Consider the following 68159-nt stretch of genomic DNA (forward strand, 5'->3'; position numbering starts at 1 on the left):
TGAATGAGCCACTTGAGCTGTAAAATAGAAGCAGGTTTTGAGTCAGTGAACTTTATCTTTTCAGAAAGTATTTCACAAGTAGCTGTTCCTGCCAAGGCTGTGTCTTTTATCCCAAACATAGTAGACTCTTAAACTATCATGGTATCTCTTCAATGTATAGGAAGCCCTCCCTACATATAAAAAATGTGGCTATCTACAGTATAAACTTAGTACCCAGAAACTGTCCGTTTTGAAGAACAAAAAGTTAGCTGCTGCTGCTGGTGACATAAGCACATTTTTTTCCAGAAGCTGGGAAATGGTCGACACTTTGTTATCTATTCTATTCATTCCTTCTGGGGCACCTGGCATTAGCCATTGTTAGAAGACAAGATACTGGGCTCCATGGACATTTGGTCTGGCTCAGTATGGCTGTTCTTATGTTCACATCATCACAATAAGGAAAAACTGCTCAGCTGGTGTTTGTCTGAAATCAGTAACAAAAGGAACTATAATCCAAGAAGGAAGAGTACAAGTCACTATATAAAATAGCTACTATCAGTGTTAGTGTTATTATATATGGAAAGAGATGAATCTAGTCTCACATTTCCAGTGCCAAAGCACAATGCAGATTTAGTGTACAACTAAGCCCTAAAAGATAAGGAGAAATAAAACTAATTAGGCTTCAGCATTTCTAGATCTTGCCAGTTTTAATCACAAATACTGTATTACTTGAACAATTTATTTATACTGTGCAGGTGAGTTACAAGATTCTGGAGAAGGATGGTATGGGAGGGCAGTTAGCATTTTATTTCTTTATTTACAGTTTATGTCCACTGAAAATCAATAGCTAATGAATCAAAGCATAATTATATAAACATTAACCGCTTACAAAAACAAAGGAAGTGTTCATACATACCCAACCCAAAAAGCAATAATTTATGATACTGCATCCTTAATATTTTACTGTCTTCATCGATATTAAAATCATTGACAAATCAGATAGTGGATTTTTTTTGAAATAACGAACAATTTAGTGATTTGACATGAATTTGTATTGGGCAATCTAAATATTCATATCTGAGCATATCAACAACAATGGCCATTACTTGTTCAAATTAAAAAAAAAAAAAAAGATTTTAGCATCAAGATAGTTGAACTTGCCTCACTAGAGCCAGTTTTGCATGGAGTACCATGTACTTAAAATGTTTGATGCTAGAGAAACATCTGTGCAAGTGTAGCATTGTTGATTCATACTTAAAAAAAAAGTATTTACAGATGTAATACAAAAAACTATTTTTTTAAACTTGATTTAACTTTACCAACTTCCAATCATTTCATTTCTGATTTTTGGCTTTCAGTGCTTTCCCCCAAACCGAAATTAACTAATCTTTAAAGTAAAACGTCACTATTGAAAATCTTCAAAACAGTGAAAGTTCTTCAAATTGTGCCAGAACAAAAAAACAACAACAAAAAACCACCAACCAACCCCACACAGTATTTGAGAATTACTCAAGAGATTCCACAAACACTTCACAATTAAGGAGGGATCAGGAGCCAAACAAACTGGAAATCATTGAATTTGAGGAGCAGGGTGGGAGAGATGTTTCTCCCTTGACATTATTTTGTATAAACCACATTTATAAAATGCTCCTGGGCTTCTTCTGAGTTTCCAGTACTTCCTTCCTCTGGCACATATGGTTTAATACACAAATATTTAAATAAAGTGTCAGATCCAGCTCTTCTGATAAACAATGATTCCTAAATATTTTAAACTGCCCCAGATATTCAATGGTTGAATATTCACAGAAAGAATTTCATGTAAAAGTTTAGTGTCCTATTTTATCCTCAGGGTAATACCAGGCAAAGAGGAAACTAGAAGAAACCCATTTTAGTGTTACTGTTTTGTTTCTATTGGATTCATTTCAATAATTGTAGAGTCAGAGAGACTCATAAGTTTTTTGTATATTTTAGGGGGGTTTTATGAGCTTATAGACGTCAATTAATTTAAGTGAAAAATAAACCCCCTCAACTCCTTATTTTGCACCATTAGAATTACCATCTACCCTTTTTTTAATCCCACCCCCTAAAGGGAAGTCTTTACCCTTTGTTTACTGTTGCGTTTTACATCTTCTCATCTTGAAATCAGAAATTCTGAACATCATTTCGTTATGCTTTCATCTTGCTTTTCAAATTCTTGCTGGCTTTGCGCTAGAATCCTTTCATTTACTTTCTGGTTGCAGTTGATCAAATCCTTTTCACATCATTCAGCTTTGGAACATCGAAGACAGAGATTCTCTAGATCAGACTGGTACCAATTAAACTATGGAATGAAATCAAGGTGCTTTGATGCAGAAGTTTTGTCTGGTTCATTTCATGCTGGGTTTGCAGATGTCGCCAGCTCAAAAGGTTCAATTTTTGGGTGGGGAATGGTAGCTGTTTCCCAGCCAGAGATGCTTAACAGCAAAAATGTAGAAGAGAAATTGAGAGAAGGAAGACAAGAGCTGTGGTTGAATGCAGGGAATTTCCATTTCCCTGCATGGTGGTATTGTTCGGTGAATTTGTGACAGCTGGCATAAAAGTGGAACTTGCTGTAGAATTATTTCTGGAGAATGCTGGGGTTGTTCCATTTTGGGTGCAGTAAGTCTATAACGTACAAAAAAAGTTAAGGGGGAAAATGTTATATTTTTTACTAAAACTCATCATCTGATGGCAATATTTGTATGAGGGAGTATTCATGCGAGTGCCACTCAAACATGATGCACACTACCAATTACACATGTCCTCCATCATTCAATTATTAAGGGCAAAGACAACTTAAATTTCATTGAGTGGGCAGGCAAGTTTCTGTGGCTGACGTTTTCTTACAGTAGCTTCCCTGTAATATGTTCAACAGCAACACTGTGTGAACTGAGAACTAAATACCAAAATACCACTGAGAAATAGTTTCTCCATTTGAAAAATTCACCCAAAAAATTCAAGCAAAAATTAAAAGGAAACAAACCAAAGCAGTGACTCTTGTAAGAATGGGCAGATGGCTCAATTTTATTCTCAGGGTATGTCTATACTACAGAGTTTTTTCGGAAAAACAGACGTTTTTTCTTAAAAAAAAAATTCACATCAACACTGCAATCATATTATTTTGAGATTAAAAAAAACAAAAACAGGGTTTTTTTCCTGACATTGGTAAACCTCCTTCTACAAGGAAGAACACCTTTTCTGAAAGAGCTCTTTCGGAAAAAGGTGTATGTAGACGGGGAAGAAAGCGTTTCTTTGTCAGAAGAGGAAAGAGGAAAAAGTACAGGTGTCCGGGTGGCCACTCCGCCCATAGTAATCACAGCTTACGTGCAAGATAGCATCCACACTGAATGGACGCTATCTGTTGAAAAAGCAGATCGCTTTTTTGATGCACTTTGGTAGTGTACATGCTCTCTTTCAGAAGAAATTTTTTCAGAAGTTTTCTTCCAGAAAAGCTTCTTCTGAAAGAAGCCTGAAGTCTAGACATAGCCTCAGTTCCCTACAAAATATGTCTCCCCAAGGATCCAAATTATTTATTATAGGGACCCATTTGCTCGTTTGAGTATGCCAAAGGCAGAGAAGGGAGGCATTCAATCTTCTGTCTACATTTATTAAACTTAGTTCTTTATTAAAATACCATAACTGAACAGAGGAACTGTACCAGCTCAGTTTGAGTCCTGCTTTGTTATTTTTAAGTAGGAAAATGTTAACTGTCTGAATTAGACTTTTTTTTTAAACTCGTACACAAAAATATAAACACTTCATGGTGAAAAGTCTACCGTAGTACTAGCTCTTGCGTTGACTGTGTGATTTTTTTGAAGCAGGTCAGTGCAAGAGTATTAAGTAACTTCAGACTCCCTGGTCCCGCATCAGTTCAGCTTGTTTGTAACTAGATGAGACAACAATGGAACTGTACTGATGAGAACATACCTGTTATTGCTGGCACAATGAGGTACATAGCTAAAGAAAACTTAACTGGAAGTCCAGGACAGTTTGGCAGGTCCTGCCAAATCTATAATATGGGGTTACAAAGCCAGGTAACATGAAATAGTAATAGAGAGGTAGCCGTGTTAGTCTGATCTTGCTAAAACAAAAGGAAAAATTATGTAGCACTTTAAAGACTTACAAGATGGTTTAATAGGTGACGAGCTTATGTGGGCCAGACCTCAGAAGTGGGGTTACCTTTTGAGGTAACATGAAAGTCATCTATGCTGATTTCCATTATGGCTTTATAGGGATAGGGTCATGACATTTTAAAGATTATTTCAGCCTACTAGGACCTTACTTGCTAGGCACACTAGAAATTTAACAAAGTTAAATTAATTAAACAAAAGGAGAAAGAGGAGGAGGGAAGGATACACATACACACTTTCCACATTATTGAAATACAGAAGTGATTAGTTATGGACACAGAGAGCTGGAGCTAATATCCAGCCCAAGAGACTTTCATTTGTCTCCCAGAATGTGCTAAAAGGTTCAAACAAAAATGAAGGCACTGGGAACCAAAAGTTTGATGTCAAAGTAACTTTTATGCTGCACCTATGTTTTCAGCATGGAGCAGAATTTTGTACTGAAAACAGGGCATTGGTTTGCACTGCCAGCAGGGAAGCTGAAATTTAGTAAGTGGGGGATTTTGGGAAAGTGACTGGGAAGCCATTTAGATAAATACTCTCATTCCTGGGACTTTTCTGACATGATAATTGACATTCAGGTGTCAAAATTTGATTGAAGCACTAACCCTCCACTGAGGCAAGCAACTTTCACTTTTGACATGGGCAGCCATCACTACACCAGTTTGCTTTCAGTTCACATTGGGAAAGTTTTCCTCAGTGCATTAAGCGCTGGTTTTCGAGCCCGAGCTCAGTTCTGCCACAATTTCTACAACTTCACAGAGCACAAGGAGCCAAGTCTGCAATAGGTTAAAATGGTATCAATCTCTGTACATGCTCCTAGGGTTTGATCCTGCTCCCTTTGAAGTCACGGGCAAGATTCCCACTCAATTCAGGGGGAGCGGGGCAATGATCCTGCCAATCTTTTCCATGTGCAGAATAATTTTATGTGTACCCTCACACCCTCAGTAAAAACACAAAACCTAGCTGTGGGTGCTCTTCTAATTAGCTGGGTGGCATTTGAGGGGACATCTAGACTACATCCCTCTGTCAGCACAGGGATGTAAATGAGGCACTTCGAAAGTATTTAAATATCCCATGCTTCACTTGCATAATTGCATCATGGCGCTCTTTCTAACAAGCACCATTTCAAAAGGAAAACCGCGGTCTAGACACAGTTCTTTTAAAAACAGCAGGCTTTTTCGAAAGATCCTGTACTCTAGAGTTTTACTTTCGAAATGGTGCTTGTTCGAAAGAGCGCCATGATGCAATTATGCAAATGAAGCGCATGATACTTAAATCCCTGGCTCATTTGCACTTTCAAAGTGCCTCATTGACATCCCTCTGCTGACAGAGAGATGTAGTCTAGACCTATCTCTCCTGAAGGGCTGCACAAGTGCCCAGTTTACAAAGAACTCTGGAGAACAGAAGAACCTTATTTACTTGGAGCAGAAACATGTTCAAATGAGCTTTTGGAGAGATGTGCCATTATTTTACTGTCTTCCTGGCTCAGTGGTCTCTCAGTGAGAGATGACACTTTAGTGATGCTGCCCAGCCACAGTCCTTGTTGCATGATGTGGATCAGGACCCAGGAAATGCAGGGCTATCTGAAAGTTTGACAACATGGCCTTGCAAAGGCTGCTGCCATGTACACTAGGGATGTTAGAGTTTAACCAGTTAACCATTTAACTGATAAGCTGATGCTGTGATCAGGCTACAGTGGCAGGACAGCCAAGCCTCCTCCCCTGGAGACAGGCAGGCAAGGGAGTCCACCGATAAGAGCCGCCTGCAGCAGCAAAGCCTCCTCACCAGGAGCTAGACTGGAAGTCCCACTCCCAGGGAGGTTTCACTGCGGGCTCTGCAGTATAAAAGTTAAACTTAAGCTTTTATACTGCAGAACCCACAGGGCATGTAACCGTGTAACTGTTAAGAGTTTTAGCGGTCACACGGTTACCATATTAAATAATTTTTAACATCCCTAATGTACATCTCTATGGATGTGATCCTGCTAACAGCTGGCCTGCTGTGTGAATAATGTATGGTGCTTTCAGGGAGATCGGCCAGCCTGCCCTGTCTATGGCTGAGGCTCTGACCCCAAACTTTCTCCTCTCCCGCGTTTTTTGCATGTGCTTTGGCTCAGGATCATCCATTCCCCAGCCTGGGACAATGGCTGCTTCAGAATGGAGATTCTGGTGTGTGGATTTCCTCCCATAAGAAAAGCTGGCCCCTTTGTTCTGCGCTGGGATACAGATTTGTGCCCCCCCCCCCCCCGGAATTCCCTTGCCAGAAAGGAAATCAAGCTCGGGATTATTTGTAAAGGCGTTACTCGATAGCGGTCAGGCGATGCCGGGCTGAGCTAAACGGAGTATGACCCACCGCTCCCGCCTCGCACACCGCCCGGCTCCAGCCCGGCCGGGCCAGTTTCCCCACGGAATGGAGGGAGGACCACGGAGCAAACTGCTCCCGATCGAGTGTCCCCATGGAGAGCTCCTGCCACGAGGGGCCCAGCGGCGCCCAGCCTCTGCAGGAGGAGCCCCCGGGGCGCTGCTGGAGACGGGCGCTCGCATCACCTGTGGCTCCGGGTAAACCCCCAGCGCCACCCCCCGGCCGAGCATCCTCCCCCCTCGCACTCCAGCCGCGAGCATCCCCCCTCAGCGTGCGGGGCATCCAGCCGGGGCTGCCGCTGGGGCTGGAGTTGCGGGCTCCGGGCTTGATCCCCTAGGCGGGCTGCTGTGGGGGCTAGCTGGCCGGGGGGCGCGCCGGGAGCCCTGGCTCACCTGCAGGGGGAAGAGAAGCGCCAGAAGCAGGAGCCCCATCCGCGCTGCCAGCGCCGTCCCCATGGCCCGTCCGCTGCTGCTACCGCTGCTGCCTCGCTACCTGCAGGCAGGCGGGGTGGAGAGCTCCGGCTCTGGGCTTTATAGGGCGACAGCAGCCACCGGGCGGTGCCTTCCCCTTAGCCCTCCTCCCTGCGAGACCCGCCCCCTCTTGTTCCTGGGCCTCCTCCTCCCCTGCCTCCCGCCCGTCTCTCCCCCACAGTCCCCTCCTCTTGGCTTCAAGTGTCTGCCTTGCCCTAGGGATAGGGCCAAGTTAGTGCTCACCCCGAAGAGCCATAGTAGCCCGAATTCATGGTTTCGTTAGCAGCAGGGCAGGGAAGCTGATAGATCAGTCTCACAGTAACATGACTAACCAACATCTCAGACACTTTGCCAAAGGATTAATGCCCACAAAACAGATATCAGACAAGATCACAAAGAGAAAACAGTTTCTTGCCACTTTAACCAGAAAGGACACGCTCTAAATGACTTAGCCACCTGCATTCTGCTACAAAGACCTTTTACATCTGCACTTGAAAGGGAATCCTCTGAACTGTCATTCATGTTAAAATTCGACACTTGCCAACAAGGACTTAACAAGAATTTGAACTATCTCACCCATTACCAAGACAGTTTCCCCAATTATCACCTGTAATACCATTAACTCACAAACATCCCACTCTCCCTACCTTTAATATCATCAATTCACAGACACTTACCTTCCTTCCTCCCCCCCCCCCCCCCCCGCATCCCCCTTCTGTTCTGCAATGTGATTTGTCCTTTTCATATTTGTTCATTTTTTTAATTGTATCCTTTGGTATATATGGTTGTGACTACTTTCTTCCACTATTTGATCTGAGGAAGTGGGTCTGGCCCACGAAAGCTCATCATCTAATAAACCATCTTGTTAGTCTTTAAAGTGCTACATTGTCCTGCATTTTGCTTCAACTACCCCAGACTAACACGGCTACATTTCTATCACTATGACTGACCAAGTATTGGTTTGCCAACCACAGCGGGTTACTAACACAGTAGAAGCAGCTTGATTGGTTAATAATTTTTACCTCACACTGTCTTTTAAGAGCCCCTTGTGGCATGGGAGCACAAACCTGAGTGTCCATCTAGAGAAGCAGTTCTCAAACTTCATTGCAGTGCACCTCCTCTCCCACCCCCTTTTGAACAACAAACATTACTACCCTACCCCAAGAGGTAGACCAAAATCTGAGCCTCTGTGCCCTGGGCAAGGGGGGCAAAGCTGAAGCCTGATCCCTGAACTCCACCGCTGGGCTTCAGCCCTGGGCAGTGGGCTCAGGCTTTGGCTTCAGCCCTGGGTCCCGGCAAACCTAACACTAACCCACTTGGGGCTCTCAGGCCACAGTTTGAGAACCACTGTTCTTTAAAAAACAAACAAAACTTGTTGCTTGACAGGCAGATGCTGGACTGAGGCACCAGGAGCATGAAATCCAGCCCTCTACCTCCAGCAACCCTGCTCTGCACACATCCCAGGGCTTCTGGCCACCAGGCCAGGAATGGGGGAGGAAAGGCAAGAAAAACTGCTATTATTTCAAATCATTGCCTGTTTTGATAGGAACAACACCAGCCAAAATCTGGGTTGTTAGAACCACCTCTTGGCTTAAACCCCTCTTCCCCTGTAAGGGCTGTTCCCCACTCTGGCACTCTGAGGTTATGTCTACATTACAATGTTTTTGCACAAAACCGGCCATTTTTGTGCAAAAACTGGTGGAGCGTCAACACCTCAAGCACATTTTTGCGCCAAAAAAACTCCAACCTCCAGTAAATCCACAGGACAGAGGGCTTGTGCTGGTAAAGTTATTCCTCTCCCCATGAGGAATAACTCCTTTTTGTGCTAAAGCTCTTGCACAAAAAGGCATGTATGGATGCTCTGCAGGGGTTTCTTGTGCAAAAAGAGCCTATTGGAAAAAGCACAGGTGCTCTGATGACCATTCACAGAGTGGCCATCAGAGCTTTCTTGCACAAGAGCGTCCATGCAGTGTGGACGCTCTCTTGCACAAAAGCACGTGACTTTTGCAATGTGCTTTTGCGGTGTGGGCGCGCTTTTGCGCAAGAAGTTTTTGCGGAAGATCTCTTCCACAAAAAGCTTCTTGAACAAAAACCCTGCAGTGTAGACAAAGCCTGAGTGCAGAAGGCGGGCCCCCACCAGAGAGCTTAAAAACCTTGCCTCTATAGGCACTAGTTACCAAAACTTCCCTGAGTCACAGATTCCTTGGCTCTGAGAAATAAACAAACAAGATGCCACCATCAAGTGATTTTTTTATCCCTAAAAACCAGGGGCGAACACTTGAAACCACCCCCAGATAGAGTTGCTAGGAGTCCAGTATTCACCGGGACAGTCTGGTATTTGTGGGCTCCATCTGGTAAAAAAAAACACAGGAAATACTGAACTTGTGAAAAGTCTGGTATTTCCTGTTTCCCTCATATGGAAGGCCAGAAGGGACAATTTTCCCCTGCTGCATCTGGTGGGGGCAGGGGAATGAGGAGCGTGGCAGAGGCGTAGTGAAAGGGGGCAGAGGGGGCACTTGCCATGCTAGGGGGGCGCTGGACTGGGGTGGGAGTGGAGCATACGCTGCTCTGGTCCATTGAACCAGCAGAGACCCGGGAGCTGGCCACGTGTAGGGTTACCAGATGGCTTAAAAAAATACCGGACACACTTGATCTCAGATGGGGGAGATGACCGGGAGGGGAGCGGGGCTGGCCGGGAGGTGTGTGTGTGGGGGGGAACCGGCTGGCGGGAAGCAGGGCTGGCTGGGGCAGGGAGGGGTCAGGGCAGCTGGGCTGGCCAAGGGAGATCGGGGGGGAGAGTGGGGGGACCAGCTGGCAGGAAGCAGGGCTGGCCGGGAGGAGTCAGGGGGAGCAGGGCTGGCTGGGGGGAGGAGCAGGGGGAGAGAATTGGCCGGTGGGGAGCGGGACTGACCCAGGAGCAAACAGATCCCAGGGCACTGTCCATCCCATGCATGGTCTTGGCGAAGCAAGAGTGAGTCCAGACCCGGGGATTCCCCCCCCCCCCCCCAGCCCCACCCTCCTCCCACGTAGTTGCGTACTGCCTGGGTGGCAGACACAGTCACGCAGCATGAGCGTGTCTACCAGCCAGGAAGTTCGCAACTATGTAGTGATACTCCTAATAATAATAAAACTTGTCTAATTAAAAATACCTGACATTTTATCTGTCTGGTATTTTCTCAGTTTGTTTCCCAGACAGAACCCTCAAATACCGGACTGTCTAGTTCAAAACCGGACACCTGGCAACCCTAGCCACATGCAGGGCTGGAAGGAGGCATGGGTGAGCCGGGCAGCTGCCCAGGGCGCCAACCCACGGGGGGGCGCCTTATAGCAGCTGTAAAGGGCGCGAGGCGTCCCTTACAGCTGCCATCAGGAGCCGCACACCTGGCTCCAGCAGCGCCGGCCCTGCGGTGCCGGACAGCAGCACCGTTGCCCCCACGGCTGCGGAGCCCTGCACGGCCCGGCATGTGCGCCAGCTGTGCTGGCCGGGGCGGGCCCCTGGCTGCGCGCCAGAGGCCTTGGCCGGCGTGCGCATGCACCGTGTGCCCTGGGGGCAGGCCCGCGCACCCTGGGAGGGCAGGCTCGCACCCCACGGGCGGGCCTGTGCATGTGCCCTGTGCCCGGGGGCGGCACCGCATGCCCGGGCCCAGGGCGCCAAAAAGGCTCGGGCCACGTGATGCCTCCCTCTACACCAGCCGTGTCCAATCCGCAACTCTTGTCCCCCAAAAGTGCGGCTTGCAAAGCAGTTCCTGTGGCCCCCCCTCCCGGCCCCGGATTCCCTTTGCTTACTGGGTGGAGCTGCGGGATTTTAAAAATGGCACCCAAGATGGCGTCCATCTTAAAGGGGAAGCCTCCTTTAAAAAAAAAATTTTTTTTTTTTTGCTCCACAATTCTGTTGGGGGAGGGGGGGGTGTCTTTTTTTTTTTGCTTAATGACTTTGGTCTCCCCCTTTTTTTCCCTCCCTCGACAGAATTTTTTCCCTGTGTTTTTTTTTTGAGGGGGGATCGGTATTTTTTGTTAAAACATCTGGCAACCCTACTCCCAGAGGTACCCTAAGCTCTTTTGCCCTAAAAGAACTTTAAAAAGAAGAGCGATAAACAAACTGTGGTCTCCAGTAGCTGATCCCCAGTCTGAGGCAAGCAGATACACACAGAGGGTATATCTACACTACCACCCTAGTTCGAACTAGGGTGGTAATGTAGTCAACCGGAGTTGCAAATGAAGCCCGGGATTTGAATTTCCTGGGCTTCATTTGCATGTTGCCGGGTGCCGCCATTTTTAAATGTCCGCTAGTTCGGACTCCGTGCCCCACGGCTACACGCGGCACGAACTAGGTAGTTCGGACTAGGCTTCCTATTTCGAACTACATGTACTCCTCGGTCCAGCAGCCCATTTGCGGAGGGGGAACCAGGCCACCGCAGACAAGAGCTGCTTCGTGGCAGCCTCCCCTGTCCCCACTCCCCCACCCTGCTGCCTCTAATCGAGGCAGTAGTGTGGGGGGGTGGCACCATGGAGATGGTGGGGGGGGGGCAGGTGGCACCACGGAGATGGTGTGGGGGAGAGGGAAGATGACCAGCTTTTAGGTTGGCTCCTCTCCAACATCAGCTCAGAGGCAGCAGGGGGGAGTGAGTAGTCGAGTAGCCAGGTATGAATAGCCTAGGCTTATTGGGTAGTTGACTACTCGCTTACATCCCTACCCAGAGCCGCACAAAACTGTAATCCACCTCTCAGGTAACCCCTAGAAAAAGCTCCTTCCTGTTCCCAGTGTGAGGAAGGAGAGACAAAGAAGCCTTATGGTGAAAGAGGTTTCTTCTTGTTGTTTGCTAAAATGCAGATTGCCACTGAAGAAAGACAGAAACAATTCAAAGAACAGCAACTTGATTGGTCATTGCCAAACAACTTTCACACCTGACTAGAGGCCTCAGCTTGTCCTTTTTCTTTCAGAAACAGGTTTACCCGCTTGTCTGGTAAATACATTTCAATCATAATTTCAGTTTCTGGTCATAACTTTGCATATAATGTTGCTACATGCATTTCATCATCATATTATAGACCAGTTAGTTATTAGTTTTCAAATGATATCTCACCAGGCACATTGGCTGTGTCTACACTGGCAAGATTTTGCTTTTGCGCAAAATCTTGACGCCTGTCTACACTGGCCGCGAGTATTTGCGCGAGAACACTGACGTTGTAATGTACAAAATCAGTGCTTCTTGCGCAAATACTGTGATGCTCCCGCTCAGGGATAAGCCCTCTTGCGCAAGTATTCTTGCACAAGAGGCCAGTGTAGACAGGCAACATTAATTTTTTGCGCAAGAAAGCCCGATGGCTAAAATGGCCATCGGAGCTTTCTTGCGCAAGAGAGTGTCTACACTGGCACGGATGCTTTTGCACAAAAGCAAATCTTTTGTGCAAAAGCACATGCCAGTGTAGATTCTCTCTTGTGCAAATACTTTTAACGGAAAAACTTTTCCGTTAAAAGTATTTGCGCAAAATCATGCCAGTGTAGACGCAGCCATTATGTAAAAAGATTATTACAGTGGTATGTAAAGGGGACGAATACAAGGATGCATTTGGTCACAACTGAATGGGACAAGAACTAAGCATCATTATATTTGTATAAAGTGCTACCGTATTTATTTTAGTCGGTTAAAATTAAAAGAATAAGAAAAAGTTGTACATCAAGCAAGTTGCTGAGCCTCCCGTGCTTATATGTCTCATTTAAAAGATACAAGGGTGATAGCACTTCCTTATCTCATCAGCAGTATAGTGATGTATTAAACATTGTGAGGTGTTTTGATATCTACTAATGAAAAGTGCTACTATGTAAGAGCTGATTATTACCATTCCACTCATAACAGCAATCTGATTTACATACAACTTTTCTAAAACAAATGCAATAGTTCTGAAATACTTTATGGTAAAATAAACGATTGAAAGAATACAAGCATTTTAGTTTTGTATTTTGTGGGCAAGACCAATTCCTTTTCCTGAAAAATAGGGAGAAATCATAAGAACATAACATAAGAACATAAGAACGGCCATACTGAGTCAGACCAAAGGTCCATCTAGCCCAGTAGCCTATCTGCCAACAGTGACCAGCACTAGGTGCCCCAGAGACGGTGGACCAAAGACAACGATCAAGCAATTTGTCTCCTGCCATCCTTCTCCAGCCTCTGACGAACAGAGGCCAGGGACACCATTTCTATCCCCTGGGTAATAGCCTTTTATGGACCTAACCTCCATGAAATTATCTAGCTTCTCTTTAAACTCTGTTATAGTCCTAGCCTTCACAGCCTCCTCTGGCAAGGAGTTCCACAGGTCGACGACACGCTGTCTGAAGAAGAACTTTCTTTTATTAGTTTTAAACCTGCTACCCATTAATTTCATTTGGTGTCATCTAGTTCTTCTATTATGGGAACTAATAAATAACTTTTCTTTATCCGCCCTCTCCACACCACTCATGATTTTATATACCTTTATCATATCCCCCCTCAGTGTCCTCTTTTCTAAACTGAAAAGTCCCAGTCGCTTTAACCTCTCTTCATATGGGACCCTTTCCAAACCCCTAATCATTTTAGTTGCCCTATCCTGAACCCTTTCCAAGGCCAAAATATTTTTTTGAGTTGAGATCACATCTGTAAACAGTACTCAAGATGTGGGCGTACCATAGTTTTATACGGGGGCAGTAAGATATTCTGGCTACGTCTAGACTGGCCCCTTCTTCGGAAGAGGCATGCTAATTTCTAACTTTGGAATAGGGAAATCCGCGGGGGATTTAAATATCCCCCGCGGGATTTAAATAAACATGGCCGCCGCTTTTTTTCCGGCTTGGGGAAAAGCCGGAAAAGAGCGTCCAGACTGGCGCGATCCTCCGGAATAAAGCCCTTGCAAGTAGGAATAAGAGATCCTCCGGAAAAGGGCTTTATTCCGGAGGATCGCGCCAGTCTGGACGCTCTTTTCCGGCTTTTCCCCAAGCTGGAAAAAAGCGGCGGCCATGTTTATTTAAATCCCGCGGGGGATATTTAAATCCCCCGCGGATTTCCCTATTCCAAAGTTAGAAATTAGCATGCCTCTTCCGAAGAAGGGGCCAGTCTAGACGTAGCCTCTGTGTCTTATTTTCTATCCATTTCTTAAAAATTCCTAGCATCCTATTTGCCTTTTTGACCGCCACTGCACACTGTGTGGAAGTTTTCAGAGAACTATCCACCATAACTCCAAGATCTCTTTCCTGATTTGTCATAGCCAAATTAGCCCCCATCATACTGTACGTATAGTTGGGGTTATTTTTCCCAATATGCATTACTTTACACTTATCCACATTAAATTTCATTTGCCATTTTGTTGCCCAATCAGTCAGTTTGGTGAGATCTTTTTGGAGTCCCTCACAGTCTGCTTCTGTCTTGACTATTCTAAACAGTTTGGTATCATCCGCAAACTTTACCACCTTATTGCTTACCCCTTTCTCCAGATCATTTATGAATAAGTTGAAAAGGATTGGTCCCAGGACTGACCCTGGGGGGACACCACTAGTTGTCCTCTCCATTCTGAAAATTTACCATTTATTCCTACCCTTTGTTTCCTGTCTTTTAACCAGTTCTCAATCCAAGAAAGGACCTTCTCACTTATTCCAAGGCCATGTAATTTACACAAGAGCCTTTGGTGAGGAACCTTGTTAAAAGCTTTCTGAAAATCTAAGTATACTATATATACTGGATCCCCCTTGTCTGCATGTTTGTTAACCTCTTCAAAGAACTCTAATAGATTAATAAGACATGATTTCCCTTTACAGAAACCATGTTGACTTTTGTCCAACAAATTACGTTCTTCTACATGCCTCACAATTTTATTCTTTACTATTGTTTCAACTAATTTGCTCGGTACTGAAGTTAGACTTACCGGTCTGTAATTGCCAGGATCGCCTCAAGAGCCCTTTTAAAATATTGGTGTCACGTTGGCTACCTTCCAGTCATTAGGTACAGAAGCCAATTTAAAGGATAGGTTACAAACCACAGATAATAGTTTAGCAATTTCCCATTTGAGTTCTTTTAGTACTCTTGGATGAATGCCATCCGGTCCTGGAGATTTGTTAATATTAAGTTTTTCTATTTGTTCCAAAACCTCCTCTAATGACACTTCAATCCGGGACAGTTCCTCAGATTTATCACCCACAAAGGATGGTGCAGATTTGGGAATCTCCCCAATGTCCTCAGCCGTGAAGACTGAAGCAAAGAAATCATTTAGTTTATCCGCAATGGCTTTATCGTCCTTGATTGCTCCTTTTATATCTCGATCGTCTAGGGGACCCACAGGTTTTTTAGCAGGCTTCCTGCTTCTAATGTACTTAAAAAACATTTTGTTATTTCTTTGAGAGTTTTTGGCTAGCTGTTCCTCAAAATATGTTTTGCTTTTCTTATTACATTTTTATACTTGATTTGACAGTGTTTATGTTCCTTTCTATTTATCTCACTAGGATTGGACTTCCACTTCTTAAAAGATGTCTTTTTGTCCCTCACTGCTTCTTTTACATGGTGGTTAAGCCACGGTTTCTCTTTTTTAGGTCTCTTGCTATGTTTTTTTTAATTTGGGGTATACATTTAAGTTGGGCTTCTGTTATGATGTCTTTAAAAAGTTTCCATGCAGCTTGCAGGGATTTGGCTCTAGTCATTGTGCCTTTTAATTTCTGTTTAACTAACCTCCTCATTTTTGTATAATTCCCCTTTTTGAAATTAAATGCTAGAGTGCTGGACTGCTGAGGTGTTCTTCCCACCACAGGAATGTTAAATGTTGTTATATTATGGTTACTATTCCCAAGCAGTCCTGTAATGGTTATCTCCTGGACCTGATCCTGCACTCCACTCAGGACTAAATTGAGAATTGCCTCTCCCCTTGTGGGTTCCTGTACCAGCTGCTCCAAGAAGCAGTCATTTAAGCTATTGAGAAATGTTATCTCTGCTTCTCTTCCTGAGGTGACATATATCCAGCCAATATGGGGATAATTAAAATCCCCCATTATTATAGGGTTCTTTATTTTGGTAGCCTCTCTAATCTCCCTCAGCATTTCAATGTCAGTATCGCTGTCCTGTTCAGGTGGTCGGTAATATATCCCTACTGCTAATTTCTTATTATTGGAGCATGGAATTACTATTCATAGCAATTCTATTTAACATGTTGATTCATTTAATATTTTTATTTCATTTGATTCTACATTATCTTTCATATACAGTGCCACTTCGCCACCCAGCCAGCCTGCTCTATCCTTTCGATATATTTTATATCCCGGTATGATTGTGTCCCACAGATTTTCCTCATTCCACCAGGTTTCAGTGATGCCTATTATGTCAATCTCCTCCTTTAATACGAGGTACTCTAGTTCACCCATCTTATTAGTCAGACTCCCAGCATTTGTATAGAAGCACTTTAGAAATTTGCCACTGCTTATTTGTCTGCCTTTCTCTGATGCATTGGATTCCTTTATATGCGGTTGTTTGTCTGCTCTGGCCCATGGTTTGTCCTCTCCCCTCCTCTCTTTCTGACTACAACTTAGAGAATCTCTATCAATGGATTCTGCGCTAAGAGAAGTCTCCATCCGATTTACGTGCATCTCCGCATCAATCGGCTTTTCCCCATCTCTTAGTTTAAAAACTGCACTACGGCCTTTTTAATGTTTAGTGCCAGCAGTCTGGTTCCACCCTGGTTTAGGTGGAGCCCATCCTTCCTGTATAGGCTCCCCCTCTCCCAAAAGTGTCTGCAGTTCCTAATAAATCCAAACCCCTCTTCCCTACACCATCGTCTCATCCACGCATTGAGACTCTGAAGCTCTGCCTACCTACCTGGCCCTGTGCGTGGAACTGGAAGAATTTCCGAGAATGCCACCATAGAGTAATAAAAAATGTTACTACAGGAGCCTGTTGACAGCAGGTAAAAGTGCTACATGAAGCATATCAGAAAGACTCAAATGAAGTTCTCCCTTGAAATGTCCAGTCTAATGCCTGATTTCTATAACCAAATCTCTCAATTCAGAGAGTTGCAATGTTCTTGATGATCTTGAACAGAAAAATCAAATATGTACCTCATTCTAAAGTCTTTACTTAGCCCCGATTGAGGCCAGACTTCTGCTGAAGTTAGCAGAAGTTACCAGCTTGAGTACCAGACCAGTGAAGACTGGGTCTATGTATAGCTTTCTTGCAGGGAAATTTCAAAAGCAGTGTAATTGAAACTGGAAGTCTGCATGGTGAGGTACTGCCATCTGATGGTCAAAATGTGTTACTGTAAAAAATGCAACACACCTTTGAAAGAAGCAAGGCATACTTTTGTTTTTACAAGAGAAATGAACTGTATCCACAACACAGGTCTGTATACGGTGAGTAAAAAGAGCGGCAATTCCCTTGGTCTTTTCATTTTGGGCCAGAATAACTCTTCCTCTTAAAGATTCGAAATTTAAAAATAAACAAAGGAACTAAAAACAGTATTCAAAGGCTTTTAAATATGTTTAATTATATGCTTTGTTTTCATCTGTTAAATGGAAACAAAATTGCAGGGACAACTGGTCTTACCAATGTATCTGTCTCACCATTGTCATATACAGAGGTACTCAAACTTTCAAAGGATCATATAAGCCCTTTTTGCCACAATATAACACCATGAGTTCATGTTTAGTTGTTAATTCATAGTGATGCCTAATCCTTTTTAGCAGGGATGAAGTGTGAAGGGAACATAAGTAGGCAAGTGACTCCCCAAATGCTGTGGGGAGAAGGAAAAAAGGGACAAGAGTCTCTGGGTGGCCTGGGAGATTAGCAGGGGACTCGGTGCCTACAGCAGGGGTCGGCTCCTCTCCCCACTCTCAGAAGCAGAGGTAGGGGGAAGTGGAACAATGTGGTCCCCAACTTGCTCCACTCCTTCAAGCTCCTAGTTTCATCACTCTACTTTATGGAAGTCAGGAACAAGGATTGCAGCAGGGCCAAATCTGAGGCAGAGAATAGTGAAGGAGTTAATAATTTGGGCTCTACCAAATTCCCAGCCATGAAATGGCAGACTGTGAAGAGATAAAAAAGATCTTACCAAACTAAGTGATTGGGCAACAAAATGGTAAATGAAATATAATGTAGATAAATGTAAAGTAATGCACATTGGAAAACATAATCCCAACTATATATACAATATGATGGGGACTAATTTGGCTACAATTACTCAAGAGAAAGATCTTGGAGTCATTGTACATAGTTCTCTGAAAACATCCATCCAGTGTGCAATGGCAGTCAAAAAAACAAACAGAATGTTAGGAGTCATTAAAAAAGGGATAGAGAATAAGACAGAAAATATCTTATTGCCTCTGTATAAAACAATGGCATGTTCATACCTTGAATACTGCATACAGATGTGGTTGCCTCATCTCAAAAAAGTTATATTTGCATTGGAAAAGATTCAGAAAAGGGCAATAAAAATGACTAGGGGTTTGGAATAGGTCCCATATGAAAAGAGTTTTAAAAGACTTGGACTTTTCAACTTAGAAAAGAGGTGGCTAGGGGGGATATGATGGAGGTCTATGGACTCATGACTAGTATAGAGGGGGTGAATGGGGAAAAGTGATTTACTTGTTCCCACAATAAAAGAACTAGGGGTCACCAAATGGGGTTGATGGGCAGCAGATTTAAAACAAACAAAAGGAAGTTTTTCTTCACTCAGCGCACAGTCAACCTGTGGAACTCCTTGCCAGAGAATGCAGTGAAGGCTAGAATTTAGCAAGATTCAAAGAAGAGCTGTATGGATTCATGGAGGTTGGGTCCATCAATGGTTATTAGCCAGGATGGGTAGGAATGGTATCCCTAGCCTCTGTTTCTCTGGAGGTAGGTGACAGGGGAGGGATTACGTGGGGATTACCTGTTGTGATCCCACCCTCTCGGGCATCTGGGATTGGCTGCTGTTGGCAGACAGGATGCTAGGCCAGATGGACCTTTGGTCTGAGTCAGTATGGCCGTTCTTATGTTCTTATGAAATCTGGCATCCCTTGTGAAATCTGGTCTTTATGTACTTTTAGCCTATGCTTTTGTGGCAAGGGGCCCTGTTACCCATGCCACTGCTTGGTCCAGCCTTTCACCCCACCCCTCAGGGGCTGAGGCTCACAGCAGGTCTCTGTAGTAGGGAGCCCAGTCATTCCTTTTGGGACTCACTCCCCTGGGCTATTTCTACACTCGCGGCTTCTTGCGCAAGTAATATGCAAATGAGGCTAAGCATGGAATATCGCTGAGCCTCATTTGCATACCTAATGAGCCACCATTTTTTTCAGAAGAGGCTCTTGCGCAAGGAGCGTCTACACTGCCCCTTCTTGCACAAGAAAAACCCTCTTGCGCAACGCCGTTCTTCCTGAAAAGTAATAGGTGTAATGGCATTTCCTTCCCCTGCTCAATACCATGGGTTTAGGCTACTTGGGTCAGAAAACAGTGCACCCTTGACAAACCATCTGTGTTCCCATGCTGGATTCCCAATCTATGTAGCACACAGAAGTAGAAGGGCTGCAGAGACAGGAACCATCTGGTTGCCCTCGCGTTCCTATCCTTGTTTCAGTGCATCCATTGCAGGGGTGCATGATCGGCGACAACTCCTCAGTGCTCGATAGGATTGCCAGATGGTTTAACCAAAAATACTGAACACTCCCTGCTTCCCCTCCCTCCCCCCAAAAAAAAACCACCAGGGGAAAAAATTCTGTTGAGGAAAAAAAGGGGGAGACCAAAGTTGTTGAGCCATCTTGTCTCCCTGCTCCGGAGCCAGACAGCTCCCTTGCGGAACCAGGTAAGCACCTGGGATTTTCGCCTCCTGGCAGGGAAAAAAATCAGAAAATACCTTGTGTCTGGTATTTTCTGAATTTTTTTTACCCGGTCTATCCGGGTCAATACCGAACACCTGGCAACCCTAGTGCTCGACCCTCAGTGCTGCCAACTCTGAGGGCCTTCTCATTACTTCCAGCCTTCGCTGGCCCTGCTGTTGCTGCTGCCCTGGCTGGAAGCTGCCCATAGGCTCTAGCAGCCCTCATTGTTGCAGGCTGCCACAGGCTCCAGCTCTGGTCCCGTGCTGCTACGGGTCCTACCTGGGCCCCATTGCCACAGGCTGCCAGGGGCTGCTGCTGGCTCCGGCCCTGGTCTTACTGCTGCCAGCCGCCGAGAGTTTGAACTCCTGCCCTGTGGAAACCCACAGGCTCTGGCCCCGATCCCATGGGCTGCCCAGGGCTCTGGCTCTGTCCCTGCACTACCACAGGCTAGCAATTGCCTAGTACTGAGCTGTGGGTGTTGCCCCAGATCTGGTCTCAGTGCTGCGGCGGCCCGCGGGCTGCAGAGACTGCTGTTGGCTCCAGCCCTAACCCCTACCCTGTCCTACTGCCTCATCCCAGTGCCGCTTTTGGATATCCCTCCTGCTAGTAGGCTACCGGGCTCTCTGATCCAGGAACAGCCGTGGTCCCAACTAAAGATTACTGGTTTTGGGAGATGCAACCTGTAGTAAAAGGAAATGTTTTCCCACACAACACGTAATTATACTCACTGTCACTAAATATTAAGGCAAACAACTATATATTCAAAGAGGAATGGGACACTTACAAGGATGGGGAAGAAAGTACAGTGGGATCTTTACTGAATGAGAAGATAACCTAGTAACAGATGCTGTGGAAAAAGCTGAAGTACTCAATGCTTTTTTGGCCTCAATCTTCACAGGCAAGGTCAGCTCCCAGACTGCTACACTGGGCAGCACAGCCTGGGGAGGAGGTAAGAAGCTCTCAGTGGTAAAAGAGCAGGTTAAGGACTATTTAGAAAAGCTGGACATGCACAAATCCATGGGGCTGGATCTAATGTTTCCGAGAATGCAGAGAGAGTTAGTTGATATGGTCAGAGAACCACTGACCATTAAAACTCATGGTGATCAGAGGGAGTCCCTGATTATTGGAAAAAGGCAAATGTGGTGCCCATTGTGACGGGGTGTGGTAACAGAATCCCCTTGCGATTGTTCCCCACTGCATGCTGATCATGCCACTGATGCCTGCCTTTCTGCTCTCTGGGGCTCCCCACCACCCTGTCCTGTTGGACAATATCCTCTGGTCTCCCCCAGACAAGGCACAGAGGGTATGTATACACTACCCCCCTAGTTCGAACTAGGGGGTAGTGTAGACATACCCAGAGTTAGTATTATTGCCCCCCTACAGAGCAATGCAGACCCCAAACCACTTCAGCTCTGAGAGGAATCAGTCCTAAGGGTGCAACATGCAGGAAACCAACCCCCAAATGGGACCAAAAGCCCCCAAATAAATCGGTCTTACTCCGTGTAAAAGTTTTACATAGGGAAAGCTCATAGGTTAGCTCCTTTATCAATGAAAGAGAGATATACACAGTGGTTGCTCCCCTCGCCCCCCGTCCCCCGGTAACAATTATTTGCTCTGGGCCTGATAGTAAACAAAAAATTTTGTATTAAGTGCAAAAAGTAGAGTGTAAATGGTTGCAAGTAAAAACATACAGATCAAAGTAAGTTACTAAATTAAAATGAACAGAAAACGCATAGCTAATTCAAAGCCACTAAGACAGCAGTTCCCAATCACCAGTCCGCGGACCAGTGGCAGGCTGTGAACTCCTGCCTTCTGGGCTGCGACACTCTGCTAGGCCACACCCCCAGCTGCTAATGAGCCGCGCCAGCTGGGGAGCTCTGTTCCCTATAAAGTGCGTGCCTGCATGCACACTAAAAATTCTGTTCCATGGTGATTGGCGCTGTGTGCTGTCCCATTTGCTGGAGCTGGAGTCGGGTTGTGGCGAGGCTGTCCCTACTGGGGCAGCCACATTATGGCTCTAGTTCTAGCTCCAGTGACAGCCATGCAGCCTGGCTGGTGGAGTTACATGGCGGGTGGCTGCCCGTGTCCCTTCTGTTGTGGGCAGTGTGTTCAGAACCAGGGAGCAGAGGGTTTGTGGCCATGAGCATGCCAGCCTTTTCTGATACCGAGGAGGATCAGGTTAGAGGTCCCGGGGAGCTGCATTGGGTGTCTGTGATTTCCACCCTTCCTCTCGCAAGGCTCAGCTTCCCTCACAAGGTCTCCCCTGCTGGCTCCGGCCTGCATCACGTGTCTGGATGCTTCCCAATGTCCAGGGGCACCGCAGCCGGTAGCGCAGGGTGGACTTGTGTGAGGGGAGCCAGGCTCCCTGACTCAAAACAGTAGGTGTCAGAGGGGCTAGTACCTCCTGGCTGTTGAGTGGGTGACACGAGCCCAAGATGCATATGGAGCTGAGTGACCCTGCGCCTCTAAGCCCCTACTGTTAAAGGCCTGGGGAGGAACTCTCGAGCCACCAGAAACGTGCTCCTGCCTCTGTTATGTGTGCCACAGAAAGAAATATACAAATAAAACATTCCCGGTCTGCTAAAAGTTTGTGAATGGGTTTGCTGGTCCCTGGTAGAAAAAGGTTGGGAACCACTGTACTTCTTCTTCTTGGTAATCCATCGTGTCCGACGATGACGTCTTGAGCTTGCACAGACTCATCGGTTGGGGACTTGCATGTGGCTGAGGAGTCCAAGCCTTGAATGACATGGGCATTCACAGTGGGAGCAAAGGAATTGTCCTGGCTCTGACAGTGTGGCTGCTACTGTTGCTTTTCTCCTCTCACGAGCAACAATCAGGCGTATGTGTCGCTGCCCTTCAAAGTTGTCATACACGTGTCATACGAGAGCACGCCAGCTTGTTCGGTCTTCTGCATGCTGCTCTAGCTGCTTTGGCTTTAATCCAGCATGAGCAATGTTGGCCTTTACACAGACTTTATTCCTCTTGCTAGGCCTACCTTGATTCCTTTTGCCCTGGGAGAGTTCACTATAGAGGAGTTGCTTAGGAATTCTTGACTCCTCCATTCAAATGACATGCCCTGTCCAACGAAGCTGGGCTTTTAGAATCATGGCTTCAATGCTTGTGGTTCCTACTCTCTCAGGGTATGTCTACACTACCCTCCTAGTTCGAACTAGGAGGGTAATGTATGCATACCGCACTTGCTAATGAAGCCCGGGATTTGAATTTCCCGGGCTTCATTAGCATAAGCGGGGAGCCGCCATTTTTAAATCCCCGCTGCTTCGAACCCCGTGTAGCGCGGCTACACGGGGCTCGAACTAGGTAGTTCGGACTAGGGTGCCTATTCCGAACTACCGGTACACCTCGTTTCACGAGGAGTAACGGTAGTTCGGAGTAGGACCCTAGTCCGAACTACCTAGTTCGAGCCCCGTGTAGCTGCGCTACACGGGGTTCGAAGCAGCGGGGATTTAAAAATGGCGGCTCCCCGCTTATGCTAATGAAGCCCGGGAAATTCAAATCCTGGGCTTCATTAGCAAGTGCGGTATGCATACATTACCCCGCTAGTTCGAACTAGCGGGGTAGTGTAGACATACCCCAAAGGACTTTCAAGTTTGTGACTGTCCTGCCATCAAATGTGCAGGAATGACCTCAAGCTGCGTGTGTGGAAGCATTCCAGTAGTTTCACATGTTTTCTGTACAAAGTCCAGGCTTCACATCCATACAGGAGGCTGGTCAAGACTACAGCCCTGTACACTTTCAGTTTAGTGGCCTGTCGAATATTGTGCTGATTCAACACTCATGCTCTCAGATGTCCTAATGCCTGATTGGCTTTGCAGATCCTGGCATTGATTTCTTTGTCAAGGGAGACATCATTGGCTATCACACTACCGAGGTACTTAAACTTGTCCACTCTTTTTAATTTTGTTCCTTCAGTAGAGATTGAAGGGGGGAGAGCAGCTGAAGCAGGAGCAGGCTGAAGCATTCCTGGAGCAGGCTGAAATGGTACCTCGGTCTTTCCTAGGCTTATGGTCAAACCAAAGAGGTGGGTGGATTCAGCAAACATGTTGACGATAAGCTGGAAATCAGATTCCTAGTGTACTATGAGTGCACCGTCGTCAGCAAAAAGGGCTTCAAGAATGAGCCTCTCAAGCATCTTGGTTCTAGCATTCAAACGACAAAGGTCGAAAATTGACCCATCAAGCCAGTTCTTTATATAGACTCCATGGTCCAGGTCCCTGACTGCGTGGCTGAGGATGCACGTAAAAAAAAGGTTGAATAGCACTGGGGCAAACACGCACCCTTGCTTCACACCATTGGATAACTCAAATGGATCTGAAAACTCGCCATCGAAAAAACGAAGCCAGTCATGTCATCATGGAACATGAGTATGAAGTTGACAAATCTTCACGGGCAGCCAAATTTTAACAGGATAATCCACAGGGCTTTTCTGTTGATGGTGTCAAATGCCTTGGTCAGGCCTATAAAGACAGCATATAGATCCAAGTTCTGCTCTATGCACTTTTCCTGGACCTGTCGAACAGCAAAGATCATGTCAATGGTACTGCGGCCTGGATGGAAACCATACTGTGCCTCTGGTAGGTTCTCCTCTGAGATGCTGGTGATCAGACGGTTAAGGATGACTCGAGCCAAGATCTTCCCAGCACTTCGTCTTCTTCCCAAATGCTGGCCAAAATGCTGCGAAAGGCTTCAAGTGACACTGGTCCTACTGCCTTGAAAATTCCAGCAGGAATACCCATGGGCTTTCCCAGAGCTAGTCTGGCTGATTGCTTTTTTGACCTCATCCATTGTAGGGGGCAGGTCAAGACTGTCTCTCGTGGGTTTCTGAGGGATCTGATCTAAGGCCGCAGAGTGGACAATGGAGGGCCTATTGAGAAGGATGCTGAAGTGCTTTCTCCAACTATCATGGATGCTCTTCTCCCTCAGAAGGGTCATGCCATCTTCAGACAGGAGTGGTACAGTACTTGGCTTTGAAGGTCAACATACAGCTTTGAAAGCACTGAAGAACATCTTGAAGTTCTTGGTATCAGCATGATGTTGGACTTCAACAGCTTTTCTCTCCCACCACTCATCTTGCATTTTGCGAAGTGCAGTCTGCGCCTGACTCTGAAGGTGCTTGAAGTGGTCATGTTTGGAGATTGAGGACTGGCTGTTTTGCCATACCAAAAATGCGTTCTGTTTTTCCCCTAAGATCTTCATGATGGTCTCGTCATTTTCAACAAACCAGTCTTGGTGAATTCTCACCTGGGTTTTGAACTGGTCCTATTTTTGTATAGGGTCTCCAGTCAAGGGTCCATGGGATGTCAGCTCGTCATCAAGGCAGACTGCGAATTGCTCACAATGACCAATATGCTGCAACTTCCCGATGTTGAAGGAAGGTCTGACAACCTTGGGCTTCTTGCGGTACAGTAGTGTGATGTGCAGTATAAGGACAGAACTGACGAATCTATGATCAGTCCAGCACTCAGCTCCCCGCATGACCCTAGTGCTCTTAACATCACGCATGTCCCGCCTGTGACTGATGACACAGTCAATCAGGTGCCACTGTTTTGATCTTGAGTGCATCCATGTGGTCTTGTATTTATCGGCCTGCCTGAAGAGAGTGTTGGTAATCATCAGGTCATTTTCTGCACACATGCTCAGCAAAAGGAGGCCACTGGCATTCATGTTACCAACACCGTGATGCCCCAGCACCCCTTTCCAGTTCCTACAGTCCTTGCCAAATCTGGTGTTGAAGTCATCCAACAGGAAAAGCTTGTCACTAGGAGGAGTTGCTTTCACAAGATGATCAAGGTCCTCATAGAAACTCTCTTTTGCTTCATTGTTGCTGGTCTGAGTGGGGGCATAAGCGCTGATGACTGTGACGTGACAAAAGGGGTTGAGGGGGAAGCGGAACTTGATCAGATGCTCGCTGATGCAAATTGGTAAGTCAGGAAGCTGATGCAGAAGTGATGTCTTAGTGATAAGTCCCACTCCGTGGATTTTGTCTTCGTTTTCTGGCCTGCCTTTCCAGAAGAAGGTGTAATCTCTTATCGGTTTGCAGATGGATCCTTCCTCTGCAAGTCTGGTCTCGCTCAAGGTAGCTATGTCAATGTTATAGCGTGCCAGTTCTCTTGCTATGAGGGCCGTTCTTCTCTCAGGCCTCATAGTATTCTCCCTGTCCAAGAGGGTGGGAACGTCCTATGCTCCAAATATCTTTCTTTTCACTGTTTTTCGACCGCTGTGAGGGTAAAACTGCCAGCCGCGGCATGCTTGCCAGTTTGGTTGGGACAAGCACCTTTTCTAGTCCCCTCCCTCATCTGAGGGTGAGCAGTGCTACTCCTAAAAAGTCCTGCTCAGCAGCCTGGGATGTTGCCTAACTCCTCTGTTGTCCTAGGATCAGAGTCAAGTGACCAAAGTCCACAGGCTGCCTATGTGCAGATTTGGGACTCTGACTCCCAGTGGTCACCTCCACCTGTCGCTTTGCCCCTCCCCCATCGCGGCAGGACTTTTAAAGTAATTTTTGTAAACTTAAAGAGATGAGAATGTGCAAAGAACCAGTGTGGGAAAGAATTTAAAGAATAAAAGCCGTTGCACAGGGGCAGTTCCACTCTCTTGGCCTAAGAAGCCTGGTTCCAGTGGTACAAAAAGTCGTCACAGCTAGAGACTTCCTAGGCTGCAGTGGATGGCCATGGTGTCTTCAGTGCCTTCTCATGTTCTTCGCTCTCTACAGAGAATTGCAGAACCGCCTTCCCGGTCATTGGATCTCACTGTTGATCTCATCCGCACAGTCCGCCAGAGCTGACTTCGCACGCTAGGGTAAGTAAGTCCCTATCTCACCGAAGGTGTCAGACCTATCAACTACACTCACCTGGTTTAGCCCACCTGTCGAAGCAGTTTATCGGGGTGTGGCCATTGCGCATGCTACAGCTTCTTGGAGCCACAGGTGAGAGCTGAGTGCCAGGTGAGGACCAAAGGTGCACAAACTGCCCCCGAAGAGACACAACAAGTCCCCACACCAGAGGTGCTACTCCTCCCTGGGCACCCCAGACACCACTTCACTAAGTAACTTGTTAGATGCAAATTCTCACCCTGAACAGCTGCTCTTATTTCAGGTAAAAGCTTTAAATCAGAATCAAAATCTTTTACCCTGAGTTTTACTCGGGGTCTCAGTCTTTCAGAGTTCTTCAAGTATTCCTGAGGGTTTCAAAGGCCAGCTGAAGACGAAGGGGTAATAGCTTCCCGTTGCTTAAATCAAGGGTGGGGAACTTTTTTGGGGTCAGGAACCACTGACCTACAGAAAAATCAGTTTGGGATCAGGAACTGTGGAGAGGTGTGTGTGGGTGATGGGGGGGGGGGGGGGGGGCGGGGCAGAGTGCCAGTGTGGGCTCCCCAATGCTGGGGGAGAACCTAAGCCTTGGGGGCCAGATCCAGGGAACCCAGGAGCCACATCCAGCTCCTGGGCCTTAGATTCCCCATCCCTCGCTTAAAGAGACTTTCCCCTAGGGTGGGAATCTTTTGTTTGGCATTCCCTCCTTCCCATGGAAAAATACCAGATTCAAAATGTTAGTACCAGGTGGTATTGTCACATGTCTTCCTAGAACCAATCACCATTTGGACTTACAGGACAAACAAGGCTTGTCATTGAGCTGATCACTGACTCTTTAAGTTTCTGGGGCACCATTAATGTCTCTCATTAGCGCATTAAAACTATAAATACGTTCACACTTCCTAATTCAAACCTCACTTACAAGAATAGCTATACAGATCCATCAGACTGTAACATGAAAATGGATAACATGAGATATTTTATTTAAAGCATCTTTGGGTTATGCATATTCATATTCACAAGCCAATTGTCATTAAACATGGGTTGAGGGAACTGTCACACCCATCTTTAAAAAAGGGAAGAAGGAGAATCTGGGGAACTATAGATCAGTCAGCCTCACTACACTCCCTGGAAAAATCATGGAGCAGGTCCTTAAGGAACCCATTTTGAAACACTTGGAGGAGAGGAAAGTGATCAGGAACAGTCAACATGGATTCACCAAGGGCAAGTCATGCTTGACCAAGTTAATTACCTTCTATGAGATAACCGATGAAAGTAATGGATGCACTATGCCTTGACTTTAGCAAAGCATTTGATACCATCACCTACAGTATTTTTGCCAACAAGTTAAAGACCTATGGCTTGGATGAATGGATTTTAACGGGGTTCCAAAAAGAGCTAGATAAGTTCATAGAGGTTAGATCCATCAATGGCTATTAGCCAAAATGGGTAGGAATGGTGTACTTAGCTTCTGTTTGTCTGGAAATGGATGACAGGAAAGGGATCATGTGATGATTATTTGTGTTCCCACCCTCCTTCTAGGGCATCTGGTATTGGCCACTGTAACAGGATACTGGGCTAGATGGACCTTTGGTCTGACCCAGTATTATTGTTCTTAGGTTCCCAAAAGGTGGATACAAAGCTGGCTAGATTGTTGGGCTCAATGAGTAGTGACCAAAGGTTCAATGTCTAATTGGCATCCAATATCAAATGGAGTGACCCAGGGGTCAGCCAGGTAAATTTTCTAGCTCTAAACATAGAGAAGTCTGCCATTCAGCCATTACAGGCACTAAAATAAACCAAGTCATTTTAAAAAAACAAACAAAAAACAACCCTTACAAAAAAACAGATGAGGAAAAGTGATTTTTTTTCATTGCACATAGATGGGGGAACAATCTAACTTCCCTCACTGCAAACTAATTGTGTTAGTAGCATATATTTCTAAAATTAGTTATCATTAATTAGAGAAAAGAACATAATCTAAGTGGTAAACAATTAATCTGAAATAAATACTGAACACAAAAGTAAACAAGTAATTCAAACTAATTAACATTTGCTCGTGGAATGTGTAGCTGTCATGACCAATAAGGAAATTCAAAACAACCTAATGTTTAATTTGATTGCTTTTCCCCTTCTACTGCATTAATCACCTGCTGTTAACATTAGCTAGATCAGTGGTCCCCAACCTTTTCAGGTCGGCAGGCGCCAGCGGGAGTGGCCGTTCGCCCGCCGGGCGCCAGGGGGCGGGGACACTTGCCTGCCCGGGGCCGGGGCCCCCCCCATAGCCACGCGCCCGGGGCCGGCTCCCCCCGGCAAGCGCCGCGCGCCCGGGGCCAGCGCGCCGTAAGCGCCATGGGGCCAAGGCCGGGGCCAGGGCACGCGCGGTGCCCCCGGGGGTGGGGCCAAGGCCGGGGGCGGGGCCAAGGCCGGAGCCGGAGCCAGAGCCGGCAAGGGCACACGCGGCGCCCCCGGGGCCGGGACCGGCCATGCGCCCGGGGCTGGCACCTGCCAGCCCAGATTGCTCCGTGGGCGCATGTAAAGAGCCCGGCGGGCGCCATGGCGCCCGCGGGCACCGGGTTGGGGACCACGGAGCTAGATAAACCCTCAGGGCAACAACCAAAGCCAGAAGTACTGAGCAGGTTTTCTGCAGCATTTATGAATGGCTTAGCTTATTTTTTCCAAAGAAATGGGCGATTTTAAGAGACAGTCTTTACAATTTAGAAACAGCCAAGTAAATGAGCAAGGTAAGATTGAAAATGAACAAAACTTGCAGCAAGAAGACTAGACATCTTAAGGATTAGCATCAGAATATGTGGAACTTTTCTATGAGCAGCTAAGAGACAAATATGGCTCAGCTTGACAAAGAGTGGTTAGCAATTGATGTGCTACAACAGGCTTGAAAACAGATACTACATAACTTCCTTGTATGGTAGCACCTGCAATATATGGACAAAGGCAGGCACAATCCCAAAGAGAGGCAGCTGCTGAAAAAGTGTAGGGAAAAGGGATACAACAAACAAGTAGATATCAAGGTGGCTATTGACCATTTCTTGAGACTACTGGATATAATTTAAAAAATAAATTTAAAAACTATCCCCAATGGCCTCTCTACTTTGCCACTCTTTGTCTGCAGCTTTTGTAGGTGTCGTGGTACAAGTGGGAAGAGGGAATAGTGACTTTCTGAAACAATGCAGGAAGAACATTCCCTTTATAGAGACATAATCTTTGGACCATGGGGTTGGGGAACAACACGAAAAGAGGAAAGGATGGATAAGTAAGCAGGAATGGAACCAAAGAGCAGGCTGAGGATGCAGGTTTTCAGTGGAGAGGGTGAGTGTGAAGGTGTGGGGTCTGGGCATGAGGGGGTGGGGGACACTTATTTGCTTTTGTGCCCTGCGCCCAGCATCGTGCCCCAGGTACAGCCTCCCACTGTTCCCATTGGCCAAATTCTAGCTAATGGAAGCAGTGGGGAAAGACTCCAGGAAGTGCATCCCTACACTTCTATTCTCCCAGCTGGGGAGGGGTAAGGGAAGTGGCAGCCTGCGCAGCCACTTGTGGCTCCACTTCTTCCCTGCGAGTTGGATCTGGCGGGGAGGTTTGGGGCTTTCTCCCACCCTGCAAGAAGCCGGCACTGACACTCCAATCTTGTGGGCAGACACAACGCTGGAGTGCCAGCATGGGCTCCCTGCTGTGTGGGGAGCAAGGGAGGGGGACTGAGCTTGAACTGCAAAAGAGCCATATCTGGCTCCCTACTGAGCCATATTTGGCATGGGAGGCATAGGGTACCGACTCCTGTCCTAGAACATATCCTTTTAAAAAGTGTCTTCTCTTGATTTAAAAATCGTCAATGATGAAAAACCTACTAATGGTTAATTACGTTCATTGTTAAAAATGTACACCTTTTTCCGAGTCTAAATCAGTCTAGTTTCAACTGGTAGTCATTGGTTCATCTTATACTTTCCTCTGCTAACCTGAAGAGTCTATTATTAAATATCTGCAGAGCCGTCCTGTCCATAGAATGGTTTGGGACAGCTGCTCAGGCACCACCCCTTGGGGGCCACCCCATATGGCTGGAAGGTCAATAAAAAATGGGCACTTTAGGGCCTTTGGCTCTGCCAATTTAATGGCGAGCCCCAGAAAGATTGCTGGGAAACAACTCCTAGAAAAGGGCAACCTTGAGTTACAGAAGAAAATGGAACCATAATGATTTGTAACTTCAGATTTCACCATACTGGTACTCAAGGCACTGATATGCCACTGTTTCTTTGTGTAACACTTCTGACACGTGGTGTCAGCATGCTACAGAGGTCAGGCTCATAGCTAAGGGCTCTTGTTAGAATTACAAAATAAAAGTGGTGTAAGCCCCCACTCTGAAATCTTGGAAAATGAAATACCTCCCCAGCATACCTCTATGCAATACTTCCCCACTGACAAGCACTGAGCCTGTATATAACAATTACAACAAAAAAGCTTCTGTTAAAGGGAAAGGAAATACAGCATTGATTTAGGAAAATACTGCAACCATGATTGAAAAATATTCAAAGAATAGGTAAAACCCCCACTCCACAATATCTGGAGCAGTTGTTCTTTGCCTCAGTTTCCCACCTTGTGGTGTGAAAGTCCAATTACTTTCCTTTAATTTGCCACTCCTCCTTTTCCTCTGCTACATCCCACTCATGCTCTGTTATCTGAGGTTAGCGAGCTGCAAACGGTAGGGAGAAAAGGAGTAGCTGCCTTGGGGCTTGGTGATTTAAAAGGCCCTGGGGCTCCCTGCTGCTGCTAATAGAGCCCTGAGCCCTTTAAATCACTGCCAGGGCCTTGGGCAGCAGGGGCTGAGTAGTGCTGGAGGGCTGGCTGGGGGAAGTTAGCTCACAGACCCACCCCTTCCATAGAAGCCTCTGACCCTTCCAGAGGACTGGAGTCAGCTCACTACCTGCCCCTTGCCAGGAGGCCTGGCTATTCTAAGGGCAGCCCTGCCCCTGATTTAAGCAGTAGTGCAGACCAGCCCTGAGAGAACATAGCTATTTTGACCGAGAGGCCCTCCTATCATATGGTGCTGTCTACACCAGTGGTTAGGTCAACAACTATATTGCTCAGGGCTATGGCTCTTTCGCACCCATCATTAACACAGTTGTATGGACATACCTTTGCACCACAGACCAATGCCAGCCTCCTTCTGTGGGGCAAGGAAGACCCTGGTACATGTCTACCTTGAGAGTAACAGGTTGCAGTGTTTTGTTTGGCTCCTCCAGAACTTCTTACAGCTGCACTTTGCTCCTCACCTATTTATGTGCATCTCATACATGGTTCCACAAAGTCGTGGGACCTCCTTGTTTACCTCATTGTCAACAGCAGGAAGCGGACCTTGGCTGAGGGTGGGGCCTCTGTGCAGCCTGTTTTCTTTCCTTTACCCATTCATACATCTGGACATAGTTCCTCTAGGTGGCGTCACCATCAATGCTTTTGAGGAGCAGTGGGAGCTGTTTGGGGCTCTCTGCTCTGCCTCCTCCTCCTGGTTTCCTTGTTTTGACCCTTTGACCATCCTGACTGCCCGAGTTTTCTTTTATTTGTCCCAAGTATTCATTTGGTTTCCTGGTCTTAGTGGATCCTCTCCCCCCTAGGCCGGTGGAGGGTCCTTTAGCCCTTGGTGGGCATAGGGATTCAAACTGGACCACAGACATTAGTGAGTTCAACTCTAGTGATTTTGCTGAGCCAAGGGACTGCTCTGTGACCGTTGCCCTTGCTGTGTTGGCTTCCACAGCACATCCCAGGCTCAGCCCTTACACTCGTTTGTGATTTCTGCACGAATGACCCCTGAGAAGACGCAAAGCCTCTCTGGGAGGCTACTCAGCCCTGTCTTGTACACGCAGAAGGGATGAAAGGCGCGCAAGGCGTAACAACCGCAGCAGCCCCTGTCCGCTCCCTCCCCACAGGCTGCCGGAGCCTGCTAGTGCCCAGCCTGCGGCAGGGGACGGACGGGCGCGCTCTCCCGCGCAAAGTCCGGGCCCTTTAAGGTGCATCCAGCCGGGCAGGCCCATAAACCCATCGCCAAAGGCTCGTCTGCGTCCCAGGCCGAGAGTTGCGGGGCTCCAGGGGGGCACCCGCCTACCCCCCACCGCTGGGAGCCGGGCCCCTCCCAGCTCCGCAGCGCGGCCCCCCCCGGCCGGCGGCTCCGCCCCACTCCCCGCGCGCAGCTCCTCGGCGGCGGCAGCACTGGCAAGGGGCCGGCGGACACAGGTAACAGCGGCCTCGCCCGGGCCGGGCCTCTCGCTGCCGGGCAGCGCGGCCCCCGCGGAGCTTTCCTCGGCGGCTGCCGCGGGGCTTGCGGCGGGCCCATGAGGCCGGCGGCTGAGCGAGCCGGGGCCGCGGAGCTCGGCCTTGCCCAGGCGCACCCGGGAGCTGCCCGCTGCGGCTGCAGGGAGCGTGCGCGGCCCGACCCCTCTCGGCTGCCCCGCTGCGCGGCCTGCTCCTGCGGCGGGAAGAGCGGGACGTGGGTGACCTCCCAGGCCTGCGCGCTCCTGGCCGGGGCGGCCCAAGGGCTGGGCGCAGCGGCGGGAGGGTCAGGAGGGACGCTCAGCCAGACGTCGGGATCCAAACTGCAGCCCGGGACAGGGGGGCTCGTCCAGGAGGCAGCTAGTGGGAACCAGCTACTGGGGGGTTGGACTCAGCCCCTGAAGCGTGACAGGGCGAGTCTTGCTTTAGACAGGATTTTCCCCAGGAAAAAGCAGCTTAAAAAGGAATCTCCCCTCCATCTCCAGCCCCCTTCGCCGTTGCAGTGTCTGAGCCGGGTCAGGAGTGTGCTCCCGCCGACTGTCTTGTCCCACAGTTTCTTATCTAGATTATACATTTCTTAAGGCAGGGAACTTGTCGTTACATTCTCTCTTGCTCTCCACACTTCGTCCCGCGTGGCCTTGCTCCTGACAGGGATTTTAGGGTGGTCTCACAACACGGTACATACCGATTACAATCCATTTTCACGTCTCGGTACAACAACTTTGCATGTTTTGGGACTTACCCTCCCCTCTTCTCATTGTGGAAGAGCTTATGGAAAGTATACAGGGCCAGGTTAAGAAAGGGGCTTCCTGGGCAGCAACCCAGAGTCTGGGCCAAGGGGGCCCTGCAAAAAGATCTCCAGGCTGCCAGAAGTCCAGATCTTTTTACAAGCTCCCTCCCCACATGCACTGGGCTAGAGCCCTATGGCTGTGAGCACTAGGGTAAGCTCTGGCCAGGAGCTCCTGTCTCCTGCAGGTTGTGCCTCCACTAAACAGGAGCTGCCCCAGGTAGCTGCTCTGCTCCCCAGTCCATGGCTCTGAGCCCCCTTATTGCACTCTCAGTCCCTAACACCCCCTAGAATGCATGTCTCAATCCTCAGCTGAGTCAGCTCCAGTTAACACCCTGCACCCCCAGGCTGACTTCCTGTCTTGAGCCCCCTCTTATCGCCTTGTCCTCAGCCTTGAACTCCCTCCTGCATCCCAAATGCCTTCAGTCTCACCCCCAAAGCCCATACTCCTTCCCACACCTGACCTCCTGCCTCAATTTGCAGCCCACTGCCACACACACAACCCCTCATTTTTGGCCCCACAACGTGTAATAGCTCCAAGCTCCTGGAAGACTTTGCAAATGTATGGTGTGACAACGTGTATATTTGACAAAAGTGCAGTTAAAAAAATTTGAGGAAGCCCTTATATTCAGTCTCTTCAACATAAATCAGGGCTAGAGAATCTTTTATGGGTCAGGGCCTGCTGACCCATAGCAAAATCAGTCGGTGGAGCCACACACAAGCGAGACTCAAAAAACCCAAGACAAAAATCCTATATTCCCCTCAAGTTCCAGCCCCATGGTGGGGGTGGAAGTTGTCCTGGGCTTACCCCCATGGCTTGAATTAACACTTCTCGGGGCCTGGGCCTCTGAGGTGAGGCTAAAAATAAGGGGTTCAGTGTGCAGAAGGTAGCTTTAATGGCGTGGGATAGGGTAGGAATGGGGGGTTACGGGAGGGGAGCAAGCTGGGATGGGGAGGTTGGGGTGTGTGGGGGTCTTGGTTGGTGGTAAGGGGCAGGAGAGTTCTGGGCAGGAGATGGGGGTGCTTACCTGACACAGCTCCAGGAAGGTGGGGAGAAGGTGAGGGTCATATGGCCCTGTGCTTGCAGGCACTGCTCCCACTGGCAATGGTTCCTGACCAATGGCCTATAAGCGAGTGCAAAGACAGAGCTTCCCTGCGTTGCTGTTCCCAGAACTGTTTCTTCCCCACTGCCAAACAGAGCCTGTGGTCTGGATGCAGTCCACAGCTTGCCTTGATCCGGCCTGCAAGGCTAGGGGCTCCATCCCACCCTGCAGTGGGGTAAGCCAGTCCCCCCTCCCCATCCCTGACATGAATGGTCCTAGTGGGCAGGGCTTCATAAGGTTCCATTAAAATATTAGATGGTCTTAAACATGTTAGTGATTTTTTTTTTTTTTTTTTTTTTAGTACTTCATAACTATTGTAGAAAGTTGTTTCCAAGTCAAGCGAAGTCATGGAGCACCTCATAGAATGGGGTCCTGGATCATGATTAGGGCATTTAGGTGCTATTAATACTACTAATATGCCCTAAATGATTAGTCTTAATGAAGACTGTGGCCGTGTCAAATTTCTCACTTCAGCTGTTGTAGTAGTAAGGTGTCTGCATGTTAAAGCACAAACTAATAAAGATGAGTGGATTATTTTACCCTTCACTCACTGACTACCCTGAAACAGGAAAAAAATTGTTAAAATGTAAAAAGTTCATTTTTGGATAGAAAACAAAACATGGAAACGTTAAGATTCATTCAAATATTTGGAAATGTAGGGTTATAGTATAAACTGTTTTTTATCCTTGCCAAAGATCATAATCCATTTTCCCATAGCTTGTTAAAAGGTAACTACTATTTTTCCCCGTTTGGAAACTATATTCTTGGAATGATTTTCTGGGAAACTCTTGCAAAAGGGATCATTGTTGTTAGTGACTACTCTTTTGGTGAAAGAGGGATAAATACTTTGCAGCAGAAAAAGAGTGTTTGTCTTGAAAATTATTCAGTGATATTAAGGTCTGATTAAGGAGAAACAGCGTTTTCCATCAACTGACTCTGCGGTCTAAGCACAAGCAGAATTCAGGAAGTCCTGACTTCTTTTCCCCCTGTTTTAATTCTCTCTTTGGAATTGGGTGAAACACTTCTGACATTAACTATTTCTAATAACTGTAGTCACTGGCATCCCACTGCTCTTGTTCCATAGCATGGATGGGAAGTTAGCTATGACCTTAGAAATATTGTGTGAGTTATAGAAGGAAGAAACCATAAGAAAGTTAGTAGTTTCACGAGTTGTATAAAAAAGTTACATATTAGAGTGTTCCCCTGGAATTTCCATTGCTAATTTTTCGTGTAACATGTTGCCTTTTTCAAATGGAGAACTAAATATGAGAAATGCAGATTATGAATTGTCAACTTACTTACTCTGCTGTATGAGAACAAAGAATGTTTAGCAGAAAGAGACAATAAATCTTTCTGGTTGCAAAGGGACTATGTCATTATTACAAAAGAAGAGAAAGCGATGCTTTTTTTTGGTCGTCATTACTATAAATATGTTTGCTGAGTAAATTGTTCAATATTGAAAAAAATGTGAAGAGTACCCCAAAAAAATTGAATCTGTCTCTTTTTTTATTTCAGGGTATGCTATGACTGGTTTCAGATTGCCTGTCACTGCCTTTAAAAAACTAAATGTTTGTCTTGGAGCCTGGGAGAAATTCCCCTCTTATAAACTGTGCTTGTCCTGGAGGAGATGTGTATACTCTAGCCACCAATCCAATATAATAAACTACAGAAAACACTTCGGCATTTTTCCTGTGAAATATGATGTATTTTTAAGACCACATTCACAATGTATTTCAGTGCTTTGTGTACGACTTAAAAGTGACAAAAGGTCTAGAAAGAAAAAACAAACCCTTCAAGAAGAAGAAGAGGAGGAGGAGGAGGATGAAGAAGATGAAGAGAGAAGTAATTCGGAGGATGATGAATTTGAAAATGATCCCAGTATAGTGAAAGATTACAAGGATCTTGACAAAGTAGTCCAGTCTTTTCGTTATGATGTAATAATGAAAGCTGGTCTTGATATTGCGAGAAAGTAAGTATGTGAGATTTATATTGTTTACTGATAAGGATATAGCAAATAATTAAATGTTTTTTTTTTGTATCTTTTTTCTTGCTGCAATAACTTAGTGAAGATTCTTTTTTATAACTTTAATAATATACCTCTAAAGAGAAATATGGCTCTTTATCTTTTGGAATCTGGCTTTTACAGAATTCTACTACTTAACACTGTCTGACACTAATACTACTTAAAGAGACCATGATAATTTTAATATATGCTTTTAACTGCTGATTTAAAAAGAAAGAGTTTAAGTATGTCTCTAAAGAATGGAAACGTAATTGGAAGAATTTTAAAAAATACACTAGAACAGTCTTACCCACTTTTATAGTAAATATAAACCTGGTATACCTATGTCCACGAGACATACATAAATCTTATTAACAGGTCCCTTACAATGTATAACCTGTTCCAGAGGATTTAGGAAGCCTGTTAGTTACAATACATTGGCTATCCTCCTCAAGTCATACAAAAGCCAACATTTCTAAAATGATTGATGGCATATGTAAAGGGTATTGTATATTATAATAATTCTTAAATTGCCTTTGTACCTGTGGCACAGAACAGATACAAATTATTTGTTCATTCAGCATATCCTTGATTTCCATCTTTAAGTCAGTGTTTAAATAACCTTCACATAAATTCTTCTGGACTACACTTTGCCTGTTAATTGTGGGTTTTGCTTGTCTGTAAGGAAACAACTGCTCTGGTTTACTATGCACTGTAAATTCAACCCTATAATGCAGATTCTTTATTTTAGCAAAGTGGAAGATGCATTCTATAATGGTGAACTCAGGCTGAATGGAGAAAAACTGTGGAAGAAAAGCAGAACTGTAAGTTTTCTTTTAAAAAAAAAAAACCCCTCTAAAATAATATAGTACAAGATCATAACTATGGCTCATATTTTCTCTTCCCTGCTAGTCTGAAATCACTCATGCAGGTATTATAGGAGTCTATAAAACAATGAGTTATCCTGCATATAATGAGCTGTTGTACCTGGGGTTATAATGTAATGCTGTGTAAATAATGGATACTTTTATGTAAGAAGACAAAATATCCAGGTTTCAGGAATTTTCTAAGTGTATCTAGTTTAACTGGAGAATGGATGAATCAAAACAAATTATTGTATGTCTACTCCATCTTGACCAGGGTAGAAGTAGTTCTGTAAACTGAGTAGTACAGTTTATTCTTTTTCCCCTTCTTGAAAGGAATTTTTTGCCTTTAGATGTAATCATTTCCTCAGAAAACTTTGCAGAGATGTGGGGGGAAGAGAGCAATTGTAGCTGCATTAAATAGACTTATTGATTCTTAATAAACCCCCACAAATATTTACTTTTAATGAAGCCACCCACTATTAAAGCCACAAGGATTATTGTAGCTAGTTGGAGAAAAATATTATTTAAAAAAATATAGTTAGATGAAAGTGAGTAGATGATCCATACATTTATCATTACTTCCTACTCCCACTTCATCCCTTCTTAAGAGTTTCACTGACATTTTTTCCCTGTATTAAATAACTCCTATCTGCTTTCTTATCAGGAAATACTAGTCATCAGTTGAAGGATTTTTTTTTGTTCAAATTCTCTTTCAGGATATCATTCTTGATAAGCCCCAACCTCTGAATGTTCTTATTTGTAGCAGTTGTACTCTATTTTTAAGTCTGTAAAAATCTACTTCTGCCTCACTACCTGTAGTGAAATTTGGGGTTGAGGGGGTTGTTGTTCCCTTTCCTTAGCCTTTATCTACTTGTCTTTCTGTCCTTACACTATAAGCTGTTTGGTAAAGGGACTAGTCCATTTTGAATGTCTGGAAAGTATCCATCACATAGTGCTGAGATAGTGTTACAAAGATGGCACCTTTATGGCAAACCATTGTATACTCCCATAGACTGTCTTGCTTTTTGACACTTTTGCTCCTAGAAGCCTGTGGTGTTGGTTAGACATGATAGAAGTGGAGAAGCAACAGCAGTCATTGACTGGTAGAAGGAAAGAAGATGCTAGTAATTTGTAGTCATGGGACTCTTATGCAACATTCACACTAGCTTATGTATTTTGTGAGAGGAGGTTGGAGTTAGCACAGAAGATTGGAGGAGGATGTAGCTTTGGAAGGTGCTGAATGTACAGGCAGTCCCCGACTTACGCGGATCCGACTTATGTCGGATCCGCACTTACGAACGGGGCTTTCTCGCCCCGGAGGTCGAGGTGGCGGATTGCTGCCTGCGAGCTCCAGGGCGCGAGAGCCCCGTTCGTAAGCTGCTCCCGGTGCCCCTGGTCTCCTGGAGACGGTCCCCAGCAGACCACAGGCACCGGGAGCAAAGCCGCAGCAGCGGCGGGTTCCCGCGCTTCTGAGGCTTTGCACTGGCAAAGCCTCAGAAGCGCGGGAACCCGCCGCTGCTGCGGCTTCAGTCCCGGTGCCCCTGGTCTGCTGGAGACGGTCCTCAGCAGACCAGGGGCACTGGGACTGAAGCCGCAGCCGCGGCGGGGTCCCGCGCCTCTGAGACTTTGCCAGAGTAAAGCCTCAGAGGCGCGGCACCCCGCTGCCGCTGCGGCTCTGCTCCCCGTGTCCCTGGTCTGCTGGGGGGGGGGGGGGGGCGCAGCTAGTGTGCCCCCCCCCCCAGCAGACTAGGCTTTTGTTGTGGACCCTGGGGCAGAGCAGCTGGGGCGCTGCCGATTGGTCCTGCAGCGCCGCTCTGGGCACTACTGGACCAACCCGGCAGCACCCCAGCAGCTCTGCCCCAGGTCCTGATTCAGCCACTGCTGGTCAGTTTCAGCAGTGGCTGAATCAGGATGCCTGGGGCAGAGCAGCTGGGGTGCTGCTGGGTTGGTCCAGTAGCGCCAAGGAGCGAGGAGCGGTGCTACTGGAGCAACCCAGCAGCACCCCAGCTGCTCTGCCCCAGGCGTCCCCAAGTCAGCCGCTGCTGAAACTGACCAGCGCTGACTACAGGAAGCCCGAGGCAGAGTTGCTCTGCCCCAGGCTTCCTGGAATCAGCTGCTGATCAGTTTCAGCAGCAGCTGACTTGGGGACGCTTGGGGTTCTTAAGTTGAATCTGTATGTAAGTCAGAACTGGCGGTCAGTTTCAGCAGCGGCTGAATCTGGACGCCAGTTCCGACTTACATACAGATTCAACTTAAGAACAAACCTACAGTCCCTATCTTGTACGTAACCCGGGGACTGCCTGTAGTGGATTTTGAAAGAGGGGCTGTGGGTAGAGAGGAAAGTTGCATAATAAATGGAAGCACAAGGGATTGAAGATAAGTGAAGAATGAGGATATAAAGACAGCAAGGAGACTTATAGGCCCTTGCAATCCCCAATTCTATATGAGAGTAGTGGGACAAGAGATGGAATTAGGGACTGAATTTTGTATAATTTTGAAGCCAGTAATAAGAAGTTGGGCTGTGATGCAGAAAGGATTGAGAGCATGGTGGGAAGGGCTATGTGATTGGAGCAAAAGATTATTTTGATGGCATTACTTTGGATTGGTTGGAAGGCTGAAGGTGAAAGAATTTGGAATGGTCTAGGTGGAAGTTTGCCACCGTTATGTCTGAGAGGAGAGATGAAGAGCATGTAGTTAGAGGTAAAATCATCAGAATATCAACAGTTAGCTGACACAAAATGATGGTATTTTCTATCATGATGGAGAACAGAGATGACTTAGAGTAAGGCCTGCAGCTGAATCAAACTAATATTACTAGTCAGATAATATGTGGATGACTAAAGATGTCACATTTCTTTTAGTATGACAGCTGGCAGTAAGAAAAACACAACTAACTATTAGGAACTGTTAATTTAGACCTGACCTCAAACTTTATAAAATCATAGAATACTAGAACTGGAAGGGACCTCAAGGTCATCAGGTACAGTCCTCTGCCCTCACAACAGGACCAAGCACCATTTAGTTCGTCCATGACAGTTGTCTGTCTAACCTGCTTTTAAATATCTCTAATGATGGAGATTCCATAACCTCCATAGGCAATTTACTTAGTGCTTAGCCATTCTGACAATTAGGAATTTTTGCCTAATGTCCAACCTAAACCTACCTTGCTGCAATTTAAGCCCATCAGAGGTAAAGCAGAATAATTTTTCTCCCTCCTCCTTGTAACACCCTTTTAGGTACTTGAAGCTGATATTATGTCCTCTCTCACTCTTCTCTTTCCTAAACTAAACAAACCCAGTTCTTTCAGTATTCCCTCATAGGTCATGTTTTCTAGACCTTTAATTTTGTTTTTGTTGCTCTTCTCTGGATCTTATACAAGTACTCTGCATCTTTCCAGAAATGGTGTCCAGAACTGGACACAATATTGCAGATGAGGCCTAATCAGGACAGAGTAGAGTTGAAGGATTGTTTCTTGTGTCTTGCTTTCAACAGTCCTGTTGGTACATTCCAGAAAGGTATTTGCCTTTATTGCGCAAAAAAAAAAAGTCACACTATTAGCTCATTTCGCTTTTGGTCCACTATAACCCCTAGATCACTTTCTGTCCTACTCCTTCCTAGGGATGTAAAAGTGTAGTCGATTAACCAATAAGCAAAAGCTTATAGGTTAATGCTATAGACTACATGCATTTATCTCCCCCCACTTGCCAGTAAATTTTTTTAGCAGGCTGGCTAGCAACCTGGCTCAGGTCCTGGCTTGCGACGGGTCTGGGACCTACTCCTGCTGCAGTTCTGCATTTAAAGTGTATTAGGAGCTGGGCGGGCACAGACCAGCTTAGTTCCTGCCCTGTGCCGCTGCAGCAGCACAGGGCGACAGGCAGCTGATCCAAAAGGATAGCTGGCTTTTAAACTGGCTCCCTTCACGGATCAGCTGCTACTTGGTACCTCACGCTGCTGTTTCTTATACAGAGGCTGCAGGGCAGAGTGGCAAGGGTTTCCTTGGGAGTGAAGCTCAAGCACACTGGCTGCTGGCCTCGGCCCCTGGGGACTATAGAATAGTCGACTAACTGATAAGAATTCACAAGGTTACTCAGCTATTCAATTAACCGATATTTAACATCCCTACTCCTTCCTAGAGGGTCACTGCCCATTCTGTATGTATGAAACTGATTGCTCCTCCCTAAGTGGAGTACTTTGCCTTTGTTCTTATTGAGCTTCATCCTGTTTACCTCAGACCACTTCTCCAGTTTATCCAGATCTTTTTAAATTATGACCATGTCCCCCAAAGCACTCAGAACCCCTCCTAGCTTGGTATCTTCTGCAAATTTATGGCATTCTTTCCATGCCATTATCTAAATCACTGTTGAAGATACTGAACAGAACCAGTCCCAAAACTGATCCCTGCAGAACCCAACTTGTTATGCCTTTCCAGCATGACTGTGAACCATTAATAATGACTTTCTGAGAACAATTATCCCACCAGTTATGCACCCACCTTATAGTAGCCCCATCTATGTTGTATTTCTTTAGTTTTAATAATAAGGTCATGTGAGACTCTATATGAAATGCTTTACTAAAGTCTAGGTATCTACCGCTTGCCCCTTATTCACAGGGCTTGTTATCCTATCAAAGAAAGCTATCAGGTTGGTTTGACGTGTTTTGTTCTTTAGCTGGCTGTTACCTATCACCTTATTGTCTTCCAGATGTTCACAGATGGTTTCCTTAATTATTTGCTACATTATCTTTCCTAGTCCAGAAGTTAAGCTGACTGGTCTGTAGTTTCCTGGGTTTTATTTCCCTTTTTCTAGATAGACACTATATTTGTCCTTTTCCAGTTGTCTGGAATCTTTTCCATCTTCCATGATTTTTCATAAATGACAGCTAGTGGCTCAGATACCACCTCAGTCCAGCTCCTGGAGTATTCTAAGATGCATTTCATCAGGCCCTGATGACTTGAAGACATCTAAATAATTTCTAAATAATTTTTAACTTTGTTCTTTCCCTACTTTAACTTTGAATGTACCCAATTTTCACTGGCATTCACTGTTAGGCGTCCAATTGCCACCAACCTTCTTGGTGAAAACCAACAAAGAAGTTGTTGAGCATCTCTGCCATTTCCTGTAGTTGCTTTTATCTCTTCATTGAGCAGTGAGCCTACTCTGTCCTTGGGTCTTCCTCGTATCTTTAATATATTTTTAGAATTTTGTTTTGTTACTCTTTAAGTCTCTAGCTAGATTGAGCTCATTTTATGCCTTCATCTTTTTAATTTTGCCCCTACATACTGTGTTGTTTGTTTATATTCTTCCTTGATATCACTTTTTATAGAACTCCTTTTTTGATTTTTAGATCATTTAAGATCTCCTGGTAAAGCGAGGGTGGTCTCTTGCCAGACTTCCTATCTTTTCTACATAGTGAAATGGTGTGCTCTTGTGCCCTTAATAATGTCCCTTTGTAAATCTGAACTGTCTTCAGTTGTTTTTCCTCTTAGTCTTGTTTCATCTGGGACCTTGCCTACCAGGAGATCCACCTCTCTTCTGGGAACTCTAAAAGGAGCAAAATGTATTGTAACTACATATGCATTAAATCACTCACATTTTATAATAAGTAGGAAATACTTGCCTATGGGTTTTCCTTTTATATGTTTTATGTCATTGTCTCTCATTTGTTTAAACTATTTACTCACTGTCTGAAATAACCTCTGGAAATTATCATTCAGTTGCATTTACAATACATAAACATTAAACAGAAAAAATTAGCATGCTACGTTGGATGGTTTTCCACAGAGAGCATTACATGGAAATCAGAGCAGTGCCACGGGTGAAGAGGTTCACAGGGAGTTACTCGTCACTCACTTGAGCTATGCCTAGACTACAGAGTTTTTTTTCAAAAAGTGTCCTTTTTTCAAAAAAACTTCACCTGCATTTAGACTGCCGCCACATTCTTTTGAAATTAAATCGAAAGAATGCAGCAGTTTTTTTGACAGTGGTAAACCTCATTTTATGAGGAAGAACGCCTCTTTTGAAAAGAGCTCTTTCGAAAAAAGACGTTCTTGACTGCAAACCGGGCTTTTTCAAAAGAGAGCATCCAGATTGCCTGGGCGTTCTCTTTCAAAAAAGCCAATTGCTTTTTCAAAAAGTTGTGGCTGTCTAGATGATCTCTTTTGAAAGAAGCTTTTTTAAAGCTTCTTTCGAAAAAGCTTCTTTCGAAAGAAGCGTGTAATCTAGACATACCCTTGCAGACCTGCATTAGAGGAGCATGGCTGCTGTACTGTAGACATGGCTTATGCAGCAAGTCTAACAACTTCCCTATAAGAAAATGAGAATAACCGGTGAGGAACGATCAAGAGGACAGTTAAAGTAGTCCGTAAACTTAAGAGTTTTATCTTCAAAATAACATTAATGATCTCTCTCTATTTTCAGGTGAAAGTTGGTGACACACTGGATCTCATAGTAGGGGAGGATAAAGAAACAGAAACTGCTGTAGTTATGCGAGTTGTCTTTAAAAAAGCCTCAGAAAAGACTGAAAGTGAAAAGTATAAAGTGGTCTTGCGGCGCTGGAAAAACTTAAAAGTGCCCAAGCAGGATGTATTTAAGTGACAAGATTTGTGTATGGCAGCATGAGTCTTCTTGTGGAAAACCCTTTAATTGGTTGCTAAATCTCAATTTTGGTTAAAATTCTTGCACCCTTTTTAAGGGTTTGTGATAGAATGTTACCTCCTTATCATATGCACCACTTCATATCTTGTGATAAATCTGTCCATTTACTCTGTCCTATTTGTTTTTATTTTGTGGTAATATATGAAAAACTTTATTTCCAGACCATTTCCCTAAAGAAGATACATAATGGTTGGATAAGACTAGATCAACCTCTAACTGCTAGACATTTGTCTCTGTTAATCCGAATGACTTCGTGGAAACTAAGGCCGGTCTCATAACAAGTGGAAGAATGTTTCTGGCTGTGAGGTTTTACTTACAATTGAGGCTACTATTTAGTCACAGGTATTTTTAGTAAAAGTCATGGTTAGGTCATGGGCAGTAAACAAAAATTCACAAGTCATAATCTCCACGAAATTACTAAATACTCCTGATTAAAACTGAGGGATAAAGAGGGGCAGCTCATGGGAGCAGCACGTGCTTGGAGGGAAGGATTTTGTGGGGCCAGGCCAAGCTCCCTACCTGGTTCCCTACCAGGAAGCAGCAACCCCAGCTCCTAGTTCCATGAGCTGTCTGGTTCTGCAGCTCCCATTGGCTGGGACCTGCAGCCAGTGGAAGCTGTGGGAGTGGTGCCTGCAGGTGGAGGCAGTACATGGAGTTAGATGTTGAGCCCCCAGAAAAACCCTGCACCCCAGACTCCACCTCCCAAACTTCTGCTGCTGGGGAGTGGGGGTTGAGGGAGCCCAAGACTGCCCCAGCACCAGCCAGTGCACCTGGGCAGCCCCCAGGCATTTCAGAAGTCATTGAAAGTCATGAAATCTGTGACTTTAGTGACAAACAAGGAGCCTCACTTAAGTTTTCTAACCTAGTACAGCTGTTATTTCGAAATAACTTTACCAGCATCTGCACAGCCAAACCACTATTTCGAAATTAAATCGAAATAGCAGAGGGCTTATTTTGAAATTTGTAAACCTCATTCTACAAGGAATAATGCCAATTTCGAAAGTGCTATTTCAAAATAAGTGCTGTGTAGACGTTTATTTCAAAATAGGGGACCTCCAGTCCTTCCCAGGGTGCCCTGCTAGCCACTCAGGCCCCAACCAAGAAAACTCCTCTCCTCCCCCCCACGCCCCGGAGCCCTTAAAGGGATAAACACTAGCCACCGTGCTTATGCCAGCTCCAAGCCTGCTGGTCCAGAACCAGCAGTCACTGCACCTGAGCCAGTGGCTGAAGCATAAGCCAGGCAGCCAATGCCAGCCAGCCCTCCACTGCTCTCCAGGACCAGTCTGCCAGCTCCTAGGAGCCTGCCTGGTCCAATGGGGAGATCACGGACCTAATTCAGGTTTGGAGTTCTCCAATGTCCATGATCTCTGCACTAAACGGAGGAACGTAACCGTCTACAGGCGGAGGGCTGCCAGTCTGGCCACCAAAGGCAACATGAAACCCAGAAGCAGGTATGCATGAAAATAAAGGAGCTGTGGACCACATCCTGGGGGGCAGGATAGTCCATACTCCCCAGATGGTCATTAACACTGGGGCAGAGGTTGCTGCCTCCTGCTGCTCCAGCCCCTGCTACCTCCCCAGCTACCGCTCCTCCTTTCAATCCTCCCCTTCCCGTTTCTTCCTCCCCACACCCCCAGGGACACCACAGCCCCTGTACCTGTGGTGCTGAGAGAGAGTTGGGCCAGCAAGACCCCCCCCCCAAACCTGAGCTGTGTGCTTTTCCCCCTCCTCCCACCAGCCCTCTCCTCCCAGGTTTTCCCCTCCCACTCTCCCTCCTCCCCTCTCTGACCTTTCCCCAGTCTCATCTGTTTTGTTCCCCCCCACCATCCCTGTTCAATAAAGAGGCTTTGTTGTAATGATCGTGTGTCTTTTATTGTACAGCAGGAAGGGGAGTTAGGGAGGGGTAAGTGGAAGGACATGAGGGAGGAATGAGGCACAAGCCCCCAGTGGAGCACACCAGGGAGACTGTTACTGCCTGCAGAATGTGCTGCCAGGCTCGCAGCAACACATCCAGGAGAAGCACCAGAGTGCCCGGGGGGAGGGGGGGGGGGGGCCTAGGCTCCATACTGCAGAGTGCAGTGGTGTCCTGAGTGAGGGTAACTAGAGCACGCAGGAAAAAATGTTTTCCTGTCCCTCAGCAATGTAGGCAAGCAAGCAGGGAAGCCTTAGAACTGGCTGTCTGAGGGAGGAGGGGAGGTCCCTTTAAGCACAGGTCTCAGATAGCCTCAGGCAGCAGCTACACAAGGTAACTCCTGACCTGCTGTCCTGCCAGAACTGGTTCCGGATGGCCTTAAATGTGATTCAGAATCCTATCAGTCTAGATGTGTTATTTCGAAATAACACTGTAGCGTAGATATACCCTCAGTGCTGTCACTCTAGTATCACAAACCTTTCTTAAATCTAAAAAACTCAAAGGAGGAAGACAGGATAACTTAATAGCTCTCCAATGGTCACTGACTTGAATCTGATTCAATTGTTAGTGACAGTCACTATCTGATGTGTGTCAGTTGCCTCTGTGAAATGTGATGGTGGTTGTATCCATATTACTACTGGCCCGTTAGGCTATTTTAGAGTGGCCAGGAATGAAATGATGGGTGATTGATTATGAGGCACATTGGAAGATCAGGAAGAGTGAGCTTACATTACTGTTACTTCCTCTTGTATAGTTTCTGTGCAGAATGTGAGTGGGAGATTTGAGCCTTATGCCTTCAATTAATTGATAATGTAATTTAAAAAAAAAACCTTAGATATTAAAAAGAGCACTTACTGCTTAAATTGGGAATTAGTTGTACAGTGTTCTTCCAAGCCCTATATACTGTAAAAAGGTGGACAATAAAAAGGTAAAACTGTGCTAAAAAACTCATGGCTATTTTTTCTCTTAGCATAGACGCTTAGTAAGAAATGCTACATTTAATGATGTTGTACATAACCATGTACAGCCTGTCCCTGTTATTAGATACAAGATCATTCTCATAAGTGGTGGCTAAAACAGCATTTGTACTGGGTTTAGTAATATCTTAAGTGGAAAAAAAAAGTTTTCATATCCTTAATATTGGGGCAAATCTCTTTCCTTTGTCGGTGTAAAGACTGCAGGATCTGATTCCCTCTTCAAATTTTTCTTTAACATAGTAGTGAGCATACTGGATGTCAGCAGCATCTCTTAACAGTATACTGTGTGAATGGAGTAATTTTTCATTTAATCTTTTTCTGAAAGGATATAGTCTGATTTAACCTAGTTATCTACCTCCCCCTTTTTTTCTTTCAATAAATTCTTTGTAGAACCCCTGTGTCAGTATTTTCAGCAGGTTCTCTGAGTCTGGTTTCACTTAGTAGAAATGGGAAAGCAGGCAGGATAAATGAGATGATGCAACACTTCAAAATAGTTGCTTCAAACTGCAATTCCACTGCCAAATATTTAAATGTATTTTGGTACTTAAAGCTACACAAAAGCACTTCTGAAAATCCCACCAGACTCGAAAGTGCCTAATGCAATTGATCATTTTTTTCATTCTACCTAGGGCTTCCCTGCATCTTCAGCTGCCTAAATAAGAAAATCTGCTCTTAAATGACTGGGAAGCCCCAGAAACCTCTCCCACAAGATTCTAAAGCCTCTAAGCTGCAGAAGTATAAAGAAGCAATTTGATGTCAGTATTGAAAGAAGCTGGAGGCACCTGCCTTGTCTACCCTGAACAGTTTTATTGTGAAAAGGTAGCTTTTGTGGACAAAGGAGTAGAAGTGTACACACTACAATGCTTCTTACTGACAAAACTCCTGCTTGGCTTACATATTGACAGAGTTAATAAAGATTCTGTGTTTGTTACCTCCTTGAGGCCAGTTACAGTGATGCCTCTCACAATGCCCACTGTGACTGCTCTCCTTGCTATTTTGAAGTCCAATGTTTTGTGTCATGCTACACAGGCATGTACCGCTCCCTGCGGCTGAGCAGGCATGCTCTGGCCAGCAAATGCATTTCTTGGATTACAGGAGGAGGTGGGTCTCATTGGTCTGCCAAGGAAGGATGCGGTGGGAGAACTCCGAGGGAATCACAGAATGCTACTCTCACTGGCAATAGGACAGCAGGCCGCTGCTGGGTGGGGAAAGCCAGAACTGATGTCAGAGTGTTCTCCTGCCAGTGACCTGGTTTCTGCTGAGCTGGAGGAACACACACACCAGCTTCTGTCTCAGGATTGGTTGTTTCTAGCTGCTGTCTGAACTTAGAGATTGTGTGCTGATACAATCACTCTCCCCCAAAACAGAAAGGCTACATCTAGGCTGGCATGATTTTCCGCAAATGCTTTTAACAGAAAAGTTTTTCCGTTAAAAGCATTTGCGGAAAAGAGCGTCTAGATTGGCACGGACACTTTTCTGCAATATCACTTTTTGCGGAAAAGCTTCTGTGCCAATCTAGACGCGGTTTTGCGCAAGAAAGCCCTGATTGCCATTTTCACCATCGGGGATTTTTTGTGCACAACAGTTTTTAGCTGTCTACAGTGGCCCTCTTGCGCAAAAACATTTCCAGAAAAGGGCTTTTGCCTGAACGGGAACGTCAAAGCATTTGCGCAAGAAGCACTGATTTCAGACAGTAGAACATCAGTGCTTTTGCGCAAAATCAAGCGGCCAGTGAAGACAGCTGGCAAGTTTTTGCACAAAAGCAGCTGCTTTTGCAGAAAAACTTGCCAGTCTAGATGCAGACAAACAGTCGTTTATACTTCTGTAAACTTCTTGGGTTAGTGTTCAGTAGTATCTGATCAGATTAAGGAATGATACTTTAACAAGTGATTTACAACATGTTACATTCCCAGGGTATGTCTAGACTTACTTTCACTTTTGAAAAGATATGCAAATTTGGTGATTTGCATATGTTCTGATCACTTTTTTGAAAATTTTTTTCGAAAAAGCAGGCAGTTTAGACACGGTTCTGTTGAACAAAACCCCTTTTTTCAAAAGAACCTGTAAACCTCAATTTTTGAGGAAGAAGGTTCTTTCGAAAAAAGGGTTTTTTCCCCCAAAAGAACCGTGTCTAAACTGCTTGTTTTTTTAAAAAAAAAAAAAAAAAAAAACTTTTTGCGTATCTTCTGAAAGTGAAAGTAAGTCTAAACATACCTCCAGTTCACAGAGCAATTGTTACAAGTCGTTATATATACACTGGTGCACGCAAATAATTCTAGGCTTGGCCCACTGCAGCAACACACATTACTGTGGCTCAGTGTTCATATGTTCCTTCCAGGCCTCTCCCAGCCAAACAGCTCCTCACGGGGCTTTTCTCATAACCTTGTGCCCAAAATACAGCACAAAACTGAAGAGCAGTGTAGAAGCAAGATTTCTGACAGCTGGCTGGATTGCAGTTTATGACAGCAGTTAAAGAGAGATTGGCTATCTAGTAGGATGCCCATGGAATGATGGGATTGAGAAGCCATCATAATGATGCAGTACCTGTCCCCATGAGGTGCAGCAAAGCCCTCCCAAAATACCCTACAGCAAATTGCATAGTCCACTGCTCTCTCTGCCAATGTAAAAAGCTATTTTGGATGTGCTCCACTAACACAAGGAGCATAATGTGAACATGAAAGAGAGGTTTAATTACAGCTGTGGCTGTATGACTACATAACTTGCATCAACAAAACTCTGTAGTGTAGACAAGACACAAGTGTGCAAACTCCACTCTCAAGCAAACAAACATGGAAGACAGCTAAGATACCTGATGGAGGCAATTCCAAGATATAAAAACCATGAAATATGAGATGCATGAGTCTTTCAAAGAACATGTGACATGAATTTGTTATCAAAACTACATCATATATCCTAATGAACTATGACGTAAGACACAGGCCACAGTGCTCAAAAGCAATTGGTGATATGGGTGAGGAGTCTGATTTTCAGAAATTGCAAAGCATCCACCCTTTGGAAATCAGGCCTCTATTCAGGTGTCAAATTGGGCAGTAGTCAATAATTTTGAAAATCTTGGTTTAAAAGCTGTTAAAATATAATTTGTAACTAATAGGCATGGTTTGGAACATTGACAGTAAAAGGTCTTCCCTAAAGGAATAGGAAAATTTAAAGATTTTGAAATTGTGTGAGGATAGCTTCTGGAAACAACAGGAAAAAAATGTGGATAGTACACAACAGGTATTGTTTGCTCAGACAGCAACAGGGTTTCACCTTAAAATATACTTATCCAGCTGCCCTCTGAAGCTTTCAAAGCATCAAAAGGAGACATACAGCAGGAATGGCTTCATGTTACAAAGCCATCTGACCCCTGTATCCCATGAAGGGAATCAAAAATAAAACAGAGTGACACATATCCACCTCTGACGGATACCTGCAGGGTTTGTATCTCTCAGTTAATGAACTGATAGCCTCCTTTGGAAATGCAGGGACAAAAAAGGATTTGTGAAGAATTGTTTCTAATCTCAAACAGAAGAGAGCTCAGCACAATCACAAAAGCACCATACCAGACCAATATAAAATACCCATGTGTAGAAATTTTCCTATTAAACAGAAAATGGTTATTTTTCTGTAATGGAAATTTCTGTAGGATATGTCACTTTTTGTTTAGTTTAGGTTTTTTCCAGTCAACAAGGATGTGCATATACAGTGTTAAACACCGTAGTGCCCTGATCCTGATTGGGGCCTCTGGGCACCACTATTACAAAATATTAAACAACAGTAAAACAAATTTAGCTGAATTGAAAAGAAATGTATTCAGAAACAAAATTGATATACAAACTATCTCAACTTGAAGGTAGAAAAATAGAACTGCCTTTCAACATTTTTCCTAAGATAAGTTACTTTTTTATTCAAAACACCACACAATTATGACAAAATCCTCAGGGCTACATCTTACTCTTACTAATAATCAGATGTAATCTAGGAATAGGAAGTAGTTTTCGCTCTTGAAAACATGATGTTTGCATTTATCTGCAAAATACTGCTGCCAGAATCTATGGATAAAGAACTTCTAGGCAGTCACTTCATTTTCCCCTTGAAATTTCAGAAAAGAATCTATGTATTTTAAATCCTTGCACACCTCCTTAGTTGTTTCATTTGCGTGAAACTGACGAGACACCAAAAAAACAAAAACAAAAAAAATTCTACATGAATTTTGTTGCAGGCTTGTGGTACTTTTTTCTACTGTGAAAATGTTGATAATCACAATGAAAAATATAGAGTCCTTGAATACTATGCTGTATCCTTTATAATCATAAAGTGTTATTATATTACAATTTAATAAGCAGATACCTAAGACTTTTGACATTCATCTCAGGATTTACTGAGATAAACAATGTATACTTAAATATGAAGTCGATGTGTGTACGGTAACATATGTTCTGAATGTTTTCGTTACATATTTGGGAATCTCTCCAGATAGCCTAAGTTTGAAATCAGTAACTGTATGTCCTTTTAAAATAACATTTTAAAAAGAGAGATTAGAGCTGTTGGATATGATCAGGATGCCCTCACTTGTGTATTCACTCTGGCTATGTCTAGATTACAGTACAGGGAATGCGTCTGCTCTTCCTACATTTTTTGTGGAAGAGCAGATGTGCTCTTTTGTCATGTCTTCCTCGTGCCATGAGAAAGAAGGGCTCTTCATAAGAGGAGGTTTTTCCGAAATTTGGCCCAGTGTAGATGGGCAAAATTTGGCACAGTGTAGATGGGCCAAATTTTGGAAAAGCCTCTTCTGGCAAAACTATCGGAAAAAAGTATGCAAATTGCAGAGCGCAATTTACGTACCTTTTTCCGATAAAAAGCGGCAGTGTAGATATAGCATGACATGTTAATGTTACTCCAGAAATTGACCTTAGAAAAGTTAAATAATGGAAACTAAACTTACAATTCACATGATTTTTCATTGCCAATCATAAGCTAGGATTTCTTTTGTAATGATACATACATTTCATTATTTTACCAATTGGATGAATTCACTTCCAAATGCATCTCAAGAACTTTCCTTTGCAAGTTAAATTTCTTTTCATGGGTATATTGCCTTTATATACCTCGTCATCTCTAGCCTGATTCTGGCCTGCATATTTATACCTGCCTCTGGAAATTTCCAATACATGCATCTGACGAAGTGGGTCTTTGCCCACGAAAGCTTATGCTCCAACACTTCGGTTAGTCTATAAGGTGCCACAGGACTCCTCGCCGCTTTTGCAGATTCAGACTAACACGGCTACCCCTCTGATACTTGCCTTTATATGGTGTTTCAAAAGTATTTGTGGAGCAACCCAACAAGACAATCAAATTAGAAGGATGAATTATATATAAGCAAACTACAGTAGTTTGACCAGAAGTTGAGAAAAAGACCATTTCTGTTGAACTATTGTATGTCCAGTTTTGATAATGTAGGTTTTTTAAAATAAAACTTATACATTAATCAGTGTGTCACATATATAGATTCATTTGGTTGCTTTAGGACAGGGGTGGGCAATAAATTTTGGTGGGGGGCCACTCCAAGTCTTGGAAAGTGAGCTGCACTTTTCTGTGGAAGAGGTGCAGGGTCTAGGATGGAGGTTGGGTGCAGGAAGGCACACAGGTTTATGGACTGAGGTGCAGGAGGGGATATGAGGTCTGAGAGGGAGTTGTGACCTGGGTCAAGGGATTGGGGTGTAGGGTCAGGGAGGGAGTATGGGTGCAAGAGAGGATTCTGGCTTGGGGGAAGGGTTCTAGGAGGAGGTTCAAAGTCTGGGAGGGAACTGTGACCTGGGAAGAGGGGTGCAGAGGGTTTGGATGATGACTTGGGGCAGGAGAATGGGATGCAGAGTCTGGGAGGGTGTTTGGGTGCAGGAGAGGATTCTGGCCTGGGAGAGGGATCTCAGAGAGGGTACAGGGTCTGTGAGTTGTGATCTGGGGAAGGGGGGTGCAGAGGGTTTGGATGGTGACCTGGGGCAGGGGAATGGGGTGTAGGGCATGGGAGGGTGTTTGGGTGCAGGAGAGGATTCTGGCCTGGGGGAGAGGTATTATAGGGAGTACAGGGGCTGGGAGGGAGTTGTGACCTGGGGCAGCGAGTTGGGGTAGAGGAAGTGCAGGGGTGCCAGAGGCAGGCTTTGGCTGGGAGATGCTTACCTAAGTGTCTCCTGGCGGCCAGCAGCCCTGCAGCACCCCCAAGGCAGGGTAGGCTCCCTGCCTGCTGCACTTTAAACTGCAGGCTGCTAACCTCCACCTGGCTTTCAGCTCTGGGAAGAGGAAGAGGCTTGCGCTGCCCCTGTTCTCCAGGCCAATCTCTCAGCTCCTATTGGCTGGTTGTTTCCAGCCAATAGGAGATGAGGATTGGGCTGGAAGCTCACATGAAGCCTCCCCCCTCCCTTCAAAGCAAAGACACACAGAGAGTGCGCTTTAAACAGAAGCAACTGAGGGTCACAGCAGGATGGTCCGTGGGCCAGATCCAGTGACTTGGTGGGCTGGATCTAGCCACTGGACCATATTTTACTCAACCCTGATTTAGGAGATGGTAAAGCCAAATGTATCAAATAAATGTCAAAACTCATTGAAAATGTCAATATATCTTAAAATTGTATGTTGTTAGGTAGAAAATTCTGTACATTTATATAATCTCTTTATCAACCATGTGCAAGTTTCAGTTATGTTGAAGTCCTCAACGGGATTTGACATACTTTATTGTTGAAACAAATGTGACATTAAGGGTATGTCTACACAGCACCCTAAACTCAAAGTAAGATACGCAATTTGCGTGTTTACTGGGATGCCAAAAGAGCGCACCGGTTATTTCGAAAAGTATTTCAAAATAATGGGGGCAGCTTGTGAAGATGCAGGGTAGCTATTTCAGGATATCTCCAATATCCTGAAATAGCCGTATAGTGTAGTAGTACTCTTAGATAAATAAATTATAAAGAAAACCTGCACCTTACATTCCTTATCTTTTGGACTACAGAATAAATGCTAGTCATTTTCAGCACTAAATTAAAAGGTTTTTACCATTTTCATAACACTTTATATAGTCCATAAAAGTGCATGTCTAATAGTTAATAGATAGGATGAGGTACCATATTAATTATAAAATCCCTGCATTACTGATATATTCAGTTTGCTAAAATACGTACTAAAATTAAAGGTAAGATGCAGACATTGTGGTATAAGTTCATTATCTTTGGTAAAATGTTCTCATTTTATTGATAGCCATATCTGCGCTGATACCCATTTTGCACATGGTCTGCTATGACTTATGCCAACAGGAAACATTTAAGTGAATTTAAACAGTGTTAGATTATTCAGTACAATCATGACTCTCATCATACATTCTTTTAGGATGTTGGTAGCACATGGGGAAAATGAGTGAATACTACTATCTACTGTGACTTACTATTGCTTTAACACTGTAAAATAACGTATCTAATTCTTGCCATTAGAAAAAAAATTAAAGGAAGGGATCAACATGATTCTGATAACAGTAAATTCTAAAAATCTGAAGTAAAAATATCACATATTTTGTAGTTTAATACAATTGCTAAAATAGAAATTTACACTGGGGCTTAACTGTAATGCAATACTATGACCCATCTAAGTAATAACAAAAGAGGAACTGAGAAAACCTCAACATATCTCAAGATGTCCAAGGGATGGTCAGTATTAAATGATCACTGCCATTACTAACAACAGAAGGCTCAATTCTTTCATACCGGTGACATCATCAGAAATCCTGCTTTGTAACACCATAATAGAGAGGAAAATCAGATTCTGATATTAATGCAGCACTCTCCAAGAACAGATCACAAATTGTGATGTCACAATGGAGATAGGATGTTCATTATAACTGATCATATTAACAATGTAATCTTGATCATCTGAACATAAGTTAACCATACAAGATAACATTTTCAGATAGCTTTCAATTACACTAAATCAACTTGGATAATCAAAGGTATTTTCAACATCCCTATGACATTCAAAGACTCCAGGTTGTGCTGTATTCACACAAACATACCAAATCACCATAGCTCATGGACAGGGACCCTGCAGCATTCAATTCCGCTACAGAATCAAACCTTTGTATGTACCTTTTACTTATTAAATATTTGATTTAATATTGGAAAACTTTGGAATCATAATTCTAATGAAGAATAAGGACTTATGTTTTTCTACATTCTTTGTTTCAAGTACTTTTTCTACAAAGAGAGAGACTAATGAGCAACAGCAACATATTTTGCTGGTAAAAAACTTGATTCTGTTTTGTAACTCTACTCTCTGAAGCAGTTCCCAGTGGTCATAGTGAAGTCAATGAAATAACTTACATGAGTAGGGTGAAGGATCAGTTCTCTGGTCTTAACGTAAAAACAGTGTCTAACTGCGTCTCGGTTCTTATAGCAATGGAAATAATACATGGGTAACCGTCAAAAAGGAAATAACATTTGATCCAGTATTGACCTTGTGTTATTTTCATTATCCTAATTTCATCAAGAACAAATAGGGATAGCTGAAATTACTGAAGTAACGGAGTCTAATGTTCCAGTCATTCTCAATGAACATGGCACTTTCAAAAACAAAATTTGCAAGTTAAAAAAAAAATTCAGATTTCAAACTCCAAATTATTTAACCTTGATGTCTAAAAAAGGTTTAATGCAAAACTGCCCTTGAAGAGCACAATGATTTTTAAAAAGATTTATTAAAAAAGTGATAAAAATGGAAGATGCAAAAGTGGGGAGAGGAGTAATACATTAATACATGTATTTGCACAAGTGAAAGTCATGCTCTTAATGAGTCATTAAATGACTTCAACACTAATCAGTGATGGTCTTCATCATGTACAAGTGTAGTAAACGACTTCCCACTGTTGCAGTGTCCTTGTATATACAACACACATTAAAGTAACGAATCTTAGGGCCCAATATTCCTAGGGGCTGATCACCCTTAGTTTCCATAGTGAGATCAGACTACCAGTTTAGAACAAAATGTGCTCTCCCCAAATAATTTAGTGGTCAAAGTCTGAAGAATTTGGAGTGTCACTTTTTTGCTTTCTTGGCTTTTTTCAGTATATCACACTTTTTCCTGTTGGGACGCCGACATCTTTCATCAATGCTTGGTATACATTCATAATGCCACACTTCTTCCATTTTTTCCACAGGGTAAACAGCTTCAACATAATGACGGATCAATCTGAGTCTGATGGGATCAAGTTGCTTCTTGTTACAAGCACCTGAATGGTTATATTGCAGTCTGAGATTCTCTGGAGTAAAGAGCTCTGGAAAAAGTCTTACTAGAAGCCTAGCAGCAAAGTTTCCCACAGAAAGGCTCTGCTGTACTATCTCTCTTACCTCTTTATCAGATAGCATGTACATAGAAGGCACAGGGAAGTCTGGAGAAGGAACGACAAGTTCATCAAGTGGTATCTTGCAAAAATCTTTGCTGCTTCTTTCTGGGGGCAGTGGTGGCCCTTCAAACTCTTCTCTGAATCTTTCTGGGTTTATTGCATAGGTAAGAAACTCTCTCCTCTCAGGACCCGGCACATGAACTTTCCGCTGCTGTTGGTATGTGCGTCTCTGCTCGGTGTCCCTGCGTCGACATCTCTCATCAAGCTTCCCAACAAATTCCAACGTCCATACTCTATCATTCTTCGCTCTTGGGTACAATATTTGCACATAGTGTCGAATTAATTTAATCCTGGTTGGATCAAGTTGTTTCTTGCCAAGAGATCCACTACAATTGTATTGCTTCCTTAAATTTTCATTAGTAAACAGTTCAGGAAATAAGTGAACAAGCAATCGAGAGGCAAAGTTTCCTATGGACAGACTACTTTCATATATATTTTTAATTTGTTCCTTGTTCAAAAGGTAATCTGGGATAGGAACATCAAAATCAGGAGTGGGAATGTCAAGTTTATCAAAGTCTATGGGCACAAGCCAAATCTTTTTTGACCTTCTTCCTGGCCTTTCATATTCAAAGCTGTCTTCCACTTTTATGATAGATACATCATCAGGTAAACTAGAAGAATCATAGTCATCTCTCATCTGTTCACAATCACTCCCATCCATGTATATACTTTCAAGTTCATCATTTATTCGCTGGGCACACTGCTGCAACCAGGCCTCCTCTTCCTGCACATCAGGAAAGTAAATTTCTGTATACCTTCGAATTATCTGAAGTCGATGAGGATCCAGCTCTTGCTTCCCAGAATCTCCATAGCAGTTATATCTTTCAGCCAAGTTCCTGTGATCGAAGAGCTCGGGAAACAATCTGTGCAACAAAAACACAGAAAATTCCCCAGGAGATGATGCTTCATCTAAAAATTCATTGAGATCCTGAGCATCCAGAACATAATCTGAGGTTGTGGGGTTATCTCTGTCCAGAGACAAAGCTTCCTCCTGCTCTTTATCCTCAATGAAATGAGAAGACTCTACCTGTTCGGCCTCATAAAAACTGGATGACTGCACACTTTGCTGACTGTTTTCCATTTCTCTTTGTGCCCAAAATCTACTGAAAAAGTCATTAACTTGGGGCAAACACTCCACTTGCCACACAGCATTGTTCTTCACAGAAGGATAACAAACTTCCACATAGTTTCGGATAAGCTGCAGATGAAGTGATTCAAGTTTCTTTTTGTTAAGAAAGCCGCATGTGCTGCAGCTCCTGTTGAACTCATCATCACTGAAGAGCTCTGGGAAAAGCTGAACTAGTAACCGACAAGCCAAATCTCCACCTGAACTGCTCTGATCCATGATCTGTTTAAGTTCTGCAGCCGTCAGCTGATACTCTGGGGGTGGCCTGAACTCTGCTACAGACTCTGTTGGGCTGACATGCTTTTTAATTCTGCTGACCTCAAGAGACAACAGGTCAACCTTGCTGTGAAGCTGAGTCATATTGGAATTCAGGGTGTTTAAGGTGTAAAACATTTTCTGTATCAAAGAATATATGTTTGGATCAGAATCTGCAGTGGAAGCTGTTAAAGCAATAGCAGCACCAGAGTCCCTTTTGCGTTGATCGCTCAAACTCCGCAGATGGGAGGGGCTGCTTGGATTAACCTTTTCAAACAGTTCATAAGAAGAAAATTGCTCTGCCCCTGGTGTGTTCTTCTTTTCTGTAATTTTGTGTGAGATGCCATACAGAGGTTTCTTGTAGGATGAAGTGGTTATGTCATTGAAGGGTTCTTCTTCACACAGCCATGTTATACTGGGATTCTTGTTCTTGTTAGGCTGTTCTATGTTTACCTGAGTGGGTGACCCAGTATCTCGATTCTTCATGTTTGAAATGACGCCCTATGAATGAATAAGCATTGTATTAGTAAGACAGTTTGCTTTAAAAAATAGCTATACATTTGTGCTCCACAGACAGGCACTGTTAAATATGCACTGCCTAATTTTCATCCGTGAATCCAACTCTGTTACAGAAATCAAATTCATAAATGTACTGAAGGAAAACAGTCACCAAACATGCTTTACAGTGAAATATTGTTCTACTTCCTTGATCTTGACCTGTTATCAGATAACTGTACAATTATAATACTTAGCATTTTTACCCAGAGAGCTTTAAATGTTTTACCAATTTAAATATAATTACCTCCCACTTCATGTGTGGCAGAAAGATTGAATGGCAGTATGGCAGTGACAGAGCCAAGAACAAAATTCAGATTTGTCTATCTCCTAATTCTGTGACCTAGCCAATCCTCCCCCAACTGTATTTTCATGTTTCATTACTCTCTCTATACCAACTAAGGAGGACACCGTGGTCCAACAACCTTGACACAGATATATTTAATTTTTTTCTCCTTTTCATCTTAAAAATTTATTCAAGTATTTAAATCCTCCCCACCTCTAGTGGTCCAATTCAGGGACAATTCTATTATACTAACCCAATTTAAAAAACAATACAATTAGTAAAAAGGCCTTTTAAAAATGAAAATGGAATGATCCGTTTCTGAAAGGGTTATAGACATTATAATCATTGAATTCCTCATGGTGCTAAATTAGCTCGCAGTGAACTCTTAAAAATAATTTACAGCATGAGTTCTTAAGCACTGCATTTCCTAACTGTTTCTCATTGTTTGAGTTCTGAAGCAAATGTTTTCATTTATTCACTGTAAATATTTAGCTCATCATTTATTTATTTTTGCAAGCACATGGATATTGTGAATAACTCCTAGATAATTAAGTAGATGAACAACAACAAAGAATTACAATACACAGAACTCAAAAACATGTGAGAACACACAAACACATTTTGAATCTGACCATATTGATTTTCCCAGCTTGCTATACAGAATATTAATTAGACAAAAACACAAAAAACTTGCATTCTAATATTAAAAAGCAATGAAATACAGACTTAAGGGCTGAGGTTAAAAGGGAATGAGCTACTATTACATCCATTCTATGATCAGGTCCTTAAATTATTCATTGTTTCTGAAAAACAATAGTTTAAAAAAATGGCAGCATCTTCTTACTCTGCCAATCTGTTTGCCATGTGTATTCAAACTCATATCTGCTTATCTTAATGACAAAAGTGAATTTATTCTACTTTTTAGTCCTATAAACAATGCAGAGTCCAAACAGATAAGGGAGCTCAAGCTGGGTTCTATTCTAGCTCACCAGAATAAGGTAAATTCTAATTGCAGCTCCACTTCTTGCCCATTTACACAAGTGTAACCCCACTGAAGACATACTGTGTCTTTATGAGCATAATGAAGACCATGATATTGCACAGATGATAAATGAGGGATGTGCTGAGTCCTTATTGCCGGGATGGTACTTGGGAAGCTTGATTTTCAGATCCCAGTTGATTGTGCAGTAGGGTTGCCGACTCTCCTGACAGGATACTATTGCTGCAAATGGCGTCTGGTCAGGACAACTGGCAACCTTATTCTACAGGGATAGCAATTAGAAACATTCTTCTCCAGTTTTACTTGTAAACAAAGTACATTTGAGATGGAATTAATGAGACATGACAAACATGGAGCAACCTCAAAACACTGCTTTCACAGAATCACTTTTCATAGAAGTACTCCTGATAAGTGGGAAGATGTACCCTAAGAAAAGCATCTGTTATAGGATTCAGTAATACTAAAGAATTAAGAACAGGAATCTCTAGCTTTTGTTTAAAAAAAAATCAGCATTATAAAGGTATTTGAACATATGGTGAAATCTGCTCTTACGTGGTAACCTTGTATCTTCAGGTTTAATAATCCTCATAAAAAGAGCACCCACCATTTGGCACCATCTTTGTTAGAAGGCTTGTTATGATAACCAACTCATTTGTTAGTCCTTTTCAGGTTTTACTATAAGTTTTTTTCTGTTTAATTAAGCAATAAAACATGATAATCTAAGGGTAGTCCTGATTAATGCTCAGTTTGAAGTGAAGATGCAGGAACACCACAGTACCTGGGAAGTGTATTAATCAGCATGGAGTGATCATCTAAATTGCCTTATTGCACTTCTAAAACAAACACATAAAAGTTAACATTCTTAGGGATGGAAGGGGCCCTTTGGAAAAAAAGAAGTGCTTACGCTGAGAATTATGGCAGATCTCTGTATGTTGTAAGGGCAGCAGAACTTCTGCCCTTTCACTAATGCAGCTCACGATGTTTGGATCTGGTTGTGATAGGAATTTGCAGATCTGCATTTCAGAAACACACGGTCAGTGTTCAGCTAACAGCTAGTGCCACATCTGGGGCTAGATTTAAGCATTTTCTGTTAATTTGGGATACTGTGTTTTGCCTTTAAAACATTCTCCTTACCCCCAGTAATAATCCTGGCACTCTACAGATTATATTGCCAGCTGGGTTTACCATCATCTGAAACATACATAGAGTATTTTTGGCAAAATTTCAGAATAATCTATTGTGGAACATTCTTTTGTATTGTCCATAAGGACCTTGGACTTTTAAGCATGTATGTAATTCAGATAATGCTATACACAGTTAAAAAGATTATCAGTACTACTAAAAATTAAAAGACAGATTGTTTTGTACAAGTTAGAGGCACATAATATCATGCTGCCTACATGGTCAAAGAAAGCTACCTGTATTACATGTTGTTGCTGAGTTTTTATGAAATGTAGCGTTTTGCTATTGTGAAATAATCTTGCACATTATATCTGAGGACCATAGGTGCAGATTTTAAAAAGCATATAGGTTTTCTTCCATTCAGCATTGCAAGTTTTAAGGCCCATTTTCAAAAGTGGCTCAAGCATTTATGAGCCCAAATTTCACTAATATACTCAAAGCATTTAACAGTTTGACTTTAGCCTCCCATGGGTTCTGTTAGAACTTCAGACTAAGATTGTGGCTGGTTATTTATTCTAAACATGCTGATTCAGCACTAGTCAATTGAGAATAAATTTTAAAAATAACTAATAGTTCTGCAGCATCTTAGGAACTAACAAAAAATGTAAATGGTATCATGAGCTTTCGTGGGCACAACCCATTAACTGAGTCAGTTTCTGGCCTCATTGTCAATCCAAGGCTATCAACTTCAAATAACTTATGGATCTACACTGGTTTCACTGATATCAGAATCTCTCCCACTGTACATAAATCTGGAAATATTACAACCCTTGTCTGACAGTTAGGTTCACCCATGGGATTTGACTACAGGACTGAGGCCTAAATTTCTAATGAAAATATTTAAAAAAACCTTTATTCTAAGGACATGAGAGGAGGGCTATGAACACAATCAGATTTAGTCTCAGAGGAGTAGCCATGTTAGATTGTTACTTTAAAAAACATGAGTAGTCCTGTAGCACCCTAGAGAATATATATATATATATATAGCATCATGAGATTTCGTGGGCAAAACCCACTTCCTCAGATGAGCAGAGTCATGATACTACATATATATGTCAGTCTCTAAGGTGCTAAGGACTACTCATTTTTAATCAGATTTAGTTAAGCCAAACCAGTTTGAGAATTCCATATGTATATGCATTATTAGAAACAAATAATTGCTTCAGTTAAAAAAGTCATGGTTAAAATCATACTGTAAAATGAAATACTTCACACATTTAAAAATATCCAGATAAGAAGTGTGGGTAAACAAGACAAAGATTTCTTACTGTAAATAAATTAATTGCTTGTATGAATTTATTAAAAAAAGAGCTGTGCTATGCTTATGCCAGAAGTAAATTTAGCCCATAAAATCTGAACAGTGCCTCATGTATATAACCACATGTAGAAAAATCACCTCTTGGGTAAAGCGTCTTTTCTTCACACTAGGTAGAACCTCTTGTTGGATCCCTGAACCATCACAACCAAGTGAGGTCTGTTTCCGTTTGCTGGAATCCTGTAGACAAGTAACTGAGCCATCCAATGAGTGTTTCTCAGGAGATCTAGATGTCACAGAGCAGTCTAGTGCTTCATCTTCATTTTCTGTTTCTATTTTCACAAAATTATTTTTTATAATTTTAACTAGAAAAAGAGAAGGTTTAGAATGATCAAACACTTTCTCCAGAAATGATATCCTTATAACAATATACTTTGTTTGTTCTTTTGAAACTGTCTTTCGAACATCATAATTATTATTTATCATTATATCAGGGTGGGCAAAGGGGCCTCCGTGGGCCAGATCTGGCCCACCTAGCCAGTGGATCCAACCCGCAGCTGCCCTGCGACTCCCTCAACCCCAGTCCAATCAAGACCTGGGGATAGAGGAGTGTGTGAAGTCTACCTCCCTCCCCCACCGAGGATGCTCGGCCGCTAGAGAGAAACGCCGACTGTTTTAAAACAGCCTACATTTCTTTCTAGTTGCCGTGTGCCCCCGGAAGGGCAGGAGCCAAGAGACTTCGATTGGCCCGACTGGCCTTGGGGAGACCACTCCCCCACCCCTAGGCCAATCAGGGTCTGTGTGGGGAGGGAGAATCATGAAAAGTTTCCTGGCCCCGCCCCTTCTGCTCAAGGCCCTGTCCCTTCTGGGGCAGGCTGGGGCCAATTCATAAATGGCTCTTTTAAAAAAATCCCCTCCCCCCACGCCAATATTATATAACGGGCAGCACCTTGAAGTCTCACTCGGGGGGCACCATTGTGGTAGGAACCGTACAAATATATAGTAATGATAGTTCTTGAATCAAAAAGCTTATATTCTAAGATAAACACATAACAGGTGAGCAGAAGGTACAATAAGCAGGAGAGGGAGATGGATGATGGCTAACAAAATACGTTTTAGTAGCTAAGGTATTTTTCATCTAAACAAAGTTTTTAAAGAACTAGTGTTTTAATCAGACTAGAAAACAAACAAAATATAGCATTTTACCTTCATCATCATCATTGAATTCAGCTGAGTTCATCTTCTAGCCCACTTTAAAAAAAATAAAGACAACATCAGTAATTTTCTAGACAGAGTAAGTGTTACATTTTCAGTCTTTTGTTAAAAAATGTTCAGAAACTTCTTATCTACTCCCATTTGCTGTCCTTGGACAATATTAACAGTCCTTGGTCAATATCCCATCTTCTCCATTTTTATTCACATTATAGCAGGCAGGCAGCTTTTCTTAAGTGTTTCCTGGACAGCTGCAGATCTGCCCAGCAATGTAAATTGAACAGCAAACTACTTGGGATGGCCAGAAAAGAAAGAGGATTTAACACTGAAGAATATTAGTTCAGTAGTTTTAATTTTCTATAGAAGCAGAAATCTTTGTAAAGTGCAAATGAAACTTCACTGTATGTTTTTTTCAATCACTGTATTAAATGGCCACCTGTTTTAAGAGCCAAAGATATGTTCTAGTCCATTATCAAGTTCCATTGTAGGTCAATTTTTGGTGTACGTCACAAGTTTAAAAATGCAACACAAACTATATTATAACTAAAGGTTAGCTTAGATGACATTTTTGGTCTTTCCCTATATGCCATGGCTGTCTGAATAAATTTGCAATAAAATTTGCCACTTTGATGTGGATTGTGGTATTGAAGAACCAGCAACCTACCCCATTTGGTACATTAACAAATGTTTTATAATTGTTAACTGGTGGCTTCCAAACAGCATCAGAATGCTTTTTTACAGGAAAAACAAAACATTTTAACTGTTTCAAAATGATTTAATATTAGTACTCATGGCAAAATTGCCACATTTTCCCCTTTCCCTGAACCTAGCATGACAGGTCATTTGTGAAACTCCAAATTCTGAGCATGTTTCAAAAGAGAGCTTCAGACTCCAGTGAGGACAGATGAACAAGCATCCTCACTCAGCTCTCACTAGCCATACAGAAGTACACATCCATCAACAGTGGCAACCACAATTGGATACCTTTTAAATCAGCCATACATAGTCTAAATTATTCAGATATATGTCTAGCCTCACTGGTTCACTGAACCCAGAGAAATGTATTTGAAATACATAAATACTTCCATAACTGCATGACTTTTCCAGACAGATTTCTTTCTCCAAATCATACCCTTCTTTTGCTAAAACACTGTATAGGTCACCCAAACCCAGAGATTTTCTGGTTAAAACACACTGACCCATGGTTGTGCACACACACACACATTTATGTTCCATGTATATGCCTTAATTCAACAAGTGCATTTTATGCATTTAGGCAAGGGCTATACAATCATATCTGAAAAATCCTGAAAGAACAGTACTGTGGCCTGTGCTCTAGGAGAAAGTTAAACTATACTGAATTTGCTTTAATATCCCATATACAATGACATTCAACTTCCAGGCCAGTAACTATTACATTTCATTTAACTGTAGTAGGTATGGGTTGGGGGAGAGGGGGACACAGCCCACTGACAAAAATATGGGAGCGACCAAGAAGAAGATGAGAACTGAATGTAGTTCATGGAAATTTCGTATATTCTGGAAAGCCCAAGGCCCAACTAGCTAACCAAGCAGACATCCTTACAACAATCACATGCCATATGGAAGTCATAGATTTTTTTAAAGTGTTTTAGGCAGCTCCTTGGGGAAGCACTTGTCAGGGATTGTGCTGATGGAGAGAAGTAGCAAACATGGAGCCAAAACCAGAAAAGAATTGACAGACATAAATATACATAAAGTAAAAAAAGATAATAAAATCAGTGTATGGACTCCTTTTGTATGGTGAGACATGGAATAATATTTTTCTTCCGTCACTTCTGTTCAAACAACAGACAGAACACCTTGGGGAAAGTCTCTCCAACAGGAGACAAGTGGGTTGGAAGCAAGAGTTACATGAGGGCCTGAGAATCACAGTTGGAACTGGGAAGTTAGAGAGAGGGTAAGTAATAGGAACAGTTTCAGAGCCTCTCTTTGACAATTCTGAACCTGATAGCAAGAGGGAAATGGCTAGGGAAAAAGATAAAAACCAACAGAATCAAGGAAAAAATGGTACCAGTAATCAAATTGAGAAATCCATCTCAGAAAGTAAGTGCGCTCCTTGCTGTTTTTCATTGCACTGAGTGTATTGAAGGGGCTGAATGATCGCCTGATCTGTCCTGTTTCAAAATAAAATTAAATCTCTCTCCCTCACCCTTTTGTCTCTAAACTAGTAACTAGTTCTAGAAAAGAACAAACAGATGCAAGGCAGAAACACTAGTGATGAAGTAATTATGTAATGTGGCCTGGGAATTTGGGTTTGTAGCCATGACTACCAGAGTAGGAAACTCAGGGGCATCTACTCCAAGCTACAGTATCTTACTGGGAAAAGGATCAGAGCTGCAGCCTGTGTTCTCGTTTCCCAGGAAACTGGGTTTGGGAGCCTGATAGACCATAGCCATTTTGCATACCAAATACCCACAACAAGAAAACTACACTCTACACTAATGGCCCAATCCTGCTTCTACTAAAATCAACAGTTTTACCTAGACACCAGTGGAATCAGGATTTAGATGAAATTGCTTGTTAAATGTAAAGTGCAATTACCTAACCATTTTGAGTTATTTACCATCCCAAAGACAAAAAGCCTATTTCTTAAACTAGTAAACTTCAATTTGTATGATTTTTGTTTGAATACATTTTAAACAATAACTTGGTTCAGGCATTGCAAATGTTTGCTGATGGTTAAAACACATTTAATTCTGGGTTTATACATTAGGTGCAATGATTTGTTCTGGAGGACTTTTGTGAATTATTTATGACTATAAATAAGCCTATAATAGAAATACAAAACACAATATTACCCAAAGAATCGACTATCAGCATAAAGAAAATTACTCAGAAAAACAATCAGCTTTCAACTGTGACTGTGAGTTTGCAAGCTGAAAATTAAGCAAGTATGCCCTACTCTTGATTTTTCCTCAAATTCAAACCCAAAAATATTAACGTCACCTGTATTTTTGTTTCTACTGGTGTTCCTAGCTCAAGTTAGCCATCCACAGAAACTCAAAAAGGTGCAAATATTCAGATAGATTCAGTGTTTAAGGAAGAAGGGACAGAGCAGTCTCACCATTTGCAGCAGACTATATGCCCAGGATGAAAGCAGTAAGTCATTGAAAAGGATTTCCTACTGCTTGTAACAGTACCTTGTTTGAAAAGCGTTGCAGCATTTACTTTAATGTAATCAATGCTGAACTCATAAAAAGAATGAAACATTTTACAAATGTTATAGCACGACCACACTTTTACAACTAACATAACACCTCTCTTAGCATAGTGTTGGTGAAGATGTAAAGTAAGTATACTGCTTTGCTCTGTTCCTGAGATGCCGGTGTGTAGGAATTCACATGCAAAGAGAACAACATTCCCTTTTACTAAGTCTTCAAGACTAAGACATTCTTTTCAGAAATCTAAAAATTATGAAGTCTTAGCCATGATAGTAAAAGAAAGTTTCCATTTTTATGACTGAAACAGTCTATAGTCATCTAGGCAGTTTTATCCATTTGTCTAAGGAAAAGAAATTCTTGAATCTGAAGCACTGATATGAATCAGAGCTTTTCAAACTAGTCTGTGAAGCACTTGTACACAGAAATGGTTTGATCTGGGTCTCCTTGCTTCCAGATGCTAAACTGTAGTAAAATAAGTTTCATTTACATTAAGTACCTTCCTGTGTAAAAAATATGTCTCTGTAGTGTAATGCAGCTGATCTATGGGACTAAAATATATTTAGAATTTGCTTTGCTATTTGCTCCCCAAAAGAGAAACTATGCAATCAAGTGGGTCATAAGACAAGTTATTAAGATGTCTATTCTATGAAAAATGTCAGAAATAAGCATAAGTATCAACGTAATGTCAAACTGTTGAGTGTTGCTCATAAAATATTACAGGGGAGCAATAGCAAAGCAAGTTCTGAATGTATTTTAGCCCCATAGCGTAAACTGCATAACAATCAAGAAGACATATTCTCTCTTATTTGGTACTTTCAATTTTATGAAAAAATAAGCCTCTGAACAGAAATTGCTTACACTTATTATTAAAATCATGGAATTTACAGATATAAAAAACCTATTCTTGATGCCTATATATCTGCTTCTCCAATGAGCGTCTTCACACCTTCATCTGTAATTATGCTACACCACTATCTCAAACACTTCCTTCACATTTCCTCATGACCATTTAATATGCAACTATTTAAAGATGCATATATGCAGTTTATCCATCAGGATAGTCAAGCCTAACCTGAATAATCATGTGGTCATACTGTAGCTCCTTACACCAGTGTTTGCTGTCACCATGTGTAAGTACTTCACAGCAATGACCTGTACTGTAAAATGCCTAACGTATTTGAGGGTATTGTAAAACTAGTAATGACAACCATCTGTAAAGTCACATAGAACATGCTCATGCCAATACAAGATCAAAATTGTTTTCTGACATGGAATTAATTCTGTAGGAATTCTTTAGTGTGTGGCAGACCCATACGGGATCTGAGTTTACATATAACAATCATTTATTCTGCCAATTGAAAACATCATCTGTATCCATACTAATATATACAAAACTTAATGTTTCTAGTTTTTTAGAAAATGGTTTGATATTGATGATAATAATCCTTACATCTGACTGCATTGGTTAGCTCAAAAATGCATGTTAAGAACTA

The 68159-nt window shown here is 43.6% G+C and overlaps 2 protein-coding genes across 8 annotated transcripts in view; one reads left to right on the forward strand and one right to left on the reverse strand.

Moving 5' to 3' along the window:
- The first annotated feature begins 32489 nt into the window (after positions 1-32489).
- On the forward strand, positions 32490-44379 carry MTRES1 (mitochondrial transcription rescue factor 1). Its single transcript, XM_075923961.1, has 4 exons — positions 32490-32820; positions 36262-36715; positions 37500-37572; positions 44031-44379. Exons 2-4 carry the CDS (start codon positions 36270-36272, stop codon positions 44205-44207), a joined length of 696 nt encoding a protein of 231 aa, XP_075780076.1. The 5' UTR covers positions 32490-32820; positions 36262-36269; the 3' UTR covers positions 44208-44379.
- Positions 44380-47001: 2622 nt separating this feature from the next.
- Positions 47002-68159, reverse strand: part of BEND3 (BEN domain containing 3) — a 26511-nt gene continuing 5353 nt past the window's right edge. For 6 of the 7 annotated variants that reach the window (XM_075923960.1, XM_075923957.1, XM_075923958.1 and 3 more), the window contains exons 2-4: positions 63458-63502; positions 62393-62616; positions 47002-58474 (exon numbers count right to left, since the gene is read on the reverse strand). In XM_075923960.1, the coding sequence (XP_075780075.1) occupies positions 56225-58474; positions 62393-62616; positions 63458-63491 (2508 nt within the window). In that variant the 5' untranslated portion in view covers positions 63492-63502 and the 3' untranslated portion in view covers positions 47002-56224. Of the gene's footprint in view, positions 58475-60718; positions 60828-62392; positions 62617-63457; positions 63503-68159 lie in introns of those variants that run through there. The other variant, XM_006123167.4, reaches the window with a different exon arrangement.

The sequence above is a fragment of the Pelodiscus sinensis genome, chromosome 3 (assembly GCF_049634645.1).
Source record: "Pelodiscus sinensis isolate JC-2024 chromosome 3, ASM4963464v1, whole genome shotgun sequence".
NCBI lineage: Eukaryota > Metazoa > Chordata > Testudines > Trionychidae > Pelodiscus > Pelodiscus sinensis.

What these genes read in the sequence shown, in the direction of transcription:
- MTRES1 (XM_075923961.1), top strand. Translation starts at nt 36,270, where the DNA reads ATGACTGGTTTCAGATTGCCTGTCACTGCCTTTAAAAAACTAAATGTT. An exon ending in GGTCTTGATATTGCGAGAAA is followed by an intron (nt 36,716 to 37,499) that starts GTAAGTATGTGA and finishes TCTTTATTTTAG; the next exon opens with CAAAGTGGAAGATGCATTCT. An exon ending in TGTGGAAGAAAAGCAGAACT is followed by an intron (nt 37,573 to 44,030) that starts GTAAGTTTTCTT and finishes CTCTATTTTCAG; the next exon opens with GTGAAAGTTGGTGACACACT.